Source organism: Mesocricetus auratus, unplaced genomic scaffold (assembly GCF_017639785.1).
Source record: "Mesocricetus auratus isolate SY011 unplaced genomic scaffold, BCM_Maur_2.0 Super-Scaffold_2245, whole genome shotgun sequence".
Taxonomy (NCBI): Eukaryota; Metazoa; Chordata; class Mammalia; order Rodentia; family Cricetidae; genus Mesocricetus; species Mesocricetus auratus.
The window spans coordinates 3,708,166-3,779,705 of NW_024429180.1; the positions used below are offsets into that span (position 1 = coordinate 3,708,166).

General features: G+C 47.5%; 1 protein-coding gene and 1 long non-coding RNA gene across 4 annotated transcripts in view; one reads left to right on the forward strand and one right to left on the reverse strand.

The window, feature by feature from the left end:
* Positions 1-6,935: 6,935 nt before the first annotated feature.
* Positions 6,936-53,965, reverse strand: Rap2a (RAP2A, member of RAS oncogene family). 3 transcript variants are annotated; one of them, XR_005876982.1, is made up of 4 exons: positions 53,431-53,954; positions 24,634-25,328; positions 9,467-9,723; positions 6,936-8,478 (listed from the first exon to the last, which is right to left on the reverse strand). XR_005876982.1 is itself a non-coding variant. In XM_040744851.1 (2 exons), exons 1-2 carry the CDS (start codon positions 53,742-53,744, stop codon positions 25,091-25,093), a joined length of 552 nt encoding a protein of 183 aa, XP_040600785.1. In that variant the 5' UTR covers positions 53,745-53,954; the 3' UTR covers positions 23,295-25,090. The 3 variants fall into 3 exon arrangements, 2 of the variants coding, with proteins under 2 accessions (XP_040600785.1, XP_040600823.1); XM_040744851.1 differs by lacking the exons at positions 6,936-8,478; positions 9,467-9,723 and having other exon boundaries at positions 23,295-25,328; XM_040744889.1 differs by lacking the exons at positions 6,936-8,478; positions 9,467-9,723; positions 24,634-25,328 and adding an exon at positions 40,585-41,078 and having other exon boundaries at positions 53,431-53,965.
* A 14,014-nt stretch (positions 53,966-67,979) lies between these two features.
* The window catches only part of LOC121137143, a 4,113-nt gene continuing 552 nt past the window's right edge, over positions 67,980-71,540 (forward strand). Inside the window, exon 1 of the long non-coding RNA XR_005874383.1 lies at positions 67,980-68,187. This is a non-coding gene — a long non-coding RNA (uncharacterized LOC121137143). The remainder of the gene's footprint in view (positions 68,188-71,540) is intronic.

A 71,540-nucleotide genomic window follows, 5' to 3' on the forward strand; every position in this document is an offset into this window, starting at 1 on the left:
GAGTTTCCAGGCGGGCCTGACCTAAGCGGTAGGACCCGACGGTGGGTCACACCATTCTGTTGCGTGAAAGACAGAAGCTAAGCCAAGTGCCAGATGCCACTTCTCCCTGCTTAGGGTCCTGTTGCTGTGGAGACACCGTTACCAAGGCAGCTCATACATGAAAGCACTTAACTGGTGGCTTGCTTGCACTTTCAGAGAGCGAGTATGTGACCGTTGTGGTGGGAGCATGGTGGCAGGCAGGCAGGCAGGCAGAGCGCCGGGACACTGAGAACTCACATCTATCCACAGGCAGGAAACAGAGAGACACTGGACCTGGCCTGGACTTTGGAAAACTCAAAGCCCTACCCCCAATCCCCTCAGTAACAAACCTCCTTCAGCAAGGCCACACCTCCTGATCCTTCTCAAACAGTTCTACCAGCCGGGGACCAAACATCCAACTATGTGAGCCCATGGGGGGAGGCACTGTCGTTTAAACCCCCACACTGGCTGTGGATGCAGTGTGAGCAGCTGCCCTCTGCTCCTGTCCCCAGCCTTCCTCGTTGTGATGGATGGCATACCTCAAACTGAAGCAACGAGAAAAATTAAGTAACACGTCCTCCCCTCCTCCTCCCCCTTCCTCCTCCCTTTCCTCCTCCCCTTCTCCTCCTGCTTCTTCTTTTCGCATTTCTTCTTTTGTTTTTTGTTTTTTTAATAGAGGGACCCATTACCAGGCGCAGGAACTAGGTATTCTCTGCGGAGATTTTTGTATATGGCCGTAGTTTTCAAAGCAGGTGTAGTTCAGCTTCCAGGGAGCAAGCGTGGTGTTCATTCTTGTATCTCGGAGCCAGAATCATGCCAAGCACAGAGCATGCAGCAGTGAACAGGAGAGCCGCAGCCTCAGGTTCACGCAGGTTCTACAGGAAGGCCCAGCTCAGGCCGTCAGTCAGTTAGATGTCTCCCCAGCCGTTTAACTTAAAACCAAGCCACGTGCGTGAGTTCAGCATCAAGTGTGGCCTGCTGGTAATTCCCTGAACACAGGACAAGACCTGTTGTCAAGCTGTGATATGCTCGGGTTTTTTTCTAGTCCTTTTTGTAGTTTCCCTTGACAGGAGGGTAAGTATAGTATCTCAGGTGTTTGGCACTTCTATTCAAGAACACACTGGCAACACGGAGTACTTGAAATAAGAAAAGCCTTCTTGTTAATTTTTCTACAGTGAGCACACATTGTCTTATTGTCGAAAACAGTGATTATTTTTACATCAAAATGTTGTTGCAACACTGATTCTCTCTTATCGAGCATGCTATAAATAAAGTTAAAAGTTATCAAGTTCGGCAGTCTAGATGACTCAGTGGGTGACTGCTGTTTAAACCTGGTGACCTAAGTTCCATTCCCAAGAAAGGAGAGAACGGACTCCACAAAGTTGTCCTTTGAGCCCCCCCCATACAAGTGCACCTTCGCAAATGGCATGGTCGTGGGGTATCCAAGGTCATTCAGACATGGGGTCAAGCCAATAGAAAGTCTTTACAAGCCAGCTGCCAACTACGCTTGCAGTTCTGGGTCTTTCTTAGGGTGAGTTTTTAAACATAAAAACCACAACCTGGGTTTACATCCTCTGTGAGCAAGGCCAGCTAGCCAGAAGCAGAAATACAGAAGCCAAAAAAGCAAGCTTAGTACATTTAGGGGCTTTTCCAGAGCCACAGACTTTGGTGGGTTAGGTCTTTGCTTTCATTTTGGCAGGTGGTGCTGCCTATGTGCTGGGTTCCAAGACCTGAATATTACTTCCATCATGGCATCAGTTGTGCTAAGGTCTGGGGACCTGTTACGTCCCTCAAGTGACTCTATCAGCATGAGTCAAATAATGGATTCATATGGGGGGCACACTCTTTGGCTGGGAAGCTTTTATGGGTCCATCATCCATGCTGGCTTAGGACTTTCCAGTCATGCCTCCATCATCCATGCTGGCTTAGGACTTTCCAGTCATGCCTCCATCATCCATGCTGGGTTAGGACTTTCCAGTCATGCCTCCATCATCCATGCTGGCTTAGGACTTTCCAGTCATGCCTCCATCATCCATGCTGGCTTAGGACTTTCCAGTCATGCCTCCATCATCCATGCTGGGTTAGGACTTTCCAGTCATGCCTCCATCATCCATGCTGGGTTAGGATTTTCCAGTCATGCCTCCATCATCCATGCTGGGTTAGGACTTTCCAGTCATGCCTCCATCATCCATGCTGGGTTAGGATTTTCCAGTCATGCCTCCATCATCCATGCTGGGTTAGGACTTTCCAGTCATGCCTCCATCATCCATGCTGGGTTAGGACTTTCCAGTGATGTCTCCATCATCCACGCTGGGTTAGGTGCAGAGGAAGGTGTTAAAATGGGGCATTGGTGGCCACTGTCAAGTCACAGGACTCCCATATGTGGTTTCCTGAGGAGGTTGGGTTCTAATCGGCACACCTCACTCTTTTGTACAGAATACATTTCTACAAAAATCGAGTTAAGGGACAGTTATGAAATTGAGTTAAGGACCGTTTCCCGGATCTAAGCCCCGAATTTCCCGTGTACTCCTTCCTGCGTGCTGTCATCCGCCTCCAGGAGCTCACACGGTGCGCCCTGGCTCCCAGCGTCCAGTGTCACCCGCCTTTCATTCGTAAGCTACGTCCTGGCCGTCCTCATCCTGGCTCCTCCACACGCACTGCTCCCCCTGCCTGTCTGGGATTCTTTCTTCATTTGACCCATCTATTACTGCTGTATCCCAAAGCTTGCGCTTCGGGCCGCTAAGGGGGCCCTTTGGGTCTAGAACACCCTCGGCTGCTTTCACCGTGTTCCCCGCAGCCTGGGGCATGTGTGATTGATCGTGCAGCCCGTGGTTCCCGTCTGTCTTTTCCCTGCGTCCAAATTCCTGAAGGTGAGGGTATTACTGAGTCCAGCCCCGCATCTGGTGACAGAAGCCCCAGATGCTGGCAGAACTGGGGACTGCTCAGCAAAGAGACAACACTGGGTATAAGTGTCACAACGTCCTGGCTCATCTCAGAAAACGAAAGGTGGCTGTGGCCACTTCGGTCCAATTAGCTGTGTGTGGATGTGCGGGCTGGGGCACACAGGGGTGAATGGTTGCGTATCGAATGCGTACGAAGTTCTCAGACATCCGAAAGGGGGGGGTCTTGTTTAGTAGTAAAGACGACAGCTGAGACAAAGAGAGGACGCTGAGCACTGTTGTCAGTAGCCCGAGGAGTTTTTCCCTTAGGGACCCAGATTCAGGTAAAGGTGACTTCTGGGCTATGTCACAGAAAGGCATTGCAGGGTGAGTCAGGAAGGGGGCAAAGCTGTGACTTTACCAGGTAGAGATATGGAAATATCACATATTAGAGGTATGGAAATATCACAGACAGAGAGGTATGATGTATCACATGGATAGAGATATGGAATATCATACACACACACACACATGAGTAGAGATATGGAATTATAATATAGGTAGAGATATGTAATTTCACACAAGTAGAGACATGGATATCACACGGGTAGAGAGATATATGGAATATCACAAGCTCCAGACTTCAGCATGGACACTTAGACAGGGGCTTACGAGGAGGAGAGTGCACATTCCCAAGACAGAGCAGATCTCTCAAAAGAAAATCGCACTAGAATGTTTTTACTTAGATGTTTTTACCATGGCTGCAGAGAGGGCTTTGTGTCTTTCTTTTGCTTTTGTTGTTTTCATTAGAGACTGAGTCTTGCTCTGTAATTCTGGCTGACCTGGAACTCACTATGTAGGCCAAGCTGCCCACAAACTCATGGCAATTCTCCTGCTTCAGTCTCCCAAGTGCTAGGCTTATAGGACTGAGCCACAATGCCTGGCCCAATTCCGGGTCTAAGTCACATTGCCTGAAGAATACAATTTATAGCAAAGTTTTAAAATTAAGCAATGTTATAAAAATTCAAGTTAAAAAGCTATTGTAAAACACCTGGGCGGTTTATGATTCTTATCTTAAAGAATTTATTTTGTGAATGAAATTGTAAGATGGTTTCACGAGATGCATTATTTGGACTTGCTGAAAAAATTGAGTGCAAATATATAGTTAAACTCAGAGACACAAGCCTTATGGACCTAAGTGAGCATAGTTTTGCTGTTTTGAATATCTTCTAATTTTTAAAAGGTTTACGGGAGTTTTGTCTGCATGTATGTATGTGTAGCACACAGGTGCAGAGCCTGCAGAGACCAGAGATGGCGTTGGGTCCCCGGGGGTTGCCGATGGTCTGAGCTGCTGTGTGAGTGCTGGGAGTACTCTCACCCACTGCGCCTCCTCTCCAGCCCTGTCTAGGTTTCTTCGTTTTATTAGGTTCCTCTCCTCTAGAAAACCAAGCCTGTCTCTGTAGACAGTTTGAGCTTTATCAGTTATCTTGAAGTTTCTTGACTCCTGCTGTAGGAAACACAAACTAGACCCCAGAATTTGGGGAGGGAGGGAAGGAGCTTTCCTTTGTTTCGTCTCTTAATTCTTCCTGTCTTTTGAGCCTGCCTCAAACTGATAACCCATAGATCTAAGACCCTAACACAATGGAGCAATTAGCTGAGCTGCAGGGAGTTTGTGAAGGGCGGAGATAACAGCAGAGTGTGGGAATGAAGAGCCCAGGGACTGGCTGATATCCAGGTGTGGCCAGCCGTTTATTTTGTTCACTGATTAGGCACCAGGAACCGTGTTCCGCACTGACTATAACAGCCTAGCAGGACTGGTTTCCTGTCTTGCTTTTACTAACAGAGTCGATGGCAGTCACGACCGAGCTAAGGGATGATCCCATCAGAACACTCGGGAAAGAAAGTGCCATCCTTCCCCTGGTGGCTTTGAAGAGGAAAAAACCTTTGTCTTAGGTCTTAAAGGATGTGGGGGAAAAAGTTACCATAGAAACAAGAGAGGCTCATGCTCAGCTTGTGTGTGAGGAGGATGGACATGCAGACATCGAGGTATAAAAGAGAGCCTGCTCCCCAAACACTGCTATTGGAGGGGCAGAGCAAAGGAAACACAGGCGAGCATCAGAGCGAGTGCCTTGCTCTAACTACAGAATATGCAGAGAGAAGAGAGAGGAGAGAGACAGAGAGAGACAGAGAGAGAGGAGAGTGAGGAGAGAAGAGAGGAGAGAGAGGAGAGAGAGGAGAGGAGAGAAGAGGAGAGGAGAGGAGAGAGAGACAGAGAGAGGAGAGAGAGACAGAGAGAGGAGAGACAGAGAGAGAGGAGAGAGGGGAGAGAGAGACAGAGAGAGAGAGAGAGGAGAGAGAGGAGAGACAGAGAGAGGAGAGACAGAGAGAGAGGAGAGAGAGGAGAGAGAGACAGAGAGAGAGAGGAGAGAGAGACAGAGAGAGGAGAGAGACAGAGAGAGGAGAGAGAGACAGAGAGAGGAGAGACAGAGAGAGAGAGGAGAGAGAGACAGAGAGAGAGAGGAGAGGAGAGGAGAGGAGAGGAGAGGAGAGGAGAGGAGAGGAGAGGAGAGGAGAGGAGAGGAGAGGAGAGAGCTGCCTGTTTGCAAGCCTAGACCTGTCATCCATCCACCTACCCCTTCCTTCATCAAGACCTGGTCCTGTCCCTCTGCCTCCGCAGCTGGATTCAGCCATAGGGTTTCCCTTGCAAACCTGTGCCCACGTCACCTGACTCACAACAGCAGCCGTTTCTCCGTCTTGGTTAGGGTCACTGTCTTGTCAGCAAGGGGAGTCACCCATCCCTTTTGGTTTTGGTGATCTGGCCCACAAGGCCTCTTGGGAACTCCTGACCTCTTTAGCCCTGTGTGGTCACTCTGTAACTACCAACACACACACACACACACACACACACACACACACACACACACACACACTCTCTCTCGTGCTGGAGCACATGCACACATACAAAGACAGAGAGAGGAGAGAGACTTAACGGTGTGATGTTCTAACGTGCGATCTGAGAATTAATATTGCTAATTAAGATAAGAATGAAAAGATCTGGGTTGTTCCCCTTTGTCCGCAGTTATCAAGGAAAATGGGGATATTTCGCAAATTGCTGCCACTGGGACCACCTTGTTTTGTGAATTTATTAGCATTTAATAGAGTCTGACACCGTGGAAGGCTGCAAACCTGTTTCTGACCGCATGTGGAAAAGAGTTCCTAGCACTAGGAAGTAAGTCTTAGAGCAGCACTGAAGATCGCTGGGGCCTTCTACTTTGCCTTTCAATTAAAAAGCCCAGGGTGGTGCTGTGAAAATGGGGTACGATGAGCCGCAGAGCGTACGTTGCTCTGGCTAGGAGTGAAGAGCTATCACATAATGCTAAGGATGTAAATGACAGGCTGGAGAGATAGCTCAAAGATTAAGAGCGGTGGGTGCTCTTCCAAAGGTCCAGAGTTCAATTCCCAGCAACCACATGGTGGCTCACAACCATCTGTAATGAGATCTGGTGCCCTCCTCTGGTGTTCAGACATATATGCAGGCAGAATACCGTATATGTAATAAATAAGTATTAAAAAAAGAGAGAGAGAGAGTGCTAATGGAAAATCTTTCCTGCAAGCACTAGGTTTTGTTGCTTTTGAGACAGTCCCGTAGCCCGGACTGCCCTGGAACTCACTAGGCAGCTGGAAGAGGATTCTCTTGAACCTCTGAACCTCTTGCACACTGGGGTAATAGCTGGACACTACCATATCTGCTTCAGGCAGTGTTGGGACCCAGCTGAGCTACATCCCATTTCCGTACTCAGATAAGCTAGGCTGTTGGTGGCCACCAGGTGATTTAACCTAGTGATTGGCAGCTATCAGTACCCTCCTTTGTATGTGGCTGCTTTGAGAGCTGGCTGGCAATAAAACACCCTCTCCTTTGACAGCCAGCTTCACCACCATCATGTCAGCCCGCTGCTTTTAACACTTCATAGATGCCTTGAGGACACTATACTCCAACTTAGCGGGGTCCTATGTCAGTGAAAGAAAACAGCTCTCTCCTCAAAGCAAGAAAACAGTTTATTGTGAAGCAAAATACGAGTGACCACAGCCTAGAAACACAGATTCAGTCTGTTGCCAAACGCCGTATTCCAATAGGGTAGTGGCTTCATGGAATTTCTGTAGAAGCGGGACAAAGACAGTCATAAACTGACACACTTTTCGGATGCATCCGTGAGTATGAGCTGGGTTGGGGGTGGGGAGGTCGAGCAAACTGGGAAAAACTCTGCTGTGAGCCTCAGAACCGGCTGAGGACATTCTTTTGTTTTTTGTTTGGTGGAAACTAGGGGTCTGTTTGAACGTTCCAAGTCTAATGGGCATCCAGACGATAGGTCACGTACCGAGGAGGGAAGCTGGTTTCTCATTCACAACTGCAGCCCTGGCTGTCGGCATACAGCCGCAAGGCTTCGGTCCTAACACAATGCAAGCTCCCGGACTTGGAAGCTCAGCCTGTGGGAGCCTGGAGTTCGAGACCATCGACAGGAAGGGAGCCATTTCTTCTCTATCCATAGTTTCTGTATGCACGGAGCAAACTACGCTAAGCGCTCTGGGACACTTGCAGCTCCCTGTGAACACCAGTCCCCCGATGCACATGCCAGGGTGTCGGATGAGAAGCCCCCTCTGGGGTCTTGGCCATCACGGTGCTGGCTGCTCATTTTTGTGAGGACCGAGTAAGGGAATCGTGGCCTTTCGTTGGCCCGGTGAGTCTGATGAGCTCTTGGTTCAGGTTTTCAGGAGAAGGTTCTAATGTGCCTGTGTACACAGAGTCCCAATTTACCCGGTCAATTTAAGGGGTAACACCCTTTCTGCTCGCAGTAGTAAGACACAGGGTGCCATCTGTGTGACCTCCCTGGTATATGGGCATCCTCCACCCTGGAGGCCATCAGAAACCCACTGTTTCTTACAGTATGGAGTGACGGAGGGTAGGCCGTGTTCTGCTTGTAAGAGGGAGCACAGAGGGGCTCTCTGACTTAAGAAGCTTGAGGTAAGTCGAACGCAACTCACTCAACCAGTCCATCAGCCTGTCCCCGTGGTGGCCCTCTGTAATCCAGTTATCTCTCTGTGACACAAGTCTCCATTGGGCCCTCTTGAGTCCTCAGAGCTTTGTCACACAGGAAACCATACCTGTCAAAGGTCAAACGTCAAACGTAGCCGGGAGGGAACAATCCAGTTCCTCTGGGATTTACTTAATCATACACAAAAGTATTTGAGGCCGAGCTCCTGGGACTGAGACATAAAAACTTGTTCAGCAAAAGGAACTTTCATTTTCGCTCTGTCAGGAGGCTGGGGAACCAGGAAGCCATGGCCACAGGAGCAGAGGCCGAGCCTTAGGAAGCTATGTCACGCCTGTGGCCAGGTCCACAGGTAATCCGAGAACATGCATATCCTACATGAGACCTCCTGCTAACTACAGCTGGAGAGGAACCAGGGCTCCCACCTTGCTGCTGCGGGGAACAGAAAGGCCTCCGAGCATGGAAGGAGAAGACGCTCCCCGATTTCCTCCTCCAGATGTGTTACGAGTGCGGCTGTTTGGATGCGTACTGACCTGGAGGAGTAGAGAGAAGTGTAAAGTACAGAATTCAGATTCCCGCCTTTTTGATGCAATACGGCAGCTCCTGTAGTGTCTGCTTCCAGGTGTTAGTTAGCCAGGGATCTCAGCTCCTTGTAGAACTCCTGGAAACATCCAAGAGGTTGCTAGATTGGCTGTCCTTCTAATGAACTGTCTGCGTGGTTGTGTGTGGGAAGATGAGGGAGGGAAGCAGGGAGGGAGAGAAAGGAAGCAAGAGACAGAGACTGAATTCACGCATCCGCCACGCTAGAAAAAGTATTCAGTAACGAGATGTGCCTTCAGGCCTGGGAGATTTGAGTGAGGAAAGTCTCTTGCAGGCTTGTGTGTTTGAACACTTGGTCACCAGCTGGAGGTGCCTTTTGTGGAGGTCATAGAACCTTCAGGAGGACAGGCCGTGATGGAGGAAGTATGTGGCTGGGGGGGGGGTTGAATGTTTATGACCTTGCTGTATTTTCCAGGCTTCTTAGCTTCCGGTGCACAGACAAGATGTGATTTCTCTGCTCCCTGGCCATGCCTTTCCAGTACCAACGGCATTTAATTCTCAGAAACCATAAAATAAATCCTTGCTAAACGTTCATTTTCGTATTTTAGTATAGCAACAGAAAAATAGCTAATGCAAGCCCCAAAAGCAACGCTTTTAAATGTTCCTTTAGAAGAGAAAGACAGACAAAAGGAATCTAAATTTCACCCAAAAGCCTGGCTTGTTTTTCATATTTGTTTTGGGTGACTTGTTACTATCTGTGCTGTCAAAACATGTTTTAATTATTAGTAGCCTATTTTTTCCCTCCAAAGTATTTCTTTGACAACCTTAAAAATAGATGGAATATTAGCAAAGTTGTGAATTAAAGATTTTTTGAGATTAGTCTTGAAAGTCAGTGGGAAATGCAGACAATTTTTAAAGTAAAAATAAATAAATAGCAACCCCAGTGATAAGAACAAAGAAAATGAAAAATTTAAACATTACCTGCATTCAGACCAGCTTCTGTGCTGAGTATAACAAAAAGAAAATCTGGGGAAGTGCAATTCTTCTTGAGGGTAATGGTGGACGTAGAACTTGGTGATGATGACACGACCCAGACAGAGAATGCCTTTGCCATGGGGATGCTTCCTGGTAGCAAGACACTGATGAGGGTCTGGCCAGCGTGTTTGCAGCCTGAAAACTGCATCTAGGGTCTGGTAAAGATCAGAGGCCTCAAGAAGTGCTTCGCTCTAGGTCGTAGCCTGGAGGAAAGAATAAACCAGAAGTCAGTTGCGGTCTGTGTGGGCTGGAACCCAGTTTCGAGTCATCTGACTAGTGCAGAAAAGTTCAATTCATGAAACGGGGTAATAAGATGTGGGTTGCGAGCGCATCATTTGCCTGGCTGGACAGCGTCATCAAATCATTACACACACACACACACACACACACACACACACACACACACACACACACACACACACGTTTTCAGACGCCCCCGTCTGGAACATTCTCGAGATGTCCAGCGGCAGGAAGAGATCAGGAAACCTCGGATGAAGGTAAACAGAAAAAAAAAAAAACAAGCATCAGAAACAGACACTTGGGAGTGCTGTCCTGGGAACATTTGGACACAGGTGGTTGAGGCAGGGAAGCGTCGGCAGGGAACTTAAGACCATTAAGTAAATAACGTTTAAGAGGTATGCATTATAAAGGAGCCAGACAGAAGTTCTCAACGGAAATGTGCGGTGACTGAAGTTGATAGCTGGGTTCACAGCACAAAGGACAGCTTTAGCTGCAAAACACAAAACTGTGGCCCGGAGATGGCTCGGTGGGCAAAGCGGTTCGCTGCCAGGGTCCAGCCACCCGCGTTCCGCTCTGCGGCTCACACAGCAGGAGGAGCAGACAGACTCCTACACGCTATCCTCTGACTCCCACCTGTAAGCCACGGTGCACCTGTGCCTTCCTCCACTAAATAAAAGTGAGTTAAAAAAAAATATGATAGGGCTGCTAGCCCCCAAGTTGCTCTCGAGGGAACACTCCCAACAATCCTGAAACAACCAAAACAGGAAAGGAAGGAAAAAAGAAATAAAAGTAGTGGTGTGCTATAATATGTGCTATCTTTATTTGCTGGAAACGGAGAGAAATGTTTCCCTAGAATTCCACGTCCAGTGAAAATACAGAGTAAACACAAAATTAAAAGAAAAAAAAACACATAGTAAAAAGAGACCAAAACTCTAGAGCTGTTCAGCTGTAGTCTAAAAAGACTCACCAAAGAGAAGGAAAGACAGCCTCGTGGAAGGTCAGAGTTCAGGGAAGAGCTCAGAGGCGACAAAGGCAGGAAGCATGGCGGTGTGCATGTGTGAACAGGAGCTCCTGCAATGCTCTGGGGCTCGGCATGGGGGCATGGGAGGTCATTTGCAAGCGAGAGGGAATTTAAATAGTGCCAGAGTCACCCCAGTACTCTATGGCCCCACGGGGAGGAAGCAGGTACCGGAAGGGGACTCAGCCCTTTCCTCAGGTGAGGAGATGGACAGCAGAGTCTGAATGGGCTGGGGCGAAGAACTTCCCCAACAGAAGGCTGGGGAGGGGAGAAGGAGCTGCAAGAGAAGGATGCAGGATATCTTCAGAGTCAACGTGGTGGGTCAGCCTGGTCTACACAGCGCATTCCAGGCCGGCCGGGACTTCACTGGGAGACTTTGGCTCAATTAAGAACATCTGTTAGTCTTGCAAAGGACATGAGCCGAGGGACCAGTCCCCACCCAGAGGGACTCACAACTACCCATAAGGCTGGTCCCAGGGATCTGATGTCATCTTCTGGCCTCTGAGGGCTCCGGGCACCCACAAGATGAACACGCATACATATACAGGCACTACACATACACGTAAAATACAGACAAATAAATCTTAAAAAAAAACAAAAACAAAAGCGTGAGACTGCCAAGTTCAGCCAGAAGGCAATGGGCATTCTGGATTCTATATGTTTGTTTTTCTGATACTTCCCTCTGTTTTCTTTTTCTTTCTTTCTTCCTTCCCTTCTTTCTTCCTTCCTTCCTTCCTTTCTTTCTTTCTTCCTTTCTTTCTTCCTTCCCTCCTCCCTTCCTTTCTTCCTTCTTTCCTTCCTTCCTTCCTTCCTTCCTTTCTTTCTTTCTTTTTAAGTGACATGTAAGAAACATCTCAACAAAAGTGATTTCATCTTGATTTATCTTTGGCAAATGATTCTTGACATACTTGTCTAGCATGTTGCAAAACCCAGGCTGTAAGTTCTTCACGTTTAAGCCTTATGATCGTAATCTTTTTAAATCAGAAGGATTTGGCAGACGGGAGTTGAAGGGTCTGCCAAATCCAGATGCACGCTTCCCCTCTCCACTCCCTGGCGACTAACTCAACACAACTTTGGATGAAAATATACCCCAGTGCCAGCGGTCCATGTGTTAGCTGCTCTTCTGTCGAGATAGTCCTGGTGCCCGGGGCTAACAGGTCGGAGATCTCAGTGCCAAACAATGCTACAGTTTCTATATTGATTCTCTTTCTCAAAATTAATCTTCTTTCAGACTCCTGAATATTTTATGTATATTGCTTGTTTTGCTGCTTTTACTCTTCCGTAAGGACAATGGATGGAGACATGGATACGTTATGCTCTGCCCCACGATTCTCCCAGGACTGCAGAGCTCTGATATACTCTATGAGTGCATTTTCACACAAAGACCTGCAAATATCAACAATCAAATTAAACTTTTATTTAAAAGAAAATACCAAGTATAATATTATAAACAAAGTAATTTTTTAAATGTTTAAGTCTTCTATTTAAAAAAATCCAGAAATCATTATATTTTATTTATTAAACACATGAGTATCTATAGGGATTATTTTGCAAAAGTTGGATTATGGAGTAGAAACATTCATTTTATTGCATCAATTATAGTTCTTTTTTTTAAACAAACTCATTTGTTTTGTGTGTGTGTGAGTGTTGTGTGTGTGTGTGCCAAACTGTACCAACTGCACATGTTGATGTCTTAAGATAATTTGTGAGACTCAATTCTTACATTCCATCACGTGAGCTCCAGGGATTGAACTCAAGGTGGTCAAGGATAACAGGCATCTTCATATGTTGGCCCATCTTGCAGGACCACCCTTTATTTGTATAAGCATCTATAGTCTAATGAATTCTCCTGTGGCTACACTGTGTTTTACCTAATCGTTTCTCCAGTCAACACCTGAGTCATTCATTATACATGACACAGCAACTAATGTATGCATTCATATCTGCTTTTTTCTTGAGTTATGGTCCTAGAAGAAGGTTACCTCATTAAACGCTGGTGAAGTCTTGATGGATGGTGTCAAATCATCCTCAGTACCTTTCAACATCTTCAGGTCCACCAAGCCACACCACACGCAGAGGTGGGGGTCTCTGCAGATAAATCAATAATGTGACTTCACTAGAAGTGATTTGCTCCACCAGGTTGGCCAAGTGATCCTCTCTGGGTTCTTGGAACTCATTTTTCTAAAGTTTTACTTCTAATAAGCAAACAGGAAAATCATGGCAGCTCTGATGCTGAGATAAATGACCTCCTATGGTCATATCTGTGTGACATAGTCGCTTTCTGGATGAAGATAATAGTTTTGACATAGTTGTTTTCTAGATGAATATCATAGCTGTGTGGCATAGTCGCTTTCTGGATGAAGATCATAGCTGTGTGACATAGTCATTTCTAGATAAAGATAGTAGCTGTGTGACATGGTCATTTCCAGGCGAAGATCATAGCCATATGACATAGTCATTTCCAAGATGAAGACCATAGCTGTGGCATAGTCGTTTCCAGGTAAAGATCATAGCTGTATGACATAGTCATTTCCTAGATGAAGAAACTGTCTTAGAAAGTCTGACCTGTGGTCTGTAACAGTCTTACTTTGCACAGAATCAACAGGGTTGATGCTTTGTAATAAATTATTTATGTTTCACTTATTTTGGGTTCATAGCAACCATTTTAAAGTCAATCGCCCAAGACCTTTTCCTATGTTATTAAAAATTTCCAACATTTCCTTTAATGTTCAAAACTATATCATCATTTTATCAATTCCCTAAAAATGACATTTTGGTTGGTATTGGATTAAATTCAAGAAAGTAGTATTATGTTTTTAAGCAACATGTCAAGAAGTCCAAACTGAAAGAGATTTCCTTCAGCATGGCTTCTTCACCTCTCTTAGGAAGACTTATGTGTGTGGGGGGAGGGGATGAGATTTCAAATTCTCATTTAACTGACCATATGCAGCACCGGTTTGCATAGATTAAATTTGTTACATTTTAGTGAAATTGCTTTTCTAACCTTATTTTTTTTTAGATTTTTCCAAATAGATATGTACTGGAAATATTTTTTAATTTCTACTATTTCTTATCTATATTTCTTGAGCAATGTGAAATAGCAATTATTCCCTCACCGTATTGGGATTATCTCTGGTATTTTGCCTTGAAGTAAAAATTGTCATGTGTGTGTGTGCGTGTGTGAGTGTGTGCATGTGTGTGAGTGTGTGTGTGAGAGTGTGTGCATGCATGTGTGCGTGCGCGTGCGTGTGATACCATTACCGGGAGTGTACAATGAGTGTGGCATCCCACTTCGACTCAGGCACTCTCAGGTTTTAGTTTCCAGTGTTGTCGTGTGTAGTTTAACCAGGCATTAGGAACAACTATCTACTCCACAAAAGGCACAGATCCTGTAGCTTTGAAATCAAACATACAAATTTGTAAAAGACTTTGAACAAATGGTGTAATATCTTATTGCCTAATTAACTTTAAAATTCATCTCCCTGAACATCTCAGTCTTCAGAGATAAGATTATAATTGGCTTTTCCTAATTAGATGTATCCCACACGCCATTATTTTCCATTACACATGCTGGTTCTACCTCCCACTACAGTTTATAGCATTCCAGACCAAGACTCAATAAAGTCTCGCTTGGAGTTGGTAGGCAGCAATCCCCCAAGCCAAGAACATGAACGCACCACCGGCTCCACGCCCTCGGTTGGGACCTGGGAATTTCCCTGAAGGCTCTGTCCTGAGTGCAGTCCTTCCTGAATGGAGACAGCCTGATGTTGAGTCTGCCCAGGGCTTCAAGGAGCTAGGATCTTTGGAGGATAGAAATCTACGGGTAGAGCGCACCATGTGCGTCATTGGATACTCACCCAAACCTACTCAGGATGTAGGAGTGAATCCATCAAGGATGGGTTTGGGTGCTGCTGGCGCGTCGGTGTGGGCTGATTGACTAATGCAGTCTCTCAGCCTGGTGCAGGACATTGGTGTGGAGGAGGCCGTGGGCGTCGCGCCAGGTGGTGCGTTCATTGGAACTCTCCACGCTCCCACTTGGTTTCTGTGGGATTCTAAGGCTTCTTCAGAAAGTAAGAAGTTAGAAGACATGACTGTTCTGGGCTTCTGCTGGATGTCTGACACTTGTCCTCTGGGCATTGTTTAGGACTCTGACTCCCGCAGGGCTGAGGGCTGCTCACTTCCCCTTCGTCTGCCTTACCGCTGTCTCTCGGCATGCCACAGTCTCTGTGGACCCCTCACTGGAGTCCCCAAGTTCCCTTCCCATGCCTCTCGAGGTCCTCATGCTCCCTTACCACAACTGATGTTATCGCTAAACCTGACATCTGACACAAACCAAAACTCTCGTCTTCCTGGAAACCCTCAACCAAATATTTCAAAGCTTGACCCTTCTGGAAGAATGAAAATCCACCTTCTGAGCAGTTACATGGACAAGAATGATTGTAACGAACATGCAAGCGGCGTTCACTAACAATGGGTAGCCATGTTTTGCAGGTGATGGGATCATATGCTGCACCAAGGAAGGACCCGCTACAAAACATCCAGAGTCGACTATTTTTATCACAAGAGCACTTCAATATTATAGTCTCGTTTTCCTCTTGTCGTTGGCTGCCAGGGAACTCAGTAGGTGGGAAGACTTTGTTTTTTGTTTTTTAAATTGGGACCGTTTAACATGCATTGTGACTAATAACTTGTTTTCCTATTAACTTTATTTTCCCAGCCAATAGGTGATGTATGCATTTTGCAAGCTCTCCTCTGACACTGAAAGCTGAGAAAACATTTTTTTTTTGTGACAGTTTAACTCCCAGCATGAGTGTATCTGGCTTTGCAATTTAAGATTTATTATTATTATTATTATTATTATTATTATTATTATTATTATTAGCGTGTGTGAGTGTTGTGTACGACGTCTGAATACAGGCCAATGCTATGGTACAAGTGGGGGTCAGAGGACAATTGTTACGAGCTGGCTGTCTCCTTCCACTGTGGGTTCCTGGGACTGAGCTGTGACCGCCGGGCTTGTGCAGTGCGTTCGCCTACTTTCTGTTGCTGTGATAAACACCGTGGCCAAACACAGCTTGTGAAAATCTAGTCCACTGGGCTTACAGTTCTAGAGGGAGAGTCCACAGTGGCAGAGGCAGCTGGACCAGGAAGCCGAGCGATCCCATTGCCAACTGCAAACGGGAAGTGTGAAGGAACTGGGGTTGGGGTGAGTCTCTGAACTTTCAAAGTCTGCCCCCTAGCGATGCGCTTCCCCAGCAACCCTGTGGCACCCCAAGCAGTGGTGCCAACTGGGGACCAAGCCTTAAGTACCCGAGTCTTGGGGGGACATTTCTCAGTCTAATTGCCATAGGTCAGAAAACGTTTTTGTTTAAGCTTGCTGGCTCTGGCTTTGAAGTCCGTGTCGGCCTACTTAACTTGCAACGTGCCTTCCGGCTCCCACAGTTTGATATAGGCTTAGGCCACACGAAATCAGGGAACACAGCAACACAAACGTTAGCTCATCTCAGACATAACTAAAAAAAAAAAAAAAAAACGGTCCATCATGCAGTTAATTCCCAAGGAACCTGAAAACTATCTCAGTATTAGCCATACTGCTGTTTCTACTTACTACTATTGCATGCACTCACTTTCCTTGGACTGGCAAGTATGTTTTTGGAAGAACAAAGAAAACAAAACAGAAGGAAAATTTGGTGTGGAAGAAAGTTTTTCTCTTCATAGGACAGTATGTGAATCTGTTGGGATTGTTTTTTTGTTTTGTTTTGTTTTTGTTTTTTGTTTTTGCTTGTTTTTGATTTCATGTAGTGGTGAAAGAAAACACAGAGAGTAGCTAGTATGTCCCTGGTAGCTCTGGCTGCCTTTCGTTCCAATGTACCTGCTGTCAGTACTGGGTTAAACTTGGCTATCTTTTACCAGATGGCAACGGCGGGTGTGCGCCACATCATTTAACAATGTCTAATGACCAAAAAAAAAAAGATGCCTTACATTTATTGAGTGTCTGGTCGAGAGAACAGAGGAACACATGGATGAAGAATGGAGTATAGAAGCAAGCACTGGCGGCGGAGGGGAACCTCACGGTGGGCAAAGCAGCCGCCACGGTGTGAACAATTATTGGAGAGCTGCGTGCCTCTTCACGCTGGCGTTTCCAGAAACTGGCAGAGGCTTTTTGCCATTCCGGGGAACATACGCGATCTAAAGCTGAGTCCCCTTGAAGGGTCTCTGTTGAGCTGCCCCAAGGAATTCTAGGCAGCCGGGATGGTCTCCCGTTTGCCAACTGCTTGTCCTTACTGCCCGAGAGTTCCGTGGCCAAGGTCCACCCTTCTCTGGGCAGGACTATTTACAACTGGAAAAGGCCAGTGCGCATGTTCAAGATCCACGCAGTAAGAAACAAGACGTGGGCTTGGCTTCATCATGAGCAATGGGGACCTGAGTCTGAGCGCCCGAAGCCATCTGAAAACAGCTGGGTGTGGTGGTGTGATTCAGTAGCTGGTGCTGGAGAGGCAGAGAAAGGTGGATCTCTCGGGGCTCACTCAACAGTTATCTGGTCTCACCTATGTGTTCCAGGTCAAGAAGACCAACCCGTCTAAAGAATAGGAATGGCTTCCTCAGGATGACACACCCAGGTGGCAGATGCACCTGTATGCACAAAAACAGCACGCACAAGTGCGCGTGCGCGTGCGCGCGCACGCACGCACGCGCGGAGTTTAAAAAAAAAGGAGTTGCAAGATTATTTATAATGGCATTAAACAGAGCATTAGTGGTCCTATGAACGTGGCCACTGGCCATTTATGACCACACGAGCAGCATGCTCAATACTGGCTTCTGTGTTCTTAGTACTTATTTCTGAATAAAATTTTTTTACAGTTTTATTAGAATTATTTTTTTGTAGAATTGATGAAGGAGACGGCCTATATTTCTGCTGTCTGATACACAGCACTCAGCACGGAGCTAGTGTGGGCTACAACTTGGCCAGTGCTAGAAAGTGCTATACTTTCTTCAGTTCAATGGATTTAAACTTAAATAGCTCCATGTGAGGTGATGTAGCCAGTGGCCACCATATTGGACAGAGTTACCGACTGAATCGTCCAGGCTAAAAGCAATAGGGACAACAGTTCTACCTAGACAGGACTCGTGAAAGCAAACAGTGCCTTTCACCCTTGCTGGATCAGTGAGAGAAGCTAGGATGCAGGTTAGCTGGATTCTACGTACAGCGGTGTTCTCACAAAGGGAACAAGAAGTTTCTTTAAGGAACTGTGAAACTTGGAGGAGGTCCTTCCTTCAAAACCTCCCAAGGCAAAGTTTCCAAGGCAACAGAGAAGTCATTGAAGTCATCCAGTTGTCTTTAGAAGAGGGTGACTAGGTATCTACAGCGTTTGATTCCATACATTTTACCTTTAATGATATTTTTTTGTTAAGTCAGGAATTTGTTAAAACATCAAGACAGCACTGTTTAGGAGGGAAGCCTGCCAGTCACTGTTAGTCGTTACTGTTTAACGGGACATTAGGAGCTGGAGGGAGGGTTCAGGAGCTAAAGGAGGCTCCTCTCACGAAGCCCAACAACCTCAGTTGGGTCCCTTGGACTCACGGAGTAGGAGAGAACCCATTCCCAGGTACCCTGATGTGCTCACACACTCTAAATGTAATACAATTGTTTGTTTCTTCAAATAAAGGAACTTTAGGAACTGCACATCTAGAATGAGATGTATTCTTTGCTACTGTCAGCAGTTCCTTTGAGAAGGTGAACTATTACATTCGTTAGTTTCCCTTTAGGATCACATTTCTTTAATGAAGATTACTTCCAGGCCTGACTTAAAGATGTCCGCTTCAGCCTTTCCAGGAGCCTCTGCCCTGGTCCCCCAGCTTGGTGTCAGCAGCCAAGCTTTCCTTCGTTTCTCGGGATCTCCCTCACACTGCAGCCCGGGTTGGCCTCAGATTCTCTCTTGTCCTCTACCTCAGCCTTCTGCATGCCAGGCTTGTACAGGTGAAACCTATCACCTTTGACTAATGAAGCTTCTAGATCACCCCCCCCCTTACTACTACTTACGCTCAAATTGAATCCGCCTCCCCCCCCCCTCAGCTCTTGCATCTGGAGAGCTACTCTGTAAGTCAGTCCCGTGCAGTCGGTGGAAACAGAGGCATGTATGATCATCCCAAATACTTAAAATGTCTCATCTGCCCGCCTTTTTCTTAAAAGGCGGATACAAAGTAGCCTAGTTGGAAGAAATACAGTGTCCAAGTCTCATCTGCCCGCCTTTTTCTTAAAAGGCAGATACAAAGTTGCCTAGTTGGAAGAAATAGTGTGTGTGCCTTCCCTGCACAAGCATGCTTGCTGGATCGTAACTAAAATAAAATGAAATGAAAATACGAAGCAAAAACTTGTTCACTCATACACCGGTATTCACTGTGTAATATTTTTAGGTGGCTTTGATGTTGTTTGTAAACATCAAAGGCAACAAATCGTAGTCTTGGCTCAAACTTTAATTCAGAACAAGGAGGTGGTTACCATCAGTGTCTGTCTGCCTGCAAGCTGTGGCCTTGCTTGTGGCTGGAGGGGAAAAGACCTGGCAAAAATGGCTGGAGTGCTCTGCACCTCAGCTCTGCCCTTGGCAGCTGCGTATGACCACAGGTGTGAATAGAGACTCGGCTCCTAAGGAGCACTGATGGGGAACGTCCTTCTGTGTGTAGGTTTCTCTTATCGGTTGAAGACTAAAACACCGCTTGGCTGACTGGCCACACAGGGCTAGATGAGGAGAATTCTGGGAACTGTAGGCATAAGGAGCCGTCGTGTAGAGGCCGGGAAGAGAGGACGTGCCAGGCGTTCTCCAGTAAGCTGTGACTTCGTGGAAATACAGATTGATAGAAATGGGTTCATAATTAAGACAGAGCTAGCTGATAAGAAGCCCTGGTCATCAACTAACAGTTTTATAATTAATATAGCGTCCGTGTGTTTATTTGGGGCTCAAGGGCGGTGGGCTGGAGGGAAAGAGCCTCTGCGAGGGAGCATCAGGCTGTGCGACCCGTGACTGTGCTGTATCCGTCACACGCAGACAGCAAAGACGGTGCTCAGGGACAGCGAATGTGGTTGCTTCCAGGGTGGAGAGTTGGGTCGATTTCCCCTTTCTGTTTTCACTAGTACCTGGTTTCCTGCAAGTTAAAGCCAGCCAGGAACACAAAACACAGCCACCGCACAATTGTAAATATGAAGCACAAGGAAGGCCTTATACTAAAAGTGAGACCAAGCAAGTCAAGTGTGTCCTGAGCTTCCAGAACAGAAGCCTCAATTCTGCCGAGGGTTCCATAAGGCTGATGGGTCAGGACTTCCGAGTGTGGAGGCCTGGATTGTGGCAGGTACAAGCCCAAAAGAGTGTTGGGCTATCTCCAGGCCCCTTGATAGCAGCTGTTCATCGCCCATCTCTGGGTTAGAGCTAGCATCTATCCCTGAAACTATCAGGTAACCATCATGTGCTAACAGGCACCGATGTCACTAACCCAAGGCTAAGAATGTCATCAGTCTTTGAGGCCTATGACAGTTCCCAACTGCTGTCACCCGCCAAGCTGATGCTCCCGACACGTGTGAAACATGCCTTGATCTATAGTGGTGAAATTGTTATCGTATTGAAGATTGGGATTTGAGGTCATCATCAGTGCTCCCGGTCACTGTCGCCCACAGCTGGCATGGACTCTGAAGTGTGAGGGTTGCTTTTGCACGGGCAAAAAATATCACCCACGTTTTCCTTCTCGTGCACAAATGCTGAACAAGGCCTTTCACATTTAATCTCCCGAGCAGTCAGACGCCCTCCATCTTTTTGTGTGTTAGCAATTCCTGAAGGCGTTCTCAGGAGGTGATGAGGTCATATTTTAGGGAAATATACGAGGAGTATAACAATCCACCAGTGTACCCAGGAGAGACCCAATTATCCTAAAATCCAATACTCAATGTATTGGCGGGTTGGGGGGGGAGGGTGTATGAGCAAAAGCTATTGAGGTATTGTGAAAAGGGCAGGCCGTCCAAGTGATTTGTTTGACTTATGGAAAACCAAATGCTTTATTAGTATTTACAAAACCACCGAGTTACTTTCAGAAGGGGGTCCATGGAGTCTCCTGGGACTCTGTGACGGCATCTTTGGCCTCACAGGTCCTACAGGTCCGCAGGACTTAATACTGGGTGACTCCTAATTCCTTTAGTCATGTATTTTTTCGTTCATGGACCTCTAAGAAACAGTAAAAGGAAATGTGGAAATGTGATAGTATCAGAGTACTCCTTTTTGGCCTCAGATAGCCTTTCAACTAAAGTTAAGAATTTGATAAAAAGTATACCTTCTAAACACTTCAAATGAGACTATGAAACCAGTTAGCGGATACTGACGACTAAAATGTAGCCATTTTCCTTGAAACATGGACATTCTGCCTACAGTGGCTGTTATATTCATTCAAATCGCTCTTACGCTCTCAAACAATGAAGCTTCTCAACTGGTGGAATGTCGCCAGGGCGTTTGAAGAGCGCATAACCACGGGCAGCCTTTAAATCAGCAGGGGAATGAATGGACGCCTTATCAGTGCAGCTGAGGCCTTAGACAATTGACAGGGGCTCACAGACAAGCTGGCCTTCCAGCCCCAGAGAACAGCAACCTCCAGCTTCTGGCACCTCAAACCACATGATCTGAAGACAAAGTCAGCCTCCAGCACGGTGGCGGTGGACGTTGAAGACCTATGTGGTGCCGGAAGCACCACGAGGCCCCTGCCAGTCGTGGGAATTAACCTAGAGTTTTCACCAGGCTTCAAGCTGACCGGCTATCACTAAAATAAAGAAAATACTTAGAAGGCATTCATGTTGACTTCTTCCCTATGTTATTTTAAAGGCTGTGAAAACGAGCAGTCAGCTTCTCTTCTTATGGAATGAAACCTTGATGAGCTTGGGCCAAGGGTCTGTCTGTATGACAAGCGTTTTGGTCCTCGGTCTAGTCATGCGGCTGTGTTCTCCTTTCATATGTAATGAGTACATCTCACAAGTAGAAGCAACCAGCAAGCCAGTGTTCATTAAATAAATTTATTTGTTAAAATAATTTAACTCCAAATACAACTGTTGAATTTTGCATTGAGTTATAACTACAATTCACGTGTCAACTGAAATGCCGGGCTTACCCGACATTGTCACAAAAACAATAAACTGTTGTTCAATTTTAAATGGTCAGCTGTATTAGAGCTCAACAATTAACTGCGAACTGTATCTCTGGGAAACCCCGGAATCCATGATGGGTAAGTCTGTGTTCAAAGTCTACTGCATTCTAGAAACCCTGATGGAGGTTTAACAGATGCACGATGACAAGTTAAACAGAAGGACCCCCAATCTCATTGGCTGAGGAGACAATTAAAGCTTAACCAGTGCTAAGAGGCGGGGGGGGGGAGGGCTACTGATGGACCCAAGGGCAGCAGACAAAGCAGCTTCACACTCCTCAGCAAAGCTCACACTGGAGAGCCGCGCAGCGGGCGCCCTGGGGCGGCACAGAGAGGCAAGTGTCAGTAGTTTTAGCACAGGGAGTGATGGCAAACTGTAGTGTGGCGACCGGGTCAGACCCCAGATCTACAAAGCAAAGGCTGGGAGCATCGGAGCACCTTTCAGTGGGGAAGGGAAGACCCGGAAGGCTTCCCGGCGCGTGCTGGCCTGTCTCGTGGAAGCTCAACAGTGGAAAGGCATCGGTTACCATGACTACCACAGCTCAAAGGAACCCACAGGTTGTACCTTAAAAGAAACAAACCTTTAAAAAAATCTGCCTTCCGATAAAAACAAAAACGAAGCAAAGGAAACTTGCTAACAGCGAAAGAAAAAGTGGGTCTTTGGGTCAAACCATAGTATTTTTAAGGCATGTTAGGACAAATTTTCGTTTATGTAGTTGCTAGTCAGATCAGGGCTTTAAAGACATAGCAAGCAAGCTTACTAGTTCTCCTCTGCAGCCTGCTACTTCAGGTGCTCGTAAGTGTTGTCTTCCTGTCCTTGGGTTTTTTTTTATTCCCACCTTGGCAAACATCACGCAAAAAGTCGGATTCACGCCAGAGGGACAGGGAGAGGGCGTGGCACAGCTTGTGTTGGGGAAGTGATGCTTGGGCACTATGAAGGGCGGTGCAAACACTGGGCCTGAGGAACGCCTCCCAGGACAAGCCCGCCTGAACCTATGGCCTTGCCAGCCTTGTCACATTTTACCCTTTTCATGTCTGCATGGCCACAGATGACGGAAAACTGTAATATCATACACCGCTATTCATTATGGGAGTTTAAAGTCAGAGTTAGTCCCACAAGTTAGAGGCCTCAGAAGCCGACGCACTAACATCTCTATTTCAGTAGATAAAACACACTTCTAGAATCTGATTTCTCGGTATATCTGAGTCAAATCCGCTTTTACATAGTGAACTTTGTTCCAAGGAGATTGGTTAAAACTTTGTTTCCTGCAAATACAGTGCTTGTTAACTTGAGAAAATGACACCGAAGATCAAAAATGCTCAGGCTCTCTGACACCCCCAACCTGGTTTCAACCCACATTATTTATTTATTTATTTATCTCACATATGACAAACACCATTGACTTTTTTCTCCTCTATCTTCTAAGCTTAAAGCTAGTTACTAAAACACTTGGCAGGGGCGATTTCAATGGCTTATAAAGAGACTAATAATTATAAAAAAAGGTTTTCTTATACATTATTTTCTGAAGTATAGATTCTCAGTAGAGGCAATGATCTCTGAGTTGTGCCAAATTCTTAGGAGTAAACACACATGCACACACAAACACACACTCTTCTCTCAGTTACACACATAGGACTGAGCGGTTACTTGCACAAGACTTGTGGGACCAGGAAGGTGTGGGTACCAAGTGTGTCTGGGCTCGGTGGCACCGAGTCCTGAAGGCCTAGCTCATCTCCGGAGGCTGGCTCAAGGCATCCGCCCGCACTCATCTCTGAAGTGAGAACCCTGCTACACTTGATCGGGAAACCCCTGAATAGATTCTTTTCCTGTGCCATTACTCATGCAAATGATAAACACTTCACGGCTAAGGAAACCAAGGATGCTGAGCTTAGGCACCCTTTAGAAACAAAAGGCTCAGTCTAGCCATGGGCTGCTTCAGTGGCCAGGGTAGAAGAGGTACGAGCAACCCTCCCACGATCCTCCAGGGAAGGGAGCAGGAAAGGTTTTGGGGCTCTTCCCTTCCGCTCCATAATAATTTATATCCTACTTTTAAGCCCAACTTACTTCACAGGTCACTCAATCTGTTTTTGTTTTTGTTTTATGCCTACAATAAAGCTCTGTCACAGCAAACTGCATTTCCAAAGCAGGGGAGCCAAGGGTCACATGGCAACCATAGCCCTTAAAGGCTGCTTTCATGAACACACACAAAAAACTGTCTAATCTCTGTCCTGTCCTGTGACGTGTCTGCAGACGGGAACGTGTGGGTATAACATGGCTTCACTTTCCTTCCGTGGTGGTACTGGTTAGTTGACTACAACGCTCGTTAGTAAGGCTGGGCAACCTCTCCTCCTCAGCTGCTTCCTTCTTGCTCAGTAAATAAAGACCATCCTTGCTCCGTTAAGGGGGGGGGGATTGTGCACTTTCAATTCTCATGAACCCTCATGAGAGGCTATTTCCTGCGGCAAAGCAGGTGACTCAACACATTCTAAATTCTAAAACCAGATTGGATTTTCATACAACCTTGTTCTGGCTTTTACTCTATTGGGGATTGACAGGTGAGTGAATTTCATGTCACAGATTAGGAAAACACCTACAACCAAGCATCAATTTGAAGAACCGAAATGTGTCAGTGGAGCAGGCCATCTCCCTGCAACGCTGTTGGCGAGCAGCGGTTTTACTTACTGGAATACACTGGCTAGAAGGCCCATCAATTCCCGACTTCAGTACTTTCGTAGGAAAATATTTCTCCTTTACTTTTTTTTTTTAAAGAAGACAAAATATTTTGTTAGTGGTCATAGGAATTCTTCTGGTTTTTCTCTCATGATTACTTTTAATTTAATTTACACGTCAGTGGCCTCTGTTAACTCGGTGGCCAGACCATCATCGCTTCAAATGAGATCACCCTGTAGCTCCACGGTGGCGCCTTCAGGTTGCAGGCGCACAGGAGACCAAGGACAATGGTGGAGACCGCGGTCACTGGACCCACAGGGTCTCAGAGGCATCGAGGGACCATTCAGCCTGAGGGTCGCGGTGCACTGTGGATTCCCACCGCCCACCCTACAAACTGCAGTGGAGTAGGCATGGTGACCGCTGCCTACAAGCCTAGACCAGTCTTGTCCAGGGCAGCCATGCTCGGGTGCTATTGGATGTTACAGGCGGAGCAACATGGGTCGTCTTTGTCAGGCTGAGCTGCATAGTTCATCTGCCTCACAATTTCAGCAAAGAGTTCGTCCACCATTGTTTTGCTCTTAGCAGAGGTCTCCATGAAGGGGCAGCCCCACTCTTCGGCCAAGGCGCGGCCTTCATTGGAGGACACTTCTCGCTCACTCTCCAGGTCTACTTTGTTCCCGACCAGGATGACTGGCACCTTCTCATACCTGAAAGAACACACGGATTGCAGCAGTTAGCAGGCAGGCAAAACAGAGTTCTCTATAGTGCAGTATAAATGGTCTCCCTCGCCACACGGACAGTGGCTTGCACCCGTTGACTTGGCGTCCACCCGGGGCGTTCTGAAACTGCTCTCGGAGGGGATCATAAATGGGCTTTCCAAGTGATGTTTTCAATTAATCAATTATGGATCCTTTAAAATCAATTACGTGTCCTTTCCAGGTATACATGGGGAATTGCTCTCAGAATCCTGGACTGACTCCTCAGTGTAAATGCTATCTGTTCCACGAGATGGTTGCTCAGAGTTTCAGTCAGTCCTGCAATCATGAACTTTGCTGCTAGCATAACTGTCAGTATCGCACTGTATTCTGTAAGAGCACAAAACAAACCATGTTCTAAAATAGCTGCTGAACACAAAGAAAGCAAAAGCCAGAACCTTAGTGGACTTCACCAAGGTGGGACACACCAAACAGAACCACACTCTACGCTACACGGCAGCAGCCGGCAGAAAGAAGTTACGTTTTCCTTTATTTTGTTAAGGGTTACAATTTTTAGTTACTAGCTTTATGAGACGCTCTCTCCCTTTTCCTTCTGGCCTAGAACTCTGAAACAAATGATAAGAGAAGAAGAGAGAATCAGAGGTCCCGAGTCACACGGGCACCCAGTAAATCTTCTTACAGCTGGCGCTCCATGCAGAGCAGGACACGAAACCCGTCAGGATGAAAACACCCGGTGCTGCTCGCCCAGTGTCTGTGGACCATGCTGGCTCCAAGTTTTCATCCTGTTTTTTAAGACGGAGTCTCACTATGTAGACCGGGCTGGCCTTGAACTCCTAAGCCTGCCACTGCCGCCCGTGTGCTAAGATTAAAGGTGCACACCACCACTCCCGGGCTTTCATTTTAAAAGCTCTTTCAAAGGCTTTGCCCCCCCCCCGTGATTTTAGTGTAAATTCATATGTGTATATGCTTGGCAAGACTGTACGGAAGTCTTGTCCAGTCTGACTAAAGTCAGCTAACCTTCTGGAAGAGAGAAGCAGGCAAGACCCCACTGAGGCATGACTACTACAGCACATTTAGGAAATGGAATTATGGGTAGGCTCCCACACAGGATATCTGTACAGTTTCACTCTTCAGTCAGGATGGTTCTTCCTATTTGCCCTGAAGCCAAGTATCTCCCCGGTAGACACCTACGTTTTCCTTTGGGAAGAGAGCAAACTAATGCCTAAAGCAAGGGTCTGTTCCAGGCAACAAAACGCGAGGGCAGCCGGAAAACAAGTGTGAGCAGCCGGTGTGGGTGTGGTGCTCCCGCCTGCAGTCCGTCCCAGCAGCACCGAGGGACAGGCTGCAGGACCACAGGCCACACCGCTGGACCTTTTCTCGGGAGGCTGGGGAGGCGGCTCAGTTGGCAAGGTGTTTGCTTGTAAGAAGTACGAGCCGCCCAAATCTAATCCAAGGACCTGTGTAAAAGAGCCAGGCACAGCCGCACATGCTTATTCTAAGCTAAGCTCCGGGAAGGTGGCGAAGGCAGGGTTCCTGGTGTGCACTGGCCAGTCAGTCTAGCTTAACTACAGGCCAATGAGAGGCGGTTCCAAAGAAGGTGGGTGGCATTCCTCGGGATGATGTGCAAGGTTGTCTTCTGGTTTCCATACACACGGGAACATGCAAAAACCACGCATACACGTGTACACATAAGCAGTAAGGATCAGAGAGTGGGACTACATCAGGGAGAACCTACAACTTGTAATCTGGAACTTCTCTTCTTCAGGGAACAGATGGGCAGTTCTGATGAGCGTCACTGGTGCCTGCATGAGCTCAGGTACACCGTCCCTGTGGCCTCTGGGAGCACAGGTGACCGTGACAGCCAAGCTGCAGTAGAGACCTGCACACCAGGCACTTTCCACACCAACTTCTGCGCGGGTACCGAGTAGCCTGGCTGTGAGCGGACGCTGCCCAGCATGTCAGGATGCCAGTTTCTAATCTGTTCTACCCGCAAGGATGAAACTGCACTTCCTTTTCCTTCTTACTTGTTTTTATGTTTGTTTTTTGTCTTTGAGACAGGGTTTCTCTACATAGCTTTGGCTGTCCTGGAACTCACTATGTAGACCAGGCTGGCCTTGAACTCACAGAGATCCGCCTGCCTCTGCCTCCTGCGTGCTGGGACTAAAGGCGTGCGCCACCAGTGCCTGGCCCCTTCTTGCCTGTTAATGAAGCAGTTTCCAAATGGTAGCAAGGAAACCTTATTGCTGAAGCTAATACCTAACCAGCCCGTTAGCAACAGCAGGATGCAAGTACTACATTAGTACTTTCTATGCTGGGCTGGAGAAAGCGCAGGTAGAGCAGGGAGATGGAGTTCAAGGTCATCCTCAGTCACACAGTGAAGTATTGGCTAGCCTGAGGTAGACCGCAGAGAAACAAATCGCTTTACTAGATAAACCACACTATTAGATAATCACATTATTAGATGGGAGGAAACCATCTAAAGGAAGATTTCAAAGCTCAAATACAATGCTATACCATATTTTACACCTGGGACCATACTTCTAGTTGAGAAGTACAGGATAGCAGGATATGTGGATTCTTCAAGATCTGCAAACATATCAAGTTATTAGCAGTTGGCTGATGCATGTGTTCTTAGTCTGCAGGTTCAGAGTTACGACAGACATGGTGGGCCAATCTATAATCACTGCCTTGCCTTTCCTTGACCAGGCTGACAACTACTGAGTAGCTGGCCCTATTCTACAGTCTCATTCTCAAATGGGCATGCAATACACTGTCAACACAGGTCCACATGTAGTAGAATCCAACAGCTACCTGTACACATAGTAATGGGGGTGAAAACACAGTCAGTATCAGAGACTCTACTCTAATAACTCAATTGCCAGTGGTCTTTTCAACCAGTGGCGTGTTAAAGACGCTAGAGAAATGCAGGTTGGAGAAATGTAGATTGGTACCCTGGGCAAGAAACCTGACAAAGAAAAGTGTGTATTTCCAAGTACCAGATGGTGGTGAATTTTACCTCACTGTTGACACTGAAATGTGGGACAGTGGAAACTATTATAGACTAGTTTGGATGGAGGCTGAGCTTTCTCTCTTGCCCACGAATGGCTGCAGACCTAGGCACAGCATTTCCTGACAGCTGCATCTCATCTCTTCACTGGTAATAGTGGAGTTCGAGTACCTGCTTCCACTTAATGCAACAAAGATGATGTGCAGGTCAGATGAGACAATTCAGAAATCCGGATTAGATAGCACAGGACGGTGCCCACCCCTTCCTGCCGCCCCCATTATGTAAGACCGCAGCTTGGCAGAAGACAGTGTTAGGAGGGTCACAAATCAAGAGATGGAGAGATGTGCGGAGGAAAAACAAACTGTGCCGAGGGACCGGAGCTGTTAGAAACAGACAAGAGAGAGGGAGCAGAAACAATGCCATCAAAGCAACCACACCCTACGTGATCCTTCTCTGTCTCTTGATCGTGACGAGAAAGAAGACAAGCTGAAATGAGGTCTCCTGACACTGGGGCCCTAGAGAGGATCCTAACAGCAGGAAAGGAAGACAGGAGGGTCCTGCACGCAAAGCGGACAGTGAAGAGTCTGGGTCTCTTGGGACACAGATGAAAAGACAAGGGAAGAGGCAAAGCCTTGTGTTGAAGAGCACCGCACACCGGTCTGTCTACTGCTATGGCAATACGGTGCGCTTAAGAAAAAAAAAACACCACCATTCCCAAACCAGACCACGACTTCAGCCTCAGACCCGACTGTAGCTAATCATATGGACTTAGATTAATCTAACCGTCTCTGAAGAGCCTGTTTGCTGGGCTAGGTCAAAAGGACTCTTAAATGTGAAAGTTAAAAATCACACCAGACATGGCGGCCAAACCAGTCAACACCTACGCTTTACCGGGTTAATGGTGGAGTGCTCCTGCAGGTTAAGAGCTTGAGGCAGGGTGGATCTTTAGACGGGACAGCAAACTGCACTTGAGGGGTGGAGTGAGTAAGGATAAGAAAACCTTAGGAGATCCTGTGGGACCAGAGTACCCAGCTCTGACTCCCTAGCGGGAGGAATTCGAGCAGCAAGGCTGTGTGCACACGAGTCGGTGGATGCCAAGAGCTGCCCCAGGGACGGCCTGCCGTGCAGTGGTGGGTGGGTGGCCAGGAGTACTCTGGATCACACACTTTGTCATTCATTCAACCTCTTTATTTGCTAAGAGTCTATTACACCCTAGATGCTACTGAGTCCACTTATGATACACAAGAAACAACAAAGACGCCAACCCGCACGCTGATGATAGCCTAGAAGAGGAAACAGGTATGAACAGAAGAGATAATAAGTAAGTTAAGATCTGTCGGAGACAGAAGAGGCAGAGCAGAGAGCGTGCTGGGCACAGGCGCCATCCTGAGAGAGACAGCACAGGTGTCACTGGGAAGGAGGGTGTGACGCTAAGTGAAGAAAAGGGTAAGGAGTCCACCATATGTGTATCAGCAAAAACCCCAAGTGAGACATGGCCTATATATTGAGTCTGTTGGTCTGGGGAGTAGCAAATGGCTTGTGGGAGCCCTCTGTAGGACCCCCCCCAACCCTACTCAATCCTGCAATGCAGGTCACATGCTTCATCTGAGAAGGGGAACTGGGGTGCCGGAGGTGACCTCGTAAGACAGACAGCATTTACGGCAGGGTCAGCTTTATCACTTAGGACGGCTAGACACTTTGTCAGTAGGTGACAGCTGTTAACTTTCATGTCTGAGTCTCATCACAGGCCTGTGGGTTTTCTCCACCCCCACCCCCACCCCTTTTCAAAGCACACCGTTTGGGCAGAAGTTGAAAATGCAAAAATTCTAAAATCACTCTATTTACGAATCACTGCTAACCTGAGCACGGATGGAACACCACAGTCATCAGGGTCAGAAGGTGGCTGTGTGGCACAAACTATTTCTGTCTGTAGACTATGGGAAAACATTTGTCTTACTAGCGTGAATTTCCATGCTGTTTGTTATATTCATGAATGTGATTATAAAATGTATGAATAAATAAAACCAGCTCTTTTAAGCAGCTGTGCCTAATGGATTGCACAAAGCATTGCCCAGCTGTAGAACGCTGACAGCTTCTCAGTGAGGCAGCTCTGTAGACACCAATGGTTCAGGGCCATTTGTGCGAGCTCATCAATGGGGCTACTTCTACTACATAATGGTCCTACTACGTGTGTTTACGTGCACTGTATTCTGGGAATGTGGAAGCATCGCTGGTCATTACAACAACTTGAGGATCTGAGTGCTGATCTCTGGGCCCTGTTCCAGAGCTACTGAAGCATGTATCTATACATACGCAAACTCGGAAGACTGAGCTTCAAGAGATGTCAGGAACCACCAGGCTCATCTCTGATGCTGACCCTAAACAACACTGTATGCTTACCACTATGATGATTTTAAATGCAGCAAGCCTAAAATCAACATCCTCCCCTCTTCATGAACCTGTACAGATAAACTGTACAGATCTATGGCAGTCAGCTCCTTCTGAGGGTTTTGTACCGCAGTTAATGGAAGGGCATGTCTCATTGGAACTTTGTTATGCTGTTCTTGGCCACACGCTGGTGGAAATAATACTGTTTTTGAGTTCAGAAGAGAATCAGAAAGGCTTCTATTAGTCCGTTGTTCAAGTTTGTGCCCAGTTAAAATCTCCTCTGCTAAGAGTCCTGAGGAAAACGGCGGACACTTGTTGCTTCGGTCAGGTGTCTCTGCCGTGTGTCGGAACATCTCCCGTGACACAGGTCTCACACAAGGAGAGTTTGCTCTGCCCTCCTGCCAGTTTTCAGAATTCAGAGTTGAAACGCTTGCTGCATTCAGAGCTGTGATGCCCTTCCCAGTCCTAACTTCTGCCTGAAGGGGAAGGGACTTTTCTCTTTTGCAAAACAAGAAGCAGGGTTTCTTCCCCAGGCTCCTCTGCTCAAACCAACAACGCATCAACATTTAAACAAAAGAGCAAACAAATTCCCAGAAAATGGTAGGGGAGGGGGCAATTTTAACCTCACCTGAGCACTGTAACTATTTTGGTATCAACTTCCAGGCTTTTTTCATGTATAAACATTAAGCATACGTTTTTCATACAAAGAGATCATATCATCTAGTAGTCTCATTTTTGTTCAGTATTATAGAGCAATCTATTTCAATAAATGGCATATTATCATGATGGCCAGGTAGCATTCTCCTCCCCCCCATCTCTCTCTCTCTCCCCCATCTCTCTCCTGGGATATACACATCTCCTAAACCTGTACCATAATTTATTCTTTCCTCATTAGTGCCAACTTTTTACAAACATAACCAGCAACATAATAAATGTACTAAGAAGTGTGATTGCTATACCAAGAGGTATAGAAAATGTGTATTTAAAAAAACACCTGATGTGAGCTGGGCGTTGGTGGTGCACACCTTTAAACCCAGCACTCTGGAAGGAGAGGCAGGTAGATCTTTGTGAGTTCGTGGCCAGCCTGGTCTATAAAGCTACACGGAATAACCCTGTCTCAAAAGACTAAAAACAAACAACCCCCACCCAAAAATCCCAACAAAACAAAAAACCCCAATGCGTCTGTTCTTGTGAGGGTTTGAACTAGAAAAGTCCCACTTTAAGATCAGTTCATCAAACTGCTGTGTGGCTGCAAACAGTTTCGTTGAACAGTGGAAAAGGTACATCAGCACTAACAGTGCCTGACTGTTGAGGACACCCCGTCGTCCAGCACAGTGCTCTGGGGCTGTTCTGGGCTAGGCCGGCAGCTGGTGTGAGGGGCATAGGCTAAGCAAGTCTGACTGCTTCCTCTAAATAGATGTGTACTCAGCTGACTAAATATTTCACTTTAACAGGGCGCGTGTGTGTGTGTATGTGTGTGTGCGTGTGCGTGTATGTGTGTGCGTGCATGTGCGTGTATGTGTGTGCGTGCGTGTGTATGTGTGTGCGTGTGTGTGCATGTGTGTATGTGTGTGTGTGTGCGTGTGTGTATGTGTGTGTATGTGTGTATGTGTGTGTGTGCGTATGTATGTGTGTGTGCGTGTGTGTGTGCGTGTATGTGTGTATGTGTGTGTGCGTGTGTATGTGTGTCTGTGCGTGTGTGTGCGTGTGTGTGTGCGTGTATGTGCGTGTGTGCGCGTGTGTGTGTGCGCGCACGTGTGTGTATGTGTGTATGTGTGCGCGCGTGTGTGTGTGCGTGTGTGTGTGTCTGTCTGTGTGTGTATGCGTGTGTGCGTGTGCACGTGTGCGTGTATGTGTGTGTCTGTGTATGTGTGTGCGTGTGCGTGTATGTGTGTGTGTGCGTGTGTGTGTGTGCGTGTGTGCGCGTGTGTGTGTATGTGTGTATGTCTGTGTGTGCGTGCGTGTGTGTGTCTGTCTGTGTGTGCGTGTGTGTGTGCGCGCGTGTGTGTGTATGTGTCTATGTGTGTGTGCGTGCGTGTGTGCGCGCGCGTGTGTGTGTGCGTGTATGTGTGTATGTGTGCGTGTGTGTGTGTATGTGTGTGTGTATGTGTGTATGTGTGTGTGCGGTGCGTGTATGTGTGTATGTGTGTGTGTGCGTGTGTGTGTGCACGTGTGCGTGTATGTGTGTGTATGTGTGTGTGCGTGTGTGCGTGTGTGTGTGCGCGTGTGCGTGTATGTGTGTATGTGTGTGTGTCTGTGTGTGTGTGTGTCTGTGTGTGTGTATGTGTGTGTGCGTGTGTGCGTGTCTGTGCGTGTGTGTGTATATGTGTATGTGTGTGTGTGTCTGTGTGTGCGTGTGTGTGTCTGTGTGTGCGTGTGTGTATGTGTGCGCGCGTGTGTGTGCGTGTGTGTGTGCGTGTGTCTGTGTGTGTGCGTGCGTGTGTGTGTGCGTGTGTGCGCGTGTGTGTGCGTGTGTGTGTATGTGTGTGTGCGTGTGTGTGCGCGCGCGTGTGTGTGTGTGTGTGTGTGTGTGTGTCCGTCCTTCGCTTTGACTTTCTCGGTGTTTTAAAAACTCTAAACTTAACCAGTGAAAAACTTACAATGTAATGTAAACATTATGATAACATGAAGAAGATATTCAGAACTGTCAGGGACTCCATGCCATGTAAGTAAACTCTGTTCACAGAAATGACTTGACGTGGTACCCTGCTGTGTAGGTAGGATGGTCCAAGTGATGATGGGATGGATGCAGCTCACCAGCATCTTAAATGCATTCAAAAGCCACATCAGGACGACGTGTACAAGGCCAAGGCCACAGAAGCCCGTAGGCGTGCAACAAGACACAGCATAAGCAAATGCTCCACTCTGTCTTTTTTTTTTTTTTTTTTTTTTTTTGGTTTTTCGAGACAGGGTTTCTCTGTGGCTTTGAAGCCTGTCCTGGAACTAGCTCTTGTAGACCAGGCTGGCCTCGAACTCACAGAGATCCGCCTGCCTCTGCCTCCCGAGTGCTGGGATTAAAGGCGTGTGCCACCAACGCCGGGCTCCACTCTGTCTTTCTAACCACAAGGACCAGCAAGGAGGCCGGGGAGGAGACATTCCCAGCTCTCCCCCTCGCCCTTCGCCTACTCGTGCTCGGAAGATGGGCCCAACTGTGAGAACTCGGGGGGGGGCGAGCAACTAAAACTGTGAGAGAAGCACCCTATTGCTGGCCAGGAGAGCGGGTTCTGGGGTCTGCAGTGTGTGGTAGAGTCTCTGTGTTACGCAGGGTTAGTTAAGACCACAGACTGACAACAGGCACAGAGAAGGCAGGGAGCCCGCCCGGCACATGGGGGGGGGCGCTACTGTGCGGCAAAGCCACACTGTGAGATTCCTCATCGCATGCATCCAGCGATGTCTCTTACGGCATGAAAGTTACACCTCAACAACAACAACAACAACAAATAAACGGAAACAAGAAAACTGGTAAAATAGTGAAACAAACAAAACCCTCATTTAAACAGGACAGCGGAATAACCTTCGAGACATGTTGAGGATCTATGCATGTGAGGCATGGTGTTTCAATAGTACAGAATGCAGTCTCGCTAGTTTATTACTTTGGTGAGTCCTGCCAATCAATTTTAAATTCAACTTCTATGCTGCTGAATTTCTGTGCTTACACTGCTGAAGGTGGGAGAAAGGCATTGAGAATGCTAACAGTAAGGAACAGCATGTTACTGGGAGTAAAAATGACAACAGCTCTGAAGGCTTTCTTCACCACTGAATCTTCAAACTGCACCCTCAGATCTTTTCAGGAGTGCCAAGATGTTCAAATCCCACACTAAAGTGGGAGGAGAGGAGGGAGGGGAAACTACGGTCAAGATGTAAAATAAATGAATAAACCTGATTTAAAAGGGGGAAATGTAACTATGATTACATTCAATCTGGCCTTCTGTCATTAGAAATGGAAATGCCTCATGTCAGAAGTGTGAGATGTTTGCAAGTACAAGTCTGAGGCCTCGTCGTTTGTTAGCTGAGAGGGGAAACGGAGTCAAACCAGTTGACTCTGCTAAAGGCACCACACTCACGCACGCACGCACACGCACGCACACATGCATGCACGCACGCACTCACACACACACACGCACTCACACACACACGCACACACACTCACTCACACACATGCACACACACACACACACACACACACGACCACCGTGAGGTAGAAGGAAACAGCTGTTGGCACCCAGGAGTAGCTACTTTTTACTGCAGTCTGCAGGCGCCTTTGGGCTCCACATTAAATCGAAGAACTGAAAAATAAGTCAAGAGGCAGAGTTCCGAACACACAGCTTTATCAAAAGAGGGAGGGAATTCAAGCATAAGACATGCATTTCATCGTTAGCTGAATGTTGCGATCTGAAATCTATGGTTGGAAACAGGCCGACTATCGGTTTTGACAAGATGAAGTCAATTGCTAGGACTGAGCGCCATGTCTCCGTGATATCCGCCTGCCGTCTTTCTCAGCAACCTCAATTACAGCCAGATTTGTTAAAGCTCCCCTTGACAAGGTGCACTTAAAGATGCTTCAAGGCTGTGAAGAGCTGAGGCTCTAGGACTGTGGAAAAGCAGTGTTTACCCGCAAGACCACTTATTATCATAAAAAGACTTAAACACAGTTCTTTCTTTCCTTCAAACCACTAAGCAAAGGAGCCCCCGACCCCAAGAAAAAAAAATTAAAGCCAAGAGTCACAAGACATGGCAGCTCATGCCTGTAATCTTAGCACTGGAGAGGCTGAGGTGGGCGGACCTCCATGAGTTCAAGGTCAGCTTGGGCTAGAGTGAATTCTTGCCTCAAAAACAAAACAAAATGAAACACTCCCTCCCCCCCCCCCAAAAAAAAACAAGCAAAAATGCTGAACTTCAACAATTCACATTTCTAGAAAACAAAGGTTATGACATTAATGGGATCAGTATTTACTCGCCCGAGCAAAGAAACCCCTTCCTTTAGGAGGGGAAGAGGGTGCCATCTACACCACCCCAGGCGGGCTGTGCCCACGGTCAGGAGACCGACTAGTAAGGGCTACGAAAACAGATCTTCAGATCTGAAACAAAAACAGGTGATCATTGGAAAAAAGAAAAGAATGAAAATAAAGGAGATGGAGTCGATTATTATTGACAGAGTGAGGTTCCTTACAGTAGCCAACAGAAAAATGACAAGTCTAGATGCACATGGCAGAGCTTTAAGCCAACGCTCACATAAAAACCATATGCAGACAGCTATAAAGAAACTACCTGAGGCATGGGCGAGTGGGAGGTGCGGTGAGGACGGTCTCTACTCACCATTGGGTCCCGGATATAAGGGTCTGTAACAACAGGCCTAGCGGAGCAGTGATTATGGGGACAGGCAAAACAGGAATTACTGGATGTGAGAAAATCCATCCCATCATTTCCATATGCACAAAACCCTTCATTTCTAATATAACTCACACCTGAACTCCAGTCTCCAACAGCCCTAATCCATTTCTACAATCCCCTCTACACCGATTCCATGGTAATTAACTTCGAACACTGCTTTTACAGCCCACAACCCAAACCAACTATCCTACGAAAATATGTGGTGGAGTACCTGGAGAGAGACTTACTCGTAGTCTAATAGTTATGGTCTGTCAGTTTGATCATCAGTTAAAACCAGGACAGATGGCACAGGGTAGAGACATGGGTTTGGATTCAGACAAGTACGAAGATGTTTGTTTTCTTGGCTATGCTGCCCGCCTTTACTGAGCTTTGGCTCTTTCCCAGTGGCCTATAATATTAGTGACAATGACAGCATTACTGACAACTGGCTTCGTACATGCCAGACTCTGCGCTCAGCAACTCACATGAGTCATCCATTAGAGTGATATGGATACTGTAAAATACAAGAGAGTTGCTAACTATTCATCTTGAGGTTCTGTCAGACTATCTGTTAGCAAGCCGGTTTTAGAATCTTAACTGTAGGGATACAGCTATTAGAAAATGCATCAAACTGGTGCTAAGTACTTTTCTATCTTGTCTCTGGCTTACATTCTCCAGCCCAAGTATGTCCAAGTATTATTTAGACTAGAAGTCATTAACTGCCATGGAAAACAGAAAGATAAGAGACGTTATTCCCTCTAAGCTGACAACCTAGCATCTTCTACAAACAAGTCTTTTTCCCTATTCTAGGCATCTTCCCCTCACAACATATTGCTGTCACGAGATAGGAACCATGGCCCTGGTGTTGTGGTAAGACAGAGTGCAGCACAAAGAGAAGCCAGTGTCCCAGCTCCACAGCACAGAGGCATGGACACCGTGTGACTACAGCTCCACAGCACAGAGGCATGGACACCGTGTGACTACAGCTCCACACACACAGAGGCATGGACACCGTGTGACTACAGCTCACAGCACTCACAGAGGCATGGACACCGTGTGACTACAGCTCCACACACAGAGGCACGGACACCGTGTGACTACAGCTCCACACACAGAGATATAGACACTGTGTGACTACAGGTCCACACACATAGAGGCACGGACACCGTGTGACTACAGCTCACAGCACACAGAGATATGGACACCGTGTGACTACAGCTCACAGCACAGAGACATGGACACCATGTGACTACAGCTCCACACACACAGAGGCATGGACACCGTGTGACTACAGCTCCACACACAGAGATATGGACACTGTGTGACTACAGGTCCACACACACAGAGGCACGGACACCGTGTGACTACAGCTCACAGCACACAGAGGCACGGACACCGTGTGACTACAGATCGAGCATTAACCTGCTGAAACCCAGCAGTGCTGCCACTGGGTTAGTCCTGGAGCCCACCACAGGCAAGGGCAGGAGCAGTGTCTGATCTGCAGCGGTGTCCCCTGCTGGGACTGTGTCTTGATGCTCACAGGTATGCAGAGCAGAACGATGGATTGCAAGTTAGGAGTTTCCTCATGACGTTCATGCTGCTTCAAGTGACAGACGTGCCACCGAGACTATGCACACACACAGCCTTTCTAGACATGCACCCCCTAGAATGCTACACCGCTTGGCTATGCCTTTTGGTGATTGCTTAAACTGATTTATTAAGGGTCCCTGAAGATTGGGGGAGATGGGGGATGGTCAAAACATATGACCCAAGGGGACCTTCATTCACACATGCAACTAACATTTGCTGAGTTTTTCCTGTGTTCCAAGGTGCTAGATGTCAAAGCTGGTGCAGGAAACACCAAACACATGGAAGAAGCTCGTTATTAACACAAGCTGGAAGGTATGGGCCAGCTAGGACGGCAGATCTCTTGGATCCTGAGTTACAGGCAGTTGTGAGCTGCCTATTATGGGTGCTGGGAATTGAACTCGGGTCCCCTGTAAAAGCAGTGAGAGCTTGGAACTGCCGGGTCATTTCTTCAGCCTCTAATATACTATATTCTTAATAAGAGTATATACTTTATAGTCCTGCCTGGACAACTGAATGACACTAGTAAATTCTAAGGGAAGATGGCAGGGGGTTTGGGCCACCTTTAAAGAGTTAGGTTTCATCCATCCATCCATCCATCCATCCATCCATCCATCCATCCATCCATCCACTCACCCATTCATATAGGTCTTTATCTTCAAGAAACATTTTTAAAGGTAACGCTGTTTTTTTAACATTTAAGAAGAAAAACAAATACACAGAAACAAAAACAACACAGCTTACCCTAAACTTCATGGTTACAATTAACTACGTCACTAGACTTGACACTGGTGTCATGATTTGGGCGGTACTATGGTGAATGAGTCTCTTGTCCCACATCACATTAGCTGGGGTCCTTCCGAGGCGCTCAGCTCGGGTGGGTGGGTGGGACAGTCACACTGATAAGAATGGTGGGAAGACCCCACCCCCACCCCCTGCCCCCCCATACCCCCGGCACCCGGAGCTGCAGGGCCTCCTCATGAGCTCCCAGAAGAAACAATGGGCTTCCTTCGTGTCTTACATGTCAGTTCAGAGGGCAAGGAACCAAGGTGAAGCGACTAGACCTTTCAGAATGGCCCCTAACTGGCTGAGCCCCTTGTTTGCGTATTCCGATGTTCAGCCCAGACCCAAATGCTCTTTCTCAATGGAATTGTGTCAACGGATCTGCAGCCATCTTTAGCCCGCTTAGAAAAAACTCAACAAATCTCCAGCTCACCAGGATTCACAAAATGAACAAAAGCAGTGAGGACGCTGGCCAGGTCAAAGACACTACTTAACGTGCGGAAACGGGCCGAACGTCTAAGACCCGGTACCAGAGTCTGAGGTCAAATCGGGAGCGACCAGACAACCCGTCGCCCAGACTGTTACCACTGAGAGGGATGGCATGGGCAGCACAGCAGGGACAGGCCGCAGTGACCCAGGGAAGCAGAGACGTGTGCACATCTCTGGAGCAGGGCCGGCAGAGCCAAGCAGTGGCACCCGTTTCAAAGGGGCACTGCAGGGACTGTGGGACACCTATGAAGACAGGGTGAGCTGGTGAGGGCGGCGGGAGAAAACCCCTTCCTCAAACAGTCTTTTCTTTCAGCAAAGCAGACGGTGTGCTTGGGTGGCCTCAGCAGCGAACACCTTCTGCCTGTCACATGAGGTGCTGACCTGTCAGACGGGTGCAAACACCAGCACCCCGGCTGGCTGTGGAGGCCATGCGTGCTGGTAGGTGGGATGCAGCCTGCCTTGCTCAGTCCGTGAGTGCTCCCTACACATCCTTCCTGAATGAGGCAAAGGAGCTCCAACTCTGGCCGGCTGGCCACCGAGTGTACGGGCAGACTCAACGCCAGACCACCAAGATCCACCCTTCCATTCCGTCCGGCATTACCAGGCCAAGGCTGAACGTGAGCCACTGAGAATCCTCTCGGCCCTGGCTCTTAGAAACAAAACCAAACTACAAATGTGAAGCCTGGTTCATTTTCTGGCTAGCTTTCACGAGTGTATGGCATTTGCTAGTTAATGTTCTAGTGAGTATTGGTGTGCGTTTGCATGTGATTCTGGCTAGCCTTCAGGTACGCACGTGTTTGACGACAGGTCTTAGCAGAGGACATCTGGTCCTTGACTTTACTGACACTGCTGACGGCCCAAGTTTGTTTAGACTGTTGGTTCGAGGGCCGGAAAAGGAAACTGAGTACACAAGGGTTACTGGGGGGAGAAGGAAACGGTTTGGACAGAGGAGATAAAGACACGCTGCACACCCATGTGCTCTCCGTGTTGAGCCTTCCCACAATTTACAGGCTTACCCTTCACCCCCAGCGCGGCAGCACTGAGGCATGAGTGACTAGCTACCGCATGACAGAGGCTGTCAGTGCCCCCGGAAAAGGGTCAAGGGGATTCATTTGTTCTCTTCCAATTTCACGGAGACGTGGCAAGAGGGGGCATCTACAGACAGACACTGGATGCTCTGGTACCTCGATTTTGGACTTTCTACCCTCCAGAATTGTGAGCAGTGCGTTTCTATTGTTTACAAATTACCCAGTCTACAGCAGCCCCACAGGCTTAGGTTACTGACCAATGTAAATATATAATTGTTATTATTCCCATAGACAGTTTTCTCATTTTTAATCAGTTAGAAAGAGTGAAAAATTCCCCAAGAAAGGTGGCCTAATAAAAGCGATGTTTCTGGTGGAAGGTATTCTGAAAGTTTAAAATCAAGTTGTTATAAAGACTGTACTTCTGTATAAGTTAGAACTGTCAAATATAGTCACTGACAGTACATTTTGGCACATCAGCTAAAGATAGTATACTGCATTTATTCTGCATAATGCCCAGGGCAATGCTATGCAAATCAGATGGCTCAAGCCATATTATTTGATGTTGACAGTTATGATTTTTATACAAAGTCGGATAAAACTTTTTCAGGAATTGGTTTATTAAGAAAAATCTGTCAACACTTTACTATATATAACCAGCCACAGAGTGTTAATGTTGTCTTTACCCATGCAGAGCTTTCAGCATTCATGGAAAGGTCTTCTATCATCTCCAGATCTCAAGATGAAAAATGCTATTTAAAAACACTAATACTGATTATTTTTTGTATATCATTTTTGTAATTAAAACACATACACTTAAAACCATTAGTTTCTTCTTAGCTAAGAGGTCCTTGTCACCAGAGTTAAGTCTGCAAAGGCCCAAAATTCACAGCTCCAAGGGGCTATGGAACAAAGTCTCGTTGCCCTCCCTGTGGGGCTGGAACAGAGGGGCAATGGAGCCGGGGAGCAGATGAGCCCCATGATGCACCCAGACAGCTCCCAAGAAGCCACAGTCGTCGCTCAAAGGTCTCCACTTCACCCTCTTCCTGCAGTTTCTTCTCTTGGGCCTTTTTTACTGGTGACGTGGGGTTGCTGTGTAAAGAAGCATTTTATGTTGACTATTTCTCTAGTTACAGGTCATACCCATGCTGCAGATGAGAAGAGAAATGCAGAGAAATCTGGCTGCATAGCCAGTGAGGGCTGGAGTCCAGCGTTAGCCACAGCAACACTGTCTCCAGGTGAAAGGTAAGATCATTACGCACAATAGCATCTTGTACTTGAGAATTATAAACAACATTTCAAGCATTCATTGAAGACTGGAAGATGAGCATGTTTAGAATCTCTAATAAAATGATACAAGTTACAGAGGAAAATACTAATATTTCATTTAGAGAGCTATAAAGACATCTGGCAAAGAAGAAAATATCAGTATGTGTTGAATAATTAACATGATACAGGATTTCCACTCTGAATTATTAACTTTTGAGGTGACAGAAAGTATGAGAAACAACTCCCTCAAATGAAATGTGTTAAGCAAAGGTTTACAATGAGCCTCCTGGGTGGTTTTATTAAGTGATTTGAAGTTACCCACAACCACGGTCTTCTTCACCTAACTCGCTGTCTTCACCTATTTTACCCAATCAACACCATCCTAAACCCACGCAGCAGACCCTCCCAACTGCCCTGCACTAGATGAAGTACCAGCTCCAGACTGAATAAGCCCCATGGGAAACACGTGGGACCAGTAGCATTTCAGATTGTAGACTCTGGAAGCTCTGCAGTATTTGTGGATGGGACCCATGTCTAAATGTGAAATTCATTAAGTTTCACGTCCATCTCAGACACGCAGCTTGCAGTATTTACCCAGTATTTGCAGCACACTATGCTTTGAGTGCAAGCGGTCACATGACGTCAGGTGAGAGGTTTTGCACTGAGGCATCAGGCTGGTGTGCAGCATGTTTTAGGGTTAGGGGCACTTTTGTTTTCAGATGTACAGCATCCCTGGCTCTGCCTTAGGCTGAGACAGGCAGGAAACATCTCTTACTGAATGAACAAGACTACATAACAAGACCCCACCTTTGCTTATAATTGTGATGCCAACTCACATTGGAAGTAGTTTGTCTTCACGCTCTTAAATAACACGCCATGGCAGAGTTCCATTTAGTGTTCCCGGACGGAGTATGAGAGCACTTGGGCAGGTGATGGGGAACACTTAGTGAACAGAATAGAGAAGATTACGCAGTACTGGGGGGTCAACCCTGAGCATCTGGGCACTGGTCAAATAGAAAGTGGATGTGGGCTGTGTTAGAGAATGTGAAGGCCACTGGCGAATGGGCGAAGAAGTGTGCAGTGCTTTCATTGCTGCATGGTTTTTTTTTTTTTTTTTTTTTTTTTTGGTTTTTCGAGACAGGGTTTCTCTGTAGCTTTGGAGGCTGTCCTGGAACTCGCTCTGTAGACCAGGCTGGCCTCGAACTCACAGAGATCCACCTGCCTCTGCCTCCCGAGTGCTGGGATTAAAGGCGTGCGCCACCAACGCCCGGCTTCATTGCTGCATGTTTTAAACATGTAAAAGTTACAAGTTAGCGTATTTCTCATCAAAATGCCATTTTCAGCATGCCTTTAAATATTAAACATTCCATAACAAGCCAAACAAATAAACAAAAACAAAACACCTCCCCCAAAAACACAAACAAAAAATAAAACCAAACCCCTCAAACCACATCCTGCCTATCCTACTCAGTGAATATACTTCAACGTTATGAACAGGAATGCATAATTTAAGTGTGCTTATTACACCAGCTGCAATCTATTTTAAACAGCACATTCAGAAACACTCTTCACCAACATATGATTAAAAGCACAATTCCAACATTCAGCATTCAGCTGCATCCAATTTCCAATGCTGACATGTGACAGGGCTTCCCCAACCATGAACTTAATAAAACATGCTAATAATTGACTCCAATATCTGTAACCTCACTTTAACTCACATACTTCAAAACATCAACATCCAATATCACTAATAACCTTCAGTTTAAGCACACATTTATTAAAAACTAGACTCTGTTATAGGGGCAATGAATGATGCCCACTAGACACCAGAGGCTAAATAATTAAAGCCTGGGTCCACGAATGAGCTACTTCTTTTAGTTGTTGGCTAGTAAGGTGTAACATTACAGGACACTGCCACTCGGTTGCCCTTCTGGTTACCCTCCTGGACTGACTGTAAGTAAGGCCCTCATGCTGAAGACGCCACACACTTGAGATACAGAACATGGAGCAATCAAGCTGGCAGGCACCCCGGAAGCTTCATTCCCATTGGCTAGCTTTCAGAGTGCTGGGGGGTGCTATGCCCGCTACCAGAGGAGAAAAGCAGTTGTCAGCGGTCACAACCAGTTCTGAACCCCATGAACTACAGTGACTGGCCCGAGAAGCCATTACCCACAGATGCAATCGTAGCACAAGACACCGTGGGGTAGTTCTGACTGCACTGAAGTCCCCGCTCCACAAGCTAAAACCCATGCCTGGCACCATTATCGGGCCAAGAATCTACAGAGACAGGTCATAGACCCTCCAGGAGACCCTACCACTATGCCGCTATGTGGACATGGGGATTAAACCTATTCCCAATGACTTAGTGTTCTACCCATGGATCGTGGGCCTCTCGGCTCTCACCTGAGAGATTCTATTTGCAGGAGACTGCATGCAGTGACTCACAACTGACCGAGCTGCAGAGAATAAGACAGAGTTCTCAGCCCTAAAGGGAGCATAGATTCCACCCCCCCCCAGCCCCAGGGATCACTGCAGAAAGAGGAAGCAGAAAGTCTAGGGCCAGAGGTGGTATTTATCTTCTGGATAGAGCAGAGCAGCTGCGCCTGTGAACTCACAGGAGTAGAGACAGAATACACAGGACCTGGGCAAGCCCAAGCCAGCCCAAGCCAATCAAGATAAGTGACTTGGGCAGAGCCCCACCCCTGGACACTGAGCTACTGGCAAATGTTACCTGCGAGGAGAGGGAGAGACAGTGCTCTCTGAGTCAGCGGCTCTCAACCTGTGAGCTGCCACCCTTTGGAGGCCGAATGTCCCTTTCACTGGGGTCACATAGCGGATATCCGGCATATCAGGTGCTCACATGACGATTCATGACAGTAGCAAAATTACAGTTACGGAGTAGCAACGGAAGTAACTTTATAGTTGGGGGTCACTGCAACTCGAGGACGTGTAGCAGAGGGCGCCGGCGTGGGGAAGGTGGGAACCATGGCTCTAATCAGCCATGTTCCAGCTGAGGGGCACACACCTAAGAACATCTGGGCTGCACAGCTTAGCTTCAAATGATTTCTTGTAAAGGGCACAAAGCTCAGTGTGTGGGCAAGGGGGGTGCATCTGGGAAGGGTGGGTGGGGGAGAAGTGTACATAGGAGTAACTTAAAAAAATCAGGTCTGTTTGGTCTCTATTACAGCCGCCACACAACCAGAACAAAGGTGATTTTGTTGGAATACTAGGCCTACTATTCCAAAGAGATTTTCATCTTTCAAAGTGAGAAGCTAAAAGACAAACAAAAAAAGTACAAAGCTAAGCCATCTAGTATCCAGCATAAACCATTATAAAATTATAGTGACACTGTCAGATAGTTTTAATTTCTTTAAAATTTTACAAGCATATTTGTGTTTTATTTATGTACTGTGATATATATTTCTGCATACTATAAAAATTCCATTGAAAGGTGGGGCATGGTGGCACACACCTTTAATCCTAGCATTTGGGAGACAGAGGTAGACAAATCCCTGTGAATTCCCGGACAGCCTAGTCTATACAGTGAGTTCTGGGACAGCAGGACTACAAAAAGCCTTTAGCAACCTGCTTTTAACAAAACAAACAAACAAACAAACAAAACCCCAAAAAATTCAGTGAGAAATTTCCTACAGAAATACTTCTATTTCAACCCTGAGATTAACCCCAGGTACCGTCATTCTTGACTGTTGATAAGGAACTTGTGATTCAGACAGGCTGGCTTGTGAGGAAGTCCCAGTGGCCTGCTTAGCTCGGACCACAAGCATGTGCCACCACACCCAGCTCTTCCTGTGGGTGCTGGGAACCAAAGGTGGTCTTCACGCTTGTACGCAGGCTTTTGGGCTGCACTCTCTCTGCAGCCTTTACTTTTTATAGCTACCCAGTCTTTCTGAGTCTTGCTTGAAAGTCGGGTGTACTCATAGTCAAACTCCAATATTTTCCCAAATAGATTCAAAAGGGTTTCTAACTCTTCTTACACCACTAACTAGAAAATGCAACGTACAAGAAAACAGTAGATAAGAATAGAGAACAATAATATAAAGAAGAGGGAAGTCAAGCCGGGTGTTGGTGGCACACGCCTTTAATCCCAGCACTTGGGAGGCAGAGGAAGGCGGATCTCTGTGAGTTCGAGGCCAGCCTGGTCTACAAGAGCTAGTTCCAGGACAGCCTCCAAAAAGCCTCGGAGAAACCCTGCCTGGAAAATTAAAAAAAAAAAAAAAAAAAAAAAAAAGAGGGAAGTCAAAACTCCACTGCGAGGAATCCTGTGAGATAAGTACAGTGTGTATGTGGTTTTATGCAGCAGTCCTTGTTTAGGGACATGCATAAATGTGAACTACACTTCAACGTGCCGTACGACCTACAGGCATCCACAGCCACTGGACCATCCACGTGTTGTCACCACTAGGAAATGTTAGCAAGCAAGACTGCTGTGCTGTAGGCTCTTCCCCTTGGTTGTGCTATTCAGACAGACATTTTTCTCAGTTCCTCCAATCTTCCTTAATGTTATGAAGTTTAAAAATTCCAATCCTAAACTAGCCAAGAGAAAACTATTGTATCGTAACAATGATATTATTTTATCATTTTACAATGCAGCGAAAACAAGTTTCCCCTTCAAGGGGAAAACAAACCAACTTTGCAACATAGAAGCAACTCATTGATGGCAGATGTCCTTCTGTATGCTGCGACTGTCTGCTTCTCTTATAGGACGATTAACAAAGCTGTTTCAGCCAATGGACAGGCAGGAATGTAGCCAGGCAATAAACATAGGCAGGGCTACCAGACTAGGAAAATTCTGGGAAGAGGGTTGCAGGGAATAAACTGGGGGAGCAGGGGATGGGACGCACAGCCATGTCGCTGCTGAGGAAGCCAGAGGTCCAGGCATCACTGGTAAGCCAAGAACATGAGGAGATACACAGACTAATAGAAATGGATTGATTATTAAGAGAGAGCTAGCCAGTAAGAAGCCTGAGCCAACGGCCAAACAGTTTATAATTAACATAAGCCTCCGTGTATTAATTTGGGAGTAAATGGGACCTGATGGGACAGAAACATCCACCTACAACTCATTATAAACAAAGCTTTTATTATGCTGTGAGTTGAGTCGTACAGACTGATTACTGCATGGTGTCTCTAGTTAACAAAGCCATCAGATACTTAGAAATCTGCTAAGTAAAAACAGCTTAAGCATTCTTGGAGCTCACAAAAACAAATGGCTCGAGGTGAATGAGTGGAGGAGACAGGCAGGCTGGGACATGGTTAGTGATGTGGTGTGTGCGAGCAGCAAGTAAATATAATGTGGACATCAACTAGTGCAATACACCGATCTTTCAGAGAGCGAGCTGTCTTAGAACTGCTCCTAAAGTAGATCTAGGTGGTCAACTGCTTAATTCCTCTCACAAATATAAGGGACTGAGCACTTAAAATTATTTCCTCATTCTGCACTTAGTAGTTAACATTCTCTCATTTTGTTGAGATTTTAATGCTAATATTCTCTTTTGTAACCAGAATTATTACAGTTTTTGTCTCTTAGTTTTGTGTTTAAATGGACCAACACTTCCTATTTCTTCCTCCATGTCTAAATTCTTTGTTCTATGTTTGGTTGTCAGGATTTAGTCATCAACTTTTCATGACACAAGTCATTAATTTTAAAAAGTGACTCAAAATTATTAGGCTCTGTACCTTACAAGCCTAGCTTTGGATTCAATGTTGGCTTCTGAGAAGGGCTGGACACCGTGTCCCCGATCTTAGATCACCTGGTGGCTTAGAGTCTAGCACCGTGTATGCCATCTCTACTGTCTACCTTGTGACTCTCCGGTTCTGTCCTTAGCTATATTCATTTGTTTCCGATTTACATTCACACTCACATCTATTCATTCCTGCTGCACACAGCGGGTTTCATCTGATCTCAACCTCAACTATGCAGATACAACACGAAGGACCTGACCCTCAAGGCCTTTGCTAATATTCTAATTATCAGACGCCGCTATCTAAACGATTACCGTCTAAGCTGAGATGGCCTCCCCGGTTATTCCATCCTAATCTCGTTCTCTCGTGCTCACATGCGCAGGACGCTCTGCCCCTTCTCTCCCACAACTTGAGGAACCCATTCCTGACAATCTTCCTCCTGGTCTTTGCACAGATGCGATGCTGGCTCACAATCTTTATACACCATACAGATACTAAATCACACCACTTAAAGCTGCACTCCTTCAGAAACAGAGCCTTCACTCTGTCCCCATCGCCCGCCTCTATTGCCACTTCTGTAAAAGTTCTGATGGCTTTTCTTCACTACGGTCTCAGATCCAATGCTTTAACCTTCTAGCATTAAGTTTTAGTAACAACCTGTTACCTCGCCTCCCACAACACGTCTATATGAGTGTCTAGTTTAGTCATTATGGCCTCTTTAACACTCAGAAACTACTCTGCATGTCTCCCAAGCCGCTCCTTCCAACACTCCTTCCATCCGGAAGACGTCCTTCCTGATTCTTTACAATTCACCCGACATTTGACCTCCTCGACGCATTCTTACAGGAAGCTGTCTCCTCCATCTGCAGAATCAACCCGGAACACTAAAATGCCCGGGGACACTGAGTCCAAGTGCTTTTCTTTCAGTCCTCTTTCGCTGTATTTTTATTGTTTCCTGTAGGCGGGCTGCAGTGCAGGCCACCTGGGCTTGGAGTTCGGGGAGAATGCTTCAAGTTGCCCCAGGGACACACAGTGCTCGCTCGTGAGCACTAAGAAAACCTAAAGGGAAGAACGGGGGGCGCTGAGTACTTGCCGGTGCGGTCGGGTGGGGCCAGGGGCTACGTTAGTCGGCCCCCATTCAGTTTGGAAGGAAGAAAAGAGCTCCTCTACGTTAGGCAATGACGGAATGAGCAGAGATTAATTCTGTAGAAACATGAGCAGGTTCCAAGGCAGAGGAGGACCCCGAGAGAGAGCTTTCCAAGCAGCTACAAGAAGGGGAGGACACTGATGGCGAGGGGCATCTGCACAGCCAGGGAGGGACTGGAGCAGGCTTGGACTTAAAGGTCGTGTTCAAGGTCAGGGGGCTTTATCCTAAGATGTGGGCCTACAACAGCATGTCCTGAGATACTTCAAGTCAGGGCCACAACTAACCCTAGAAGAGGTAAGAATAGAAGAATAGAAGAAGGTATGAAATCGGTAAGAATTCTGGGTTTATTAAAATATATGTGCTTACCCCCCCTCTGTCTCTCCTGATCCAAACTGAAAGGAGGAAGAAGAAGAGAAAAGGGAGGAGGAGGAGAAAGCATATGACTTATACATAAGGTTAATTTTCAGATGGTTCACTTGGCTTTGAAAAGAAGTTGTAAGTGCATGCGTGCGTGCACACGTGCACACTTAAAAGACCACGGGCACCGTGGAGATGGCTCATTTGGTAATGTCCAACCATCTAAGCATTAGGATCCAAGCTCAGAACCCTGACCAACACAAGTCAGGTACAGCAGCCCACATCTCTAAACCAGTGCTTGAGAAGGCAGAAGGGGGATAGGATCCCTGGGCTGTCCAGACCGTTCCGTTGAGTCATCAGGGCAGAGGGCAGGAGAGACGGCTCAGAGGTGAAGAATACTAGCCACTCTTGCAGAAGAACTGAGTTGGTTCCCAGCACCAGCAAGGCAGCTCGCAACAGCCTGTAACTCCAGTTCCTTGGAGGCCTAATGGCCTCTGACCTCCATGGAATGCATGCACATGCTTTCGACAAAAAACGCACACATAAAATAAACATTGATACTTTTTTTTTTTTTTAGAAAAAGGTAGATGGCTGGGATGGTTTGAAAAAAAAAAATGGCCCCATAGGCTCAAATAGCCTAGTTACCAGGGAGTGACACTATTTGAAAGGATTAGAAGGATTAGGGGCGTGGCCTTGTTAGAGAAGGGTGTCACTGGGCTTTGAGGTTTCAAAAGCCCGTGCCAGGTCCAGGCTGCCTCTCTGCCTGTGGGTGAGGATGGAGCTCTCGACTGCTTCTCCAGGGCCAAGCCTGCTGCCACGCTCCTCACTACGATGACAATGGACTAAGCCTCGCTCCCAGTTAAACGCTTTCTGTTGTAAGAGCTGCCTTGGTCATGTGTCTCTTCACAGCAATATAATAGTGACTGAGACTGAACCCACCAACGGGTGGAAAGGTCAAGTTGTGCGAACCTACATATGTGTATCATAGCACATGTGTCATGGTCTCCACACACGTATGTGATAATGAAAATATTATTTTTAAAAAATGAGGTATAGAGCAAACGAATAACACACATCAAACTCCAGCCTCTACATGAATGCGCATAGAAGCATGCATGTATTAACACTGGAAGAGATAAGGGACGGTTCTAATATTTTTTAAAAATGAAGCACTCTAGAAAGTATCAGTAAAATGAAAGGTTCAGTTCTCTGTCGCTATGCTCCACACGAAACCAGTTAAATGTTCATTCTCTTTTTTCCCCATAACATCTCCCATAATATTTTGTAAAATATTTTCCCATGACTAATCTGCATTGCTCTTTAGTCTCACTGTTTCTTTCAAATTGTGATTACAAATATGAGTTATTTTCTCCAAAACTGCAATTATACATCAAGGGTAAAACTAAAGGAAGTTAGAGAGGCAAAAGTTAAAAGGATGACAGCAATGTTTGTGTTCCGAGGATTGGACTGGATGCCTCAGCACACACGGTATCATGTCATCTTAGTGACTGAGACACACATGTACACTGGGTACTTTAGCACACATAGTATCATGTCATCTTAGTGACTGAGACATACATGTGCACTAGGTACTTTAGCACACACGGTATCATGTCATCTTAGTGACTGACATGTGCACTAGGTACTTTAGCACACACATGGTATCATGTCATCTTAGTGACTGAGACACGCATGTACACTGGGCACGTTAGCACACACGGTATCATGTCATCTTAGTGACTGAGAGGTGCATGATATTTTCCATTTCACAGAAAAGGAGACACAGGCCTATATCATAAGCAAGTATTTCCCTAAGTCATGTGCATTTAAGGGCTGTGCAGTCCAATATGGTAGCCTATGGCTAACAAACACAGATTTTTAAGATACAGCATAGTAAAGTAAAATATCTGATTCTGAATGGCATCAGTATTTTATATTGACATTATTTTACATTTAGTTGGTTAAAGAAACGTACTATGAAGTTACTACTTCTTTATGCTCATTTTAAAAATTATCTACCACAAATTTTCTACTTATCCATGGGGTTTGCACATTTTCCAGCCCACGGTATGGCCTAGCATGCACGGTGGAGGTTGAAGAGGTCAGCAGACGCCAAGCTGAAAGACACGCCTGTGCAGAAGAGGCTATATGGATTCCAGGGGACCTTAAACGTCCCGTGTGTCAGCAATGGGTCATGGGTAAGTTAAGTTACCCCCAAAGCTGCGACATGGAAAGCAGGTGACACACGATTAGCAAGGGCAGGAAGGGACTACTGAATGCTTCTCACAGCGACTGCTTAGTTAAAAAACGGGTCCCCCAAAGAGCAGGAAATCCACTTATTTGAAAATTACGTGTTACTGTCTTGTAAGAGGACTCAGGTACCTCCCACTTCCTGTTTAAGTTTGCCCCACAGACAGAAGTGTAGCATGAGTTTCTGGCAGTTCACCCTCCCTCTGTTTACACTTAGGCTGATAGGAAGCCAAGGACCCAGGGCAAATGATGACGCTGGGGAGAGGTACAAAACCAGGACATCAGAGTAGGTGCCGAGGCCCAACGTGGGGACTCTAATCTCAGTGCTCCACTGGCAGAGGCAGGAGAATCTCTGTGGCTGCAAGATCAGGCTGGTCTACGTGGTGAACTCCAGGACAGCCAAGTCAACACAGAGAGACCCAGTCTCCAAAATAGAGAGGTGGGGGCCCAAGAGGTTCTCATGACACCGTCATCTATCCCAAAGGAAAACCTGCTCGCCAATGCTCTTCTTACGTCAGAGTTGAAAGTCTGAGTCCGGGGAGTAGACCCTAGTCTACTGTCCTGAGCTGAGGTGCCAACCAATTGCTCTAGTGAACAAATTAGCCCGTTGTTATAACTGAGAACTGAGCTGCACAGAGTCACCAAGAACTACAGCACGGTGTAGGACATCCCAGCCAGTGTCTCCCCACGCTCCCGTGTTACATGACTACAGCATGGTGTAGGACATCCCAGCCAGTGTCTCCCCACGCTCCCGTGTTACATGACTACAGCATGGTGTAGGACATCCCAGCCAGTGTCTCCCCACGCTCCCGTGTTACATGACTACAGCATGGTGTAGGACATCCCAGTGTCTCTTTACATGACTACAGCATGGTGTAGGACATCCCAGCATCTCACCATGCTCCCGTGTTACATGACTACAGCATGGTGTAGGACATCCCAGCCAGTGTCTCCCCACGCTCCCGTGTTACATGACTACAGCATGGTGTAGGACATCCCAGCCAGTGTCTCCCCACGCTCCCGTGTTACATGACTATAGCATGGTGTAAGACATCCCAGCCAGTGTCTCCCCACGCTCCCGTGTTACATGACTACAGCATGGTGTAGGACATCCCAGTGTCTCTTTACATGACTACAGCATGGTGTAGGACATCCCAGCATCTCACCATGCTCCCGTGCTACATGACTATAGCATGGTGTAGGACATCCCAGCCAGTGTCTCCCCACGCTCCCGTGTTACATGACTATAGCATGGTATAGGACATCCCAGCAGTGTCTCACCATGCTCCTGTGTTACAGGCCAGACGGCTGAAACACTTAGATCATTATTTATATCTATAGACAACTTCAAGAAAATGCAATAATGCACCCACATGTGTGTGCACACATGCATAATTCCACACATGGAAACAAGTGTCTAAAGAATAAGACTAGAGAAGTTAAAGCTGTAAGGGTCACCAACTTTGGGAAGAGATCCTAGAAATACCCACTGTTCTCTAGTTTGGAATTTGACACAAGAATGTAGAAATCTTTAGTATGGCTAATGCTGGGAGGGGCAGGGAGGATGGGGCATGTCCTTTGACTTCAAGAACAAGGTTAAAAACTCACCACTTGTCATGAATTTGAGTATTCCCTGAATACAAATACATTGCTCTGGGCTCTGAAATGAGCACTAACTGATGAATATAATATAACTGTGTCCATTTGAACTTTCAATAGTGACTTCCAATTAAGCTACAACTAGAAGAATCCTGAAAGATGATCAGTAGCATTAGTTTATACGAATGAGAAAGGAAAGTTATCAGCTAAGAACCAGGAAATGTTGCCAAAACTCCACTCCCCAATAACAAGTTAGATTTCCAATATTTAAAAGTTAAGGGGAAAGTACAACTTAAGAGAAAACAAACACTGAAAGCATTCAGGCTACCAGCCACATCCAAAATGCATCCTTTGAACAGTTTACATCAGGAAAAGCTTGTTAGCATCAACTCTCCCCCCTCCCCCACACACATTAACTTTAAATTAGCTGATACCAAGCCACCGCTTACACTGAACTTCTGTTTGGTTTCCAAGAATAGCCTCCGTCGTTTTTTGAGCGGGTAAAGAGGGTAGATTTTATGGGAGGGGAGGGACACTTCGTTCTTTCTATGTAAATGTCATAAGCTTCTATATGCCAAGCCTGCTGAATACTGTGAGATCTCCAAATTATTTCACAACGTGTCTTTAAAGTTCTGCACTAATTCATTCCTGCCAACCCTCTTGGCAACGTTTAATCTTTTCCGCAACGAGAAAGGCCCTCTCAGCTCGTATGGGCACTGTCACAGAATACCCTGTGTGTGTGTGTGTGTGTCTGTGTGTGTCTGTGTGTGTGTGTCTGTGTGTGTGCAACTTTTGGCTGTCAAACCTCCCCGGGGCGGATCTGAGCGCGCGCTCACTCGGCACAGGCGCGCCTACACCCGGCGGCTCCCCCTTTCCCTGGCGCCCACCCACCTTACTCATCGCTTCTCTCCTGGCAAGTTTGAAACTTTGTTTTCTCCGGGGTTTGGGGAGGTGGGGTGGGGTACAGAACGAGCGCTGCCGGTGTCCTAGAGACAAAGGGCTGAGCTGGGGTTTCACGGGACCGCCCGATTTTAGGTGGTGAAACAAAAGCCCCGCAAACGGGAGCCCCGGGGAAGGAGGTGGTGCAGCCTCCCCCGCGCGCCCCGCTCTGCTCACCGCTTCACGCGGATGATCTGGTCGCGCATGGGCTTGATGTCCTGGAAGCTCTGCTGGTTGACCAGGCTGTAGACGAGGATGAAGCCCTGGCCGTTCTTGATGTACAGGTCCCGCATGGACGCGAACTGCTCGGTGCCCGCCGTGTCCAGGATCTCCAGCACCGACGGCGACGAGTCCACCTCGATCTCCTTGCGGTAGAAGTCCTCGATGGTCGGGTCGTACTTCTCGATGAAGGTGCCGGTCACGAACTGCACCGTCAGGGCGGATTTGCCTACCCCGCCCGAGCCCAGCACCACCACTTTGTACTCGCGCATCGTCCCTGCGGCGCGGCCGCCGCCCGCGACATAGACCTGCGCCCGCACCGCGCCGCGCCGCGCGCCGACCCCGCGGCCCCGCCGCCTCACGGCCGCGCCAGCGCCCCTGGGCGAGCCGCGGCCCCGGGGGGAGAGGGCCCAGCCGGGAGGGCGACGCTGCAGCCCCCGAGGGCGCCGGCAGCAGCGACGAGGGAGCGCGAGCCCGAGCCGGAGCCGCCCGAGCCGCGGGCCCGCAGTGCCGCCCGCCCCGCCCCGCCCCGCCCCTCGCGTCCCGCCCCGCCCCTCGCGCCGCCTCCACGCCCAGCTCCGGCCGCCGCCGCCGCCGCCTCCCCGGCGCTCGCTGGAGCGCGCGCCCGAGCCCCAAGCCGCAGCGCGGCCGGGGGGCGGGGCCGGCCCCCAGGGAGGCGGGGGCGGGGCCGAGACGAAGCTCCGCCTCTGGCGCCGTCGCCTAGCGACGTGTCGCGCACGCGCGCGCGTGCTCCGCCATCGTCGCGCTTCCAGGAGCCGGCTTCCGCCGCCGCCGCAGACGTCCGGCAACACCCAGCCCCGCAGGCCCTCGCGCTGCGCGTGCGCACGCTTCACCCCGCCCCCCAGCCCCGCCCGCCGGCGAGCTACGTCACACTCCCACGCTCCGCATTCGCCGGAGAGATGGCGGCCGAGGGGCCGTGGGGATAGGAAACGGTGCGCGTCGTGCTTGGGGCCGCCATGACAGTCCCCAGCCCGCCAGCGTCAGGAGCGCCTTGGCTTTTTTCTTTTTCCATGTTACTCGTGACGACAGCCTCGAGGCCGCCGCCCCCAAGTCACACCAGTAAGTCCGCGGCGGCGCGCCCAGGCCGCAGGCAAACCGCGTCCACGCCCGATGACGTCGCAGGGCCCCGCCCAACACCCCCTAGCCCCGCCCCCTCGGCGTTCGCCCGAAGCCATGCTTCTCCCTACACGGCGGCAGGCAGCCACGGCGCCTGGGACACCTGGAGCGCGCATGCGCTGGCCCGGTCGGGAGCCCGCAGAGCGCCTTGGCAACAGCCGGAGGGACTGTCCGCGCGGAAGCTCGTTGTCACCGCAGCCAATCAGGTCACGCTTCTGGACGCGAGCGCACCACTCTTGACCAATAAAAAGGCGTTCTCGTCTTGTTAACCAATGGGGAAAAGACTCGGTCTTAAGACGGGAGGGCCTGGGCGTTTGCGCTTGCGCACGTTCGAGTAACCAATCGCAGGCCGGGAGGTTAGGCTGAGCCAATCAGGAGTCCGGGGGCGCTTGGGCCTGCGGGAGGCAGTGCGGGACTGCGGGAGTGGGAGAGCGGGGCGGAGGCGGGGTCTGGCGAAGGCGGTGGGGGCGTGGCGGAGGCGGGGCTTGCGGCGGGGGCGGGGCTGGCTCTGCTTGGACGCCGCCCCCCGGCCGCTCGGCCTGGAGATGGGCATGGCAGCGGTGGGGGAAGCCTGCGGGCTGGCTCGTGGGCTGAGCAGCGGAGAGGACCGGGACTTTTGTCTTCAGGGTGAGAGGTTTTCCGGTCCCTCCGGAGGCATCCATCGCGCACCATTTCTGCGCGGTCCTCCGTGGGTGCCTCCTGGAAACGTGTGTTGTCTGTCGCTGCTCCCCGGGCCTTCCTCCTGCTCTCCCCGACACAGCAGCAGGTCTATGAGAAGTCACGCCCTGGCGTGTGTCTTCACTCAACCGTGTCCTTGAGACGACGACCCCCGGGCCATTGCGACCCCACGGTTCTTGGGAAGGCCGCGTTTTCCCGCTTCTCTCAGAGCTCGGTGCGCCCTCCCACCCTTCCCGATTCCCCACAAGGTCATTGCAGAGCGGGTGCCAGTCTTGAGTTCCTCTGACACAGCCAGGCGGTGTCTGTCATCTTTCCTGTCGCTCGGCAGAGGACAAACGGGTGTTGAAATATAAGCGTACCGACATTTCAGAACAGTTCTGTGTGCTTGAATCACCTGGCTCTGGTGCAACTACGAGTTTTCACTTAAAACAATTTAGAGCAAGTGCCCTGTCAAATTCAAAATGTAAAACACCGTCTCTCCGTCTTCCTTCATATCCATGGAGGTTAGAGCCCAGGACACCTCCCAAACCAAAAACCTGCAAATGCTCACACCCCTTATGTGAGATGCCATGTTTGGATTTAGCCTACACCTCCTCCCATACGCCAGTTACCTCAAGATTCCTTGCAGTCCCTAATATATTGTGAATGTCAGGCAAGCAGTTGTTGTACAGTATTTGGGAAGGGGAACTGGACCTCATCACAAATGTATATGCTCAGTACAGAGCACCATCAAGAGATTTTGAACTATTTCAGGTTGGATGCAGGAACACAGTGGGATGCTGATACACCTCCGTCATTATTTCTGCTGATATAGGTCAGCCATTACTTCTCTGTTATGCACCATGGAGGTTTAAGAAGCTGAATCTTAGAGAACAGGCAGTGAAGAAAAATTAGGAAGCATCAGGAATGTTGTATGGGAGTTGAAACTGAAGCTAGTCGTGTAAGGAACGTGACTAAAATTGAGGGAGCGTGCCCAGGAGCTTCATGTCTGAATGACTTTGGCAGCAATGTTTCAAGTGCTGTAGCTGGGCTTTACAGGTCTAATTCTCTGTACGACTAGTGGGCTTGGGTGTGATTAATTTGTCTCAGCAGCAGCTACGGTTTTCTGAGGAAAGACAGAGTGCTCCCAGTACATTTCAAACTATGTGTTTGGAGGATAACACTTCCAGGTGCACTGGGATTAATTGGAGCCAAGACGAGTCACCTTCTCTTTGTTGACATATCAGTCGGTATTGGTTGCTTTCTCGTTGCTGTGACCAAACACTTGACAAAAAAAAAAAAGACATAAGGAGAAAAGCTTGTTTTCACTCACGGCTCACGGGATGGAATTCTGCCATGTTTGGAATGGCTTCCTGTGGCCAGAGCAGGACTCTGAAGGTCTGGAAGCAGAGACTGGAGTTCTGGATCTCGGCCCGCTTTCCCTTTTTAATCAGCCCAGTTCCCTAGCTAGTGGTGTGGTGGCAAATACAGTCAAGGCTCGTCTTCTCTGCCCTCAGTTAGTCTTCTGTGGGAGAGACCTCTCGGACACGCCCGGAAGTGTGTCTCGGTACGCTGTAGGTGCTCTTCAGTCCAACCCTGGTCGGCAAGTGAAAGCAACTGTCCCATAGTCTGCCTTTCTAGTCCCAAGCAATATGGTGGAGCTGAAAATCTACGCAGGGCCAGTGATTTGGGGTGTGGGCTTGTGTTAGGATTTGGGATCCTGGAGATAGCCTTAAGCAAGTCTTCTTCTGATTCCTAGTTACCCCCCAGAACTGGGAGGCTGTGAATTGAAATGCATGTGATAAAAGTTATCACAGAGTCATGAGTGACTCCCATAACCCAGCATGGTCTGGGAGAGGCCCTTCTCCGGCTGTTCACCTGTGTTGGGTGTACAGAATGCAATCTGTAACGTAGCTGCAGATCATTTCTTTCCCATGCGGTTTTCATTTCACGAAAGTGGATTTGTTTGTTTGTCTGTTGTTTGCCAACAACAGATAAAACAAAACCTGTGGGCAGGAATGTATTTTCTTGCCAGGTATGGGTTGGATGATGACACAGTCCAGATGTGTGGTGGCTTGTGGGATTGATTGCAAGGTGAGCTGCTACAAGAAGAAGGTCAGGGTGAAGGTGGTGGTACATAGCTTCAGTCCCACTTACCAGGATTTCTAGAAGCAAAAGTTCAAAATCCAAGGCTTGCCTAGGCTACATGGTGAGTTCAAGGCCAGGATGGGCAGCTTAGTAAGGGCATATTTGCACACTAAGATTAAAATTGGTTGAAGGTAGACCCTGTAGGAGGACATGAGCTTAGCATGCAGGGCAGAAGGCCTTAGTCCAACCCCCCCCCACACACACCCCAGTCAGTACAAGGTGAGACATTGGAGTCCACACCCTGATCTTAGCCGTGTTCACTTCTGCGCCCACGTAAGCCCTACTCCCACGTTGATTCCAGAAGCTTCAGTCTTCATTCGCGTGTCTGTGAGAAAGACAAAAGGAAACAGGACACACAGTTTTGCCTGGGAAGTGTAAATCCGCTTGGCAGTGGAAACCTAGCACTGAACGCTGACACCGCAGGGTCCCTGGGCTTCAGAAGCGTGTTGCTGGGAGAACAGGGAGAAAAAAATGAAAACTTAATTTCTCTTCTCCCCACTGGATCTGAAGGGCGCTATCTCACCTATATCCAGACACTCTCAGTTGTCACCCTTGTGTTTCCATGGAAACCCAGCTCCTTCTGTAAAAAATAAAATAAAATAAATGTTGAAAAGAGTGGGATGCAGTGGGAAAGGCGCTGTGTCTTCTGGCTTCGTGAGTTCAGCAAGAAGCAAATATGCACAGAATCGAATGCAAACAAGCGGACGTTTGTGACTCAACCCGGGCTTCTGGGTTGTGAAATCCTGGCTCCCTTTGTTCCCTGCTAAAGCCAGGGTCTTGTGAGTCGTAACGGGGAGGACATGACGAACATGAAAGCTCAAGGACACTGTGCTTCAGGGAAATGCTGCCGGTGGCGATGAAGGGGACCTCTCTAGACCTCTGAGACTGCTGCTCGCACAGTTGAGACAAGTCCGCAGGCATGACGGACAGGAAAAGAGGGGGACAGGACGATCGCGGTCTCATGAAATCTTACCACACCTTGGTACTTTTGAAAGAAAAAGAAACTAGACTGCAAATACAGTATACAATGAGTCTGTGAAAGAAATCCAGCGGGTGAGGAAAAAAATGTTTCCAAAAGGCAGCTCTGAGGAGATCATTTCTGAAAGAGAAGGCTTGATGGATAAGAGAGAAAAGGAAAAGCCTGGCAAGTCTTAAGAACTCAAGGCTCTGAGGGAAACAGAGCTTCCGTGTGACGTGTGACTCACTCACCACAGCCAAGGGGCGGGCAGTGCTGCCGGCCTGGCCAGCAACTTCCCTCTGGCGTTGCCGAGGAAGCCGGGGTGAGCAGGGTTGGCCACGGATAGCAGAGTGTCTGTTGTTAGTTGTACCGAGCTAGCTCTTCTCATCGGTATATGGAGACCGCCAGGCTGGGGGTGTCTGGGATCCAGGTATCAGTTAGCAAACACCTCATTTGTGACAGCACAGAGCAGTGCTTAGAAAGCAGCCAGTGTCTGAGGGCGTTTTCATCCTGCAGACACGCCCCGTGCAGCGCAACGGTATCACACCGATTGAGCATTTGCTCTTATTTCTCTGTGTTCTAGGGACACAACAGTAAACAGTTGACCAAAAGGGCTTTATTCTAGCAGGAGAGATAAACGTACTGGCCATTGCACTTGAAATAGCTGTAATTAATCCAGAATAAGAGAACATCAGCTTAGAAAGGGTGTATAATACAGTATAAATAAGCAATAAGATGTCATATAACATAATTACAATTGCAGAAATAGTTTCCAAGGCCTGATATGATATTATATAATTTATACATGAATTTCTGGAAGTCAAGAGAAATGGAAGGGAAATGAAAAAACAACTCTGAGATACTATCTTACTCCTGTCAGAATGGCTAAAATCAAAAACACCAGTGACAGTTTATGCTGGAGAGGATGTGGAGAGAGGGGAACACTCCTCCACTGCTGGTGGCAGTGCCAACTCATACAGCCGCTTTGGAAATCAGTATGGAGATTCCTCAGGAAAATGGGAATCAGTCTACCACAAGACTCAGCAATTCCACTCTTAAGCATATATCCAAATGAAGCAAATTCATACAACAAGGATGTGTGTTCCACTGTGTTTATAGCAGCATTGTTTGTACTAACTAGAACTTGGAAGCAACCTAGATGCCCCTCAACTGAAGAATGGATAGAGAAAATGTGGTACATTTACACAATGGAGTACTATTCAGCAAAAAAAAAAAACAATGGAATCCTAAAATTTGCAGGCAAATGGATGGCACTAGAAGAAACCATCCTGAGTGAGGTAATACAGTCACAAACATGGTATGTACTCACTCATATATGGATTTTAGACATGAATCAGGGGAGTGCCAGCCTACAATCCCACTGCCAGAGAGTCTAGGAAACAGAACCTTCATCCAGCGACTGATGGAAGCAGAGGCAGATACCCACAGAAAAACACTGAACTGAACTCCTGGAATCCAATGTAAGAAAGGGAAAAATGATGGGAAAAGGAGTTAAGACTGGGCTGGTTTAACCCACAGAAACAGTTGACCTGAACATGGGGGACCTCTTGGACCCCAGATTGATGGCTGTGTGGAAAGCATGGGACTGACCCAGACCCCCTGAATGTGGGTGTCTGTGACGAGGCCTAGGTTATCTATGGGGCCTTGGGTAGTATCCATCCCTGGCATACAAATAGACTTTGAGTGCCCATCTCACAATGAGGGATGCTGTCTCAGCTGGACTCTTGTGGGAGGGTCTAGACCCTGCCCTGGATGACATGACAGACTCTGAGATCCACCATGGAGGGCCTCACTCTACCTGGGGATTGGAGTGGTGGGAAGGGATGGTGAGGAGGGGAGGGAGAGGGAGCTGGGACTGACATGTGAAACAAACTTGTTTCTAACTTAAAAAATAGAGGGAAAAAGAGAGAAATGGAGAAGAGGAGTGGGTCAATCAGAGATTATGGAGAGTTAATGTAGAGATTGTGGAGAGTTAATGTAGAGATTGTGGAGAGTTTTTTTTTTTTTTGGTTTTTTACGAGACAGGGTTTCTTTGTTTTGGAGGCTGTCGGTCTAGCCTGGCCTCGAACTCACAGAGATCCGCCTGCCTCTGCCTCCCGAGTGCTGGGGTTAAAGGCGTGCGCCACCACCGCCCGGCAAGATTATGGAGAGTTAATGTAGAGATTATAGAGAGTTAATGTAGAGATTATAGAGAGTTAAAGTAGAGATTATGGAGAGTTAATGTAGAGATTATGGAGAGTTAATGTAGAGATGATGGAGAGTTAATGTAGAGATGATGGAGAGTTAATGTAGAGATGATGGAGAGTTAATGTAGAGATTATGGAGAGTTAATGTAGAGATGATGGAGAGTTAATGTGGAGATTATGGAGAGTTAATGTGGAGATTATGGAGAGTTAATGTAGAGATTATGGGCAGAAACAAAGAAGAAAGCAGGATGCAGGCCAAAGTAAGGGAAACAAAAGCTAAAAATAAAAAAAAAAAATCCAATTGTCTCCTTTCTTTACCAGTAAACAAAACACACTAAATCAGTTCCTACTTAAACATGGAGATTTACTCCAAATTGTGTGATTGAAGACAGCTTCTTCTCTGTCATGTTTCATGACTAATCCCAGCATTTCTAATGCAATGACTAATCTCAGGATTTCTAATGCAAAAGTGGTCAAAATTCAAGGCTTGCCTGGACCACATGGTGAGCTCAAGGCCAGGCTGGGAAACTTAGGATGGGTCTATTTTAAACTAAGGTTAGAAAGAGTTAATGTGCCTCAGTGGTGTGACACCTACTTAGCATGCAGAGTAAGACTTAAGGTTCTGTGGTGGTTTGACTGAAAACGGCCTCTGTAGGATCACAGGCAGTGGCACGATGCCACGCCCCGCACAGCCTGGCCGAGAATCTGCGAAGGGTGTCGGGATGGATGACACAGAGACCAGTCGGTGGCGCAAGAAGGCTTCTTCGCTTTATTCCTACCCCGGCTGGTTATATACCCTGACACCAGAGGCGGGCGTGGGGGGTCAGGAAGAGGCGGTTAGTGTCAGGGTGTTCCTGTGGGTGTTTTTCTTTGTGATTATGGACACCGGATTGTTTTTAAGTAAACATGTTTTTAGTAAACATGTTTTCTAATGGTTACAGCTTCCTGCACCCAGGCTGATGGGGAAGTGGGTCCCTGGCCAAGGTCTCTTGTTCCCACAGCACTACTAAGTCATGCTGCCTTGTCGGATTGGTGTGGCCTTATTGGAGGAGGTGTGTCATTGGGGGTGGGCTTTGAGGTTTCAAATGGGCCTCCAGCTTCACCTCCAAATTGTGGAAAGGGATTGTAGGCCATGGGTTTTACCCCGTTTTTTAGCTCAGTGTAAAAATCACCATGTGCCCATGCTCTCTAGGGAAGAGTCAGAGGCCAGAGTCTCAGAGGGAGATTGAGAAAAGCATACCTTGAGGACTGGGGGTGTGGACACGGGATGAAGTGCTCACATGAGGGCCAGAGCTCGACCCCTGGAGTCCATGTGAAAGCACGAGGTGGGCTGGTATACACGTGTGAACCCAGGACCGAGGAGTCAGAAACGTGGGTCCTGTAACTCACTGGCCACAGAGTCCATACTCTTGATGAATTCCAGTCCAGGGAACAATTCTGCCTGGGAGAAAACAGAGGGGGAATGGCCAAATTGTCTGAGGAACAACACTCAAGGTTTCCTGTGATCTCTGTGTGTGTGCGTGTATGTGTGTGCCTACACATGCGTGCACACACATGTGAATTTGCAGACGCATGCACCTACACACAAACATGTACATACACAAATATTTAGAAGGCAAAGAAGAGTGCAAGGCTGCATTTGAAATGAAGGCATTATTAGAAAAGAGTGATTCATGCTATGAGCGTCATAAGAATTCTTGTAAGAAGTAGTGAACTCAAGGGCCTTGAATCGAAAGGGACTCAAAGTTTCACAAAGTAGAAAGTGGAAGAGTAGACTCTATGAAGACAGGAAGGAAAAGTTTTGCCTGCAGTTATTATTCCTGGTAGCTGTTCTGGCATGCATTATGGGAAAATGAAGAGAATTTTGAGTTGAAAAGAAGCATTTCAATAGACTAGTAGATATAAAAATAATCTTTTTGCATAAATGATTTCATCTAAAATGTTTCCCTTAGAATGCCTTTTTGTACCTTGTTATAGAAAAACCTCAACAACAAAATGAAACTGTGAGGAATAACAAGTTATAGATAAATGAAGTGTTTTAGGAAAAAAAAACCCTCAGGTAATAGTAGAGAAACTACAATAAAAACATGTAATAAACATCACAGATTTGTTTCCCATTATGTATTTTCTGGTTAAATATGGTTATCATGATTTTTCTAATGTTATTTTCTATATCTCCATTAAGAATGCTTTAGAATCTAAACTGTAGGGGACATATAAACACATCTTTTATTATTGGAGGTACAATTTACTACTCTCTTTTTAATGACCTTGGGGTGGTTCGGAAGAAAATGGCCCCCAAGGGGCGTGGCACTAATGGAGGTGTGGCCTTGATGAAGAAGGTGTGGCTCTGTTGACGTTTGGTCTTTACACAGGCTCCATGGTAGCCCACCCCGCAGTCAAAGGTAAATATACAAAGTTTGTGTCTTTTATCTTACAAACCCACTGATTGTCACTGCTGCTTGTGTTGAGACGCTCCAAACCTTGACATTCGCACCATCTTGGGAGTAGCGTAGGAGAAGCCGCTGTCCTGTAGAGGATGGAGAGACCCAAGACACGACACAGCAGACAGCTGCCTTGCGCTGGGCCTTCTGAAGCTCACAAGGTGTGAGAACCAGCTTGTAGGAAGAAATAAAAACAGGACTTCAGACGACGTGGCCACACTGTGATCAGGGCACATGACCCAGGAACACGATGAGCAGAGCTCCAGAGAACACATTGCATGCTTCAAGCTGAGGGTTCTGTGACAAAGGGGAGGGGAGGGACGAGGGGGTTCACTAGAGGCAGAACTGGTGGGTCGTCGGCTGTTTTCCTTGGATAGTTGTTTATGAAACTGTAGGGTCTGCTGTCTCTTTTTGTAACCACAAGGTATCTGGGGTGGGGTCAGCTACTTAATACAGTTCCCAAATGGCCGATTTCCTGGGGCACTGAACTCAGTTTAGGGACTTGACTCTGTGTGTGTGTGTCTTTGAGTAGGTGTGTAAAATGGGTCTACAAAGCAAGCATTTACTGATTATAAGTCATAAAAATTTATTTAAAATTATTCTTTAGTATGCATATGATTTTAGCATTTAGCAAGAATGAAAGTTAATTTGCATACTAATGACATGAGTTGCTTAATTATTTTTACGGAACGTTAAAGCTTGGCCGAATGACATTGCAGGGTGCACCCCATCTTCGCTGCTTTTCAGAGTGACTAATATTTTGATTTTATAATTTTCACTGTTGAGCACGCCACTTGAAATAAACGCATAGTACCAAGTGACAGAAGTATATTTAGGGACATTTCCCAAATTGTTGGAAATTCTGTCTTATCCCAAGCCATAATTCATTGAATTATTTTTTATTTGAGTTTCAAGTGAGCAATTCAAACAGCAGCTTTAAAAATAAAAATCGACCATATAATAATTTGACACATACTGAGGAATAATGATAGGAAAATATTAAGAGTCTTTGTTTTCCCTAATTAAGCAATTATGTTGCCGGGAGACATAAAATGCCATTATTCCTTAAAGAATCAAACCAACTTCGGTTTCAATAAAATTAGTAAGATTGTTCTGATTAGGTAAAAGTAAAGCAGCACCAATAAAACATTATCAAGGCAAATTAGGATTAAAAAGCCATAGGATAATTTATAAAACTCTTAAGCATGTCCTTTAACATTTCATGAGTTTTTCCTTCTAGTTGTCGTTGTTGCTTAGAAATCAGGGATGTTTGAGTTCCAGGACTTGGGCAAGTGGCTAAGGAAACGTGTTTGTCCACTCCGGGAGACTCTCTTGTCTCAGTGCGGCCTGAGGGTTGGAGAATGCAGAGGACTGCAGCTCGGCTGGAAAGGGGTTCAGGCAGGGAGAGCCAGGCCACAGCAGCCCAGGGAAACACAGAGGCTGCTGCCTCCCCGTGAGTCCACAGCGGCTGCCTGGCTGGGGCCTTGGCTTGATGCTCAGGGACTACACAGTGATCTGCTTCCCTGCGGAAGTTTTCAGAGGCACAGCCGAGCATGCTAAAATGGCATTTCTACCTACTCAGAACATTATGTTTCTGTGTGCCCATATGCCCGACTTATTTTCAAATGTATTTGAAAAAAAAGAAAAAAAAAAGGAGAGAGATTCTCGGTACTGAAGCTGTGGAGTAAAATACATACGGTCGCTTAAATCTCTCCATAGGCTCCTTTGAAGTTTTTACATTGACTTCAGCAAATCCATGTTTGTAACACACGGATTCCTTCGCATAGAGAGTGCACTTCTTTCCAAGCTCATAGGACAGCCTGGTGAATTTGCTTTTAGCAGCTTAGTACTGGAATCCTGGACACTTGAATGGGGAGCAGAGATGTCTGTCTGGGGAAAGCCTTTTGGATTCCAGTACAAATAATCTCCAGAGGACGGCAACAGAGAAAACTGCCCGAGACGTCGGTTCTCAGAGCATCTGAGCAAGGCAGCTGTGGCTCACCTAGCCTTGGAGGCAGCATCTCTCTTTGTTGCGGAGATTTCCTCGTGAAGGCACCCAGTGACTGAGATCCCCCCAACCAGGCCAGGTACCCTAGTATATGTTAACGTCAGGGAGCTTCCGCGACTTCCGACCAAGACTGAGCTATTCTGCTATAATGTGTTCTCACAACCTCCTTTTGAATTCACGTTAGAGATAAATGACTTTACTTTGTCACACTAATTATATATTAAGGCCCCACCCTTACTCACAGTCTAACTGCATCTAGATGGTGACAACGGCTTATGGAGTCTTTGAGTGTTCAAGGTCGTGCCAGGTGCCAGGTGCCCCGAGGAGAGATGGCCAGAGCTTCTGTGATAATGGAATGCATTCTCACGTTCAGGTTCAGCAGCTGCAAGCAATGGCTGGGTGGTGTAGTGTGAGGCCTAGGCTGCCACGCATCTCCCCGCTTAGCCTGGTGCTAGCCCTCTAGGAGGGTTGGGGCATTTCCTGTGGCTAGTCCACGAACACAGAAGGAGGGACTCTCTTGGCGGGCATTTACTGCTATTCCTACGTGGGACTCAATTCCCAGCTAAGAGAAACCAGAAAGCAAAATGAAGCCAGCGGGTTCCACCGTCAGACAGTATCTGGCTTTGCCAGAAAACGGGTGAGAGTTTCACCTGTGAGTATGGGGAGCTCCATACTGTCATCCCTTGTGAAGGGGCTTGGGGACTGCCGAATGGGAAACAAAGTAATACTGGCACACCTGTCCCCAAAACAGCTTTGTATTTAATTAGTTTGAAGATGAAAACCCAGATCACGCAACGAATCACCCAAGTCTGGACAGTTTTAAGGGCAAACCCACGACACTATTAAAAATAAGCCTGTGACAACAGGCCTTGGAACAGACTCAGGCAAGCTGCAACCCTATTCATGGGTTTTCAGTCACGGTTTCTGGGTAATGAGAAGCCTGCATATTCATGGCATCATTTTATGTCCCTTGACTGGGCGCTCAACCCGTCCTGTGGCCCGTGGACAGCCTCAACTCCAGTTCCTTTTTATTCTAGGTCTGAATTTCTTCTGTTTCCATACCCAGGGATAATTTTCTTCTAGCTTCCATTTTTGACTTTGTGTGTGTGTGAGTGTGTGTGTGAGTGTGTGAGTGTGAGTGTGTGTGAGTATGTGTGACTGTGTATGTGTATGTGTGAGTGAGTGTGTGTGAGTGTGAGTGTGTGAGTGTGAATGTGTGAGTGTGTGTGAGTGTGTGAGTGAGTATGTGTGTATATGTGTAAGTGTGAGTGAGTGTGAGTGTGTGTGTGAGTGTGTGACTGAGTATGTGTGTGTATGTGTAAGTGTGAGTGAGTGTGTGAGTGTGTGTGTCTGTGAGTGTGTGTGTGTCTGTGAGTGTGTGTATGTGTGTATATGCGTGAGTGAGTGTGTGTATGTGTGCATGTGTGTGTGAGTGTGAGTGTGTGTGTATGTGTGTATGTGTGTGTGTGTGTATGCACAAACCACAATGGTAGACACAACCTGAGAGTCAATTCTCTTTCCACCATGTGGCTCCTGAGGATGGAACAGGCTTGGCAGCAAGCCCCCTCTCCCCCCAGCCATCTTGCCAGCCCTGACTTTGATATAATTATATTTGATATAGCTAACATTTTATGTGTTTGGGATGGGACCAATGGCTTTTCTTCATTTGTTTAGACTCCAGAATTAAGAAAAAATAAAGGTTTAGCTTCTGGTATCAGGGTCCCACAATGCAATGTGTAAACCTGTCAGGAACCCACCCAAGGGAAACTGGAGCTGGTTTTCAAATCCGGGCACCCAGGGGTTTGTTTCCGAAGACAGAACAACAGCCTTGCTCTAAAATATTTATATCCTGAATTAAAACTTCAAAATCTAAACCCAGGGAAGGAACTGAGGTTATTGTTTTACCACATCTGTTAGCTCTCTGTTACCAAGCAAAATGTCCAAGGCAGCCAACTGAAAGGGAAGAGAATTCTGCATTAGTTCCCGGCCACTGCTGGCTGCTTTCAGGAGGTGGGGGGGCACAGTGAGGGCCGGTGCTGCTCTCTGCATGGTGGCCGGGAAGCTGAGGGAAAGACAAGGGGAGTGGTTGGGACCCCACATCCTTTCCAAGTATATACACCTGTGATGTCACTTCCTTCCCCCAAGCCCCACCTCCTGAAGGTTCTGTCCCCTTCCTGTAGGTGGCAGACCGGAGAACAAGCCATGACCTTCTGGGTCAGTCCTGAGTTCAATTCCCAGCAACCACATGGTGGCTCACAACCATCCATAATGAGATCTGGTGCCCTCTTCTGGCGTGCAGACATACATGGAGGCAGGGTGTTGCATTTATAATAAATAAATAAATCTTAAAATTTTTTTTAAAAAGTCAAGACGCAGTTGAGTGTTGGTCGTGGTAGTGGCGCAGGCCTTTAGAGTCAGCGCTGGGGAGGGAGGCAGAGGCAGGTGGATCGCTGTGAGTTTGAGGCCAGCCTGGTCTACAGGTGGGGGGTTGTGGGGGGCGTCGGTCAAATGACGACACGGGGGATATTCACGGAGGTGGGCTGTTATTTTCCAGTACAAGTGTGGACGTCCCGATGAATCGACTCCGCGTTCCTGGAGCATGGGGCACGTCAGGGCGCAGATGGTGGAGTCAGAGTCCCCACCAGCAAATCACCGTTCCCAAACCCCGAGGCCCCGCAGTTTCATATTCCTAACATAGGACTTAGTACCCTAACCGTGTCTCCTGAAAAAGGATGCAGCAATGGAAAAAAACACCTGCCCGCATCCGCTTGCAGGGTTCCCGGTTGGCTGGTTCTCCGAGGCTCGGCCACAGCTCCCAGCAGTCTGCAAAGGCTTACACTCTGACAGGGACTGATGAGGCCCGGGGTTGGGGGGTGGGGGCGGGGGTGGGGATGCGCGAAGACTCCCAATATTACTTTCTCTTTTTTGACATTTAAAAATAGCAGATCACACGGTGGATAACTCCATGCTGGAAGGTTACTGAAGCTTATACGCACCAGTCTGCCTGCCAGCCTTATAGAATGCCTGTCTCTGGCGTCCTAAAGGGAGAGTAGCTGCAGAAGGTCTCAGCTGTCTGGACTTGCACCCAAGGATCAAGGCCTCCTTGTTCTGTAGCCTTTAGTAGAACCCAGTATACAAACAGAGAGGCAAACCCAGGTAAGACATACGCACACCCACTCCCCAGCTCATCTGACCACTCCCTAAATGCATCACTACCTTCTGAAAGGCAAGTCAGGCAACAGCCGAGTGCTGTCGTAGGCTGAAAACCAAGTATGTAGCATGTGATAGTGTACGTCCCTATATATATAAAGTGAGTATTATCCAATCCCCAGGAAGAAGGAAATTCTCTTATATGCTGCCATGTGAGGTTGATAGAATTCTTTCCCCGAGGAGAGGTCAGCAACCTCTGTACCTTCCCCCAAAAGGTTCCCATGACAAAGCGTAGTACTGTCCCAATAAAGTTCGCTATGGGAACCAGTACAGCTATCAGGCTTATGTACAGAGCTGTGGGGGTACCTCCCCCAAAGCAGATGCACCCGGAAGTCTTTATCCATCACGATGCTGCCCCTTCCTCTCCATCAGCCTTTCCCAGCCTATACTCTGGCACCTCCCGAGATCCCAAGGCCACGGAGGAGCAGAGCTGAAGGTCATGCAGACGGCTGCAGGGAGTGTCTGGAATGTCAGGTGATGGTCAGGTGACCCTCCCTGACCCCTCCATCTCCAAAGAAGCTTCGACAGGCCTGAGCCTGAAGGTCTCTGATTTGGAAGTCCTGTGTCAATAAAGCACTGCTGGCCAATAGGAATCTAGATAGGTGGGACTAGGAGTCCAGGAGGACTCTGGGAAGGAGAAACACAGAGAGTCAAGATGTAATGCCATGGGGTAGGAAGCCCCGAACTATTCTCCGGTAAGAGAAATACTTAGATTAACAATTATGGGGTAATTACTTAAGTCAGAGCTAGCCAGTAAGAAACAAGCAAGGCCAACAGCTTCATAATTAATACAGCCCCCTGTGTGTTATTTGGGACTGATACGGCTCTGGAACCAGGCTGGCGGGAAGGTTTCTCTCAAGGAAAACGCTTCTCTTTACAGGTTTCTTACAAGCAGCCACAGCAAGTGGGATGAAGGTGGCCCGGCCATTCTATAGCCGTTGACAAACCTTGAACATACTGTACAAAGTAAAATTAGCCAGTCACAGATGCAGACGTGCTCCATGGGCCGATGAAAAACCTACAGTAGGAGGAGAGAATAGAAACGAGCGTCCGATGGGCATAAATCGTATCTGGAGTAGTGAAGGCGTTCTGGGAGGGGCAGCGTGTATGACTTGTGAACGCGCTCCTGCAAGTGAACGTGCGCATTCAGGCACAGAAAATCTTGTAACGCATACATTTCCCCTGCTCACCGAGGAAGGAAAGGCAGGAGGACTGCCGTTCTGGGAAAACGACGGACATGCGCTTTTCCTCCTGTCTTCGGTTAAGCACAGCTCAAACCCCGGTGGTGACCCACGAAACAAACCGAAGGCTAGAGAGGAGGCAAGCCCAACTGAAGCCCTGGGGAGTCACCGGGGTTGGTTTTTCCTTATAACCTAGGCTGGGGCCTGGAGACTTCGGCAGTCTAGATGCACAAACCATTCCAGGAAAGAAGGAAGGAAGGGAGAGAGAGGAAGGGAGGGAAGGAAAGAGAAGGAGAGGAAGGAAGGGAGAGAGGAAGGGAGGGAGAGAAGGAAGAAGGAAGGAAGGGAGAGAGGAAGGGAGGGAGGGAGAGAAAGAGAAGGAGAGGAAGGAAGGAAGGGAGAGAGGAAGGGAGGGAGGGAAGGAAGAAGGAAGGAAGGGAGAGAGGAAGAAGGGAGGGAGAGAAAGAGGAGAGGAAGGAGCAATGGGAAGGAGACAGGAGAGACAACTATGATGACTCAATGGAACAAGCAGGCAGGCCCAAGACACTGAAGGGGCATCTGTAAGCCATAACTGAGTGACTCCAGAGGTTTCTATGCCATTTCACCCCAAATGTTGGAGTTTCAAACCTGCTTGCATGGGATCGAAGGTATCCAGCAACTCCATCAGAAAACCCTTATGCAAAGCCTTCCCTTGGTTTAAATGTCACTCATTAACTTACCCCTAACCTCCATGGCGACTTGGTTCTGGATTTAATGATGTCATCCCGGGTCACGTGGCTCCTAGCCATGCCAGGAAACTTCAGGGTGTCGAACAGGCAACTGTTGGCGATATTCGACAACCAGAATTGCTGCTGTTCCAACACTTCAACAACAACAACAAAAATACAAAACATGGATTTCTAAAGTTTTAGTCATCATCCCTGGTAGAGATGCGTTAGCCTTTGATGCCGTGGAAGCAAATTTAACGCAAAGGAAAGCCCAAGTGTTAAGTCTCTGCTGCCCACTGCAAAACAGGGTTAGGGAGAGCGCAAGGGCGGGCGGAGGCCATCACATCTCAAGTGTTACGATGACCATGGATACCTAGCGATTAAGAAATCAAGTTAACTGCTTACAAGTGCCATGACAAAGTCACAAATCTAGTGTAGTACCCCGAGAACAGTCTAGAAAAATCGAGTCTGCTTTCTCAGACACCTAGGCAGAACTAACTGACCACAGCTCTGTGCTCCCTGCTGAGCACTCAGCACCAAGGCTCATGTGCCCTGTGAGCTGTGGAGGCCACGACTCCTCTTTGCATCTCTGGTCAGTGCCGCCGGGTCATGGGGTCCAAGCCTTCACTGACAAGTGACGTTCTTCACTGAGGACACCGAGATGCAATCACACCATCTCCCATTCGATTGTCTTCCCGGATCTGGGTGGTATCATGGCTCTGCCTTCCACATGGCTGTGGAAGTAGATTTTTAACCCTATCTGCCTTGCAGACAAAAGCCTGGCTGGTGGCGAGCGGTTATGTGACTTTGAGCCATACGAGTTTCAGTATGTAAGAAGTTTAGCCATCGGCACTTACTCCATATTTTACCCTCAGAGATCCACCCGGTGGGAAATCAAAGAATCTGCCACTCATATCCTCATGACAGTTTTACCCCTCCCTTAGTGAAACCACTGGAGGGACTCTAATCTTCTAAACTGAAGATTCACTTTACAGTAGCGCAAGAAAATACATACATTGCTCTTTTAGAGGCCTGGAGATTTCGTTTCTTGTTATTTATTTGTCTTCAGGGTCTGGGAAGATGGCTCAGTTAATGAAGTGCCTGCCATGCAAGCATTAGAACCCGAGTTCAGTCTCCCAGAGCCTGTGGAAGTTCGTCAGGAATAGGGGCTTACACTGGCAAGTCCACTGCTCCTGGTGGGGAGACGGGGAGACCCGAATTGCTGCCTTTCAACTCGAATGAGAGAGCCTGTTTCAAAACACAGTGTAGAAGTTAATTGAAGCAGGCATCGTATGTCAGTTTCTAGCATCCATAGGCATGCACACACATGTTCACACACACATACATACACATATACATATACAATATACAAATACACACACATACACACAATCCCCCCAAGTCTCTACTT

What these genes read in the sequence shown, in the direction of transcription:
- Rap2a (XM_040744851.1), bottom strand. Translation starts at nt 53,744, where the DNA reads ATGCGCGAGTACAAAGTGGTGGTGCTGGGCTCGGGCGGGGTAGGCAAA. An exon ending in CAGATCATCCGCGTGAAGCG is followed by an intron (nt 25,329 to 53,430) that starts GTGAGCAGAGCG and finishes GTGTTCTTTCAG; the next exon opens with GTATGAGAAGGTGCCAGTCA.